This window comes from Mytilus edulis, chromosome 1 (genome assembly GCF_963676685.1).
Source record: "Mytilus edulis chromosome 1, xbMytEdul2.2, whole genome shotgun sequence".
In the NCBI taxonomy this organism is placed as follows: Eukaryota; Metazoa; Mollusca; class Bivalvia; order Mytilida; family Mytilidae; genus Mytilus; species Mytilus edulis.
The window spans coordinates 113909178-113970125 of NC_092344.1; the positions used below are offsets into that span (position 1 = coordinate 113909178).

Genomic DNA, 60948 nt, shown 5'->3' on the forward strand with positions numbered 1-60948 from the left:
AGCAAATCTGACATGGGGGTAAAATTGTTTATCAGGTCAAGATCTATCTGCCCTGAAATTTTCAGATGAATCAGACAACCTGTTGTTGGGTTGCTGCCCCTGAATTGGTAATTTTAAGGAAATTTTGCTGTTTTTGGTTATTATCATGAATATTATTATAGATAGAGATAAACTGTAAACGGCAATAATGTTCAACAAAGTAAGATCTACAAATAAGTCAACATGACTGAAATGGTCAGTTGACCCCTTTAGGAGTTATTGCCCTTTATAGTCAATTTTTAACCATTTTTTCGTAAATCTTAGTAATCTTTTACAAAAATCTTCTCCTCTGAAACTACTGGGCCAAATTAATCCAAACTTGGCCACAATCATCATTGGGGTATCTAGTTCAAAAAATGTGTGGCGTGACCCTGCCAACCAACCAAGATGGCCGCCATGGCTAAAAATAAAACATAGGGGTAAAATGTAGATTTTGGCTTGTAACTCAAAAACCAAAGCATTTAGAACAAATCTGATGAGCAGTAAATTTGCTTATCAGGTCAAGATCTATCTGCCCTCAAATTTTCAGATGAACCCGACAACCCGTTGTTGGGTTGCTGCCCCTGAATTGGTAATTTTAGGGAATTTTTGCTGTTTTTGGTTATAATCTTGAATATTATTATAGATAAAGATAAACTGTAAACAGCAATAATGTTCAGCAAAGTTATATTTACAAATAAATCAAAATGATTGAAATGGTCAGTTGACCCCTTTAGGAGTTATTGCCATTTATAGTAAATTTTTAACCATTTTTCGTAAATCTTAGTAATATTTTACAAAAATCTTTTCCTCTGAAACTACAGGGCCAAATTAATCCAAACTAAGCCACAATCATCTATGGGGTATCAAGTTTAAAAAATGTGTCCGGTGACCAGGACATTCATCCAAGATGACCGCCACAGCTAAAAATATAACATAGGGGTAAAATGCAGTTTTTGGCTTTTAACTCAAAAACCAAAGCATTTAGAGCAAATCTGACATGAGGCAAAATTGTTTATCTGGTCAAGATCTATCTGCCCTGAAATTTTCAGATGGATCAGACTGCCCGTTGTTAGGTTACTGCCCCTGAATTGGTAATTTTAATGAAATTTTGAAGTTTTTTGTTATTATCTTGAATATTATTTTAGATAGAGATAAACTGTAAACATCAATAATGTACAGCAAAGTAAGACCTAAAAATAAATCAACATGACCAAAATGGTCCTTTAACTACTGGGCCAAGTTCATTATAGATAGAGATAATTGTAATCAGCAAGAATGTTCATTAAAGTAAGATGTACAAACACATCACCATCACCAAACATAATTTTGTCATGAATCCATCTGCGTCCTTTGTTTAATATCGCAGGTGAGCCTCTAGTATTTAAAGAAAGAGAACATATGAATTAAATAATCTATTACAATAGATCTGCAGGATATAAGTAATAGCTTTCAAAAATGTGTTTCAACTGTAAAAGTTGCACAATATTTTTTAACTGCTAAAAGTCCAAGGAGACTATATTAATTGATAGATAAATCAATAAAATGTTTGCATATATTTGTCTTTTGTTTCTTTTGTAGATGTATACATTGCTGTCAGGTTATTGGAAATATTTTTTCCAGAAAGAGGAGTATAATGTCTTGATTCTTGGTTTAGATAATGCAGGAAAATCAGTGAGTATATTAAATAAGATAGAAATATATGAGATGAAGAGCACAGTTGATTTATCAACATGCCTGCTGTCCCTGAAAAACAATAATAACTTCAAATGACTGCCATAAACACTGATGATGGAAAACTGAATAAAAACAATAATAACTTCAAATGACTGCCACAATCACTGTTGATGAAAAACTGAATAAAAAACTATAATCGACTTAAGAATATATGTTGATTAACCAATGAAAAATGACTTCAGCTTGAGAGCTTTTAGGATTATTGCAACAGGCTCAACAGTTCCCAAGCTATTAGGGGTAAAAGGGGATATATATAATCTGGCATATAAAAGGTATGTGCAAATTAATGAGTACAGCCTGTTAATATTATATGTGAAGAACATGGTCATAAAAAGCATAATAGTTTTCATGTTCACTTTTGATGAACATTTATTTGTACAGCATTTCCTGGTAAAGATGTTGTGATGACATTGAGCTGTGTCAGTGTAACCTTCTTGTTTTAGTTGTATTTAAGTCTTTCTTTGTTATATTTTTCAGACATACTTAGAACAGTCAAAGACAAAGTTCAACTCCAAGTACCAAGGAATGAATCTGTCAAAAATAACAGCAACAGTTGGACTAAATAGTATAGAAATTAATTTATGTTTATACATCAGGGTTTCCGCTGGCGGTCGCCATTTTCGCAATTTGCGATAAAATAATAATTATGGCGATAAAAATTCTTTATTTGCGAAAGAATTTGGCGAAAGAAATATAAAAACGATTTATTTTCCTCCATCTTGTTTATTTACTTTTATTCAAGTTTCTCGGACTTTATCCGATTAGACAATAATCGGAATTCATCTTGACCTCATTAAGATTTGAACAGAAAATCAATAATCAGCTGATTGCATTTTAAGCTATCGACAACAAAGGACTAATTAATAAAGGTGTTGATTGAATTGTTTGACAAAATAATATAGTTAAATGGCTTCCGCTAAAAGTAACATAAAGAATTTATTTACCACTTTGCGACGCACGTGTTTGAAGAAAACTTTTGACGTCTCCTCAGTCTCCTTTTAAAAATAGTTTAGAAAAGAAAGCTGTTGTTGTGACGAAAAATGTTCAAAAGCAAGAAAAATCTCCGATTTAAAACTTTAATTATTCTTTCACTTTGATATACCCGGTGGGTAATTGATTAGGGAGAAACATGTGTTTCAAGAATAGGTTTACGTCTCAACTTTTTCATTTACGATGGTCAAGAAAAGAAAACTGTCGTTATGAAAAAAATCTATCAAAAAGGTTGTGAACAACCCCTCGAATGAGATTAATCCTTCAATGTAATGACTACAAATGAAATCAGGGATCAATTTCATGTGATAAAAGCTTTTGTTTTGTTGTAAAAACCACTTCTTAGTACAAAAGAGCACATCAGTATTTATCTTTAAAAGAAACTTTCCCAACGAATTATACTGGTATTATATGATAAAACATGTCCATGAATTTAGTTATATTCCAGGACATATATATTCTTTATTATTTAAAAGTATGGTGGCCCCGTCATTTAGAAAAGTTGTTTAAAATACAATGAATATTTCCTTTTAAGTTAAACAAAATTCTGTTGCTTTTAAAGTAAATTTTTAGTGTTTATTCATTATGTTCATTAAAATGTTAACTCTAAAATAAGTTTTAGCGAATAATCATAGACACAATGGGGCAAAAAATTCCTATTCAAGGGAAAAGGGGGGGGGGGTAGAAAAAAATGGAAATTTTAAACAAAAAAATATATTAATGTTATTTGGCGAAAAAAATAATAGAGTGGCGAAAAATATATTGTTTTGGCGAAAGAGGTGGCGAAAAAAATAATTGACCCAGGGGAAACCCTGATACATGTTTAACTTTATATAAAAAGATACAAAAATTTGAATCAAAAGCTTTCACATTTGTGCAGAGTCACATTTTCCCTAAAAATCAATAAAATACAGATGTTATGTATGGACTTTTTTTCTCCTTTTTGTATCAATTGCAAAATTATTTTTACAAAAAGACATTACAGAGTTTTTGTTACAACCAAAATTGAATAAATGATCTTGCTCTTTCTGACAAAGTCAGCCTTATATCACACAAATAATTATGCATTACTCAGATTACCAGTAAAACAGTGAATGATAAACATATATTGCCTATTCATTATTTATTGAAATAATCATATCATAATGTTGAGTAGAATTAGGAGCCATAATTTTAAGTATACAAGGTACTTTAATTATTGTGCATCTATATCAATGCAGTGCAACTTTTAATATTTATTAGTGAGATGAAAAAAAATCTTTAAAATCATTGCCCACATATAAATCAAGCATTTTAAATGACATAAAAAGAATCATACTAAACATTCTTTGTAAGTAAAACATTTAAGTTTTATCATTTAGTTCATGATACACACAAAGCAACAGAATTATTTGTAAAGTGATTTTATATTGTCAGTATCCTTGTTTTCAGTTGGAAAGATAGACATAGGAAGAGTACGACTTAATTTCTGGGATCTTGGTGGACAAGAAGAGTTACAGTCATTATGGGATAAAGTAATTTTATATTTTAAATAGTATTTTTTTTCTTTAAAAAATTGAAATTACTACATCATCAGTTTAAAATTAGTGTGCTTGTCTGTAGTGTAGGAGGTTATACTGAGTCATAAAAAAGACTGAAGGTTAAGAGTCAGTTATGGTGTCATGTCTACCTGCTGTCTCACCTGACTGTTACTTTGTAAGCTACTATGGTAGATATTGGCCCTATTTATCAATCTAGAACAAATCACGGTTTATGTAATGTGTATCTCATTATGTACTTGTTCTGAATACATTCATCAATCAATATTTAAGTATTTGTACATATGTAATGAATAGAAACCTTTTTAGAGGTAGTTCAATAACAGTAAGAGTATTTGATAATTTTGAATAATGGTATATTGCATTTTATAAAGTAAGCTGTTTTAAAGTTAAAATTTTATACAGTATTCAATTAAACAAATCTTACTTTATAATGAAATTTACTACTCAAAACTTTTAATATCTTTCTGTTATATATTTTCCTTAGAAATTATCCACAAGTTTTGAGTTTCAACCCATTATACAATGAATTTATGTGAATGATAAAATGAAAGAAATAAGCTAGATTTGATTTGGACTTATGAAAATTTCCAATTTTTAATCTATTATGCATTGTAGGTAGTTAATTTTTTTTGTTATACAGAGTTGCCAAAGAATTATAAACGATATAACTATTGCTATTTCAGCTGCCATTTGTGAAAGTTTAGCAATATATGAATAAGAAAAGGAATCAAAGGTCTAATTAAAAACATTATAATTTATTTTTACCCTATTTTATTTCAGTATTATGCAGAATCTCATGCAGTAATATACATCATAGATTCTTCAGACACAGAAAGAATAGATGAATCAAAAGATGCTTTTGGTATATTTTACATAACTCTATAACTCTACTCATTCATTTCATGTTTGGTAGGTTTTTATGTTACTGTTAATTTCTCATGAACTTTTGATATTTCAAATTTTCTGAAACTGTGCAACACTTTTCAAGAACAAGTTGGTGATTGTGGGTTAGTGTTCTTCTTTTATAAAGTTTGTTTGTCTAGCCTGCAAAGAAATTTGTTTTGAATAATTGTTACATATCTTGTGAAAGATAGCCAAAAGATACCAAATAGTAATCCAAATTCATAAGGCGATAAAAAAATGACAACACCATGACAAAAAATAACAAAAAAACGTACAACAGTTTACAAAACACATATAGAAAACAAAAGACTAAGCAACTCTCAACCCACCATATACGGGATGTGATCTTCCGTTCTCCAGGAGGGTGAGTAGATTCTCCTCCACTTGTAACACTTGTTGGGTTGCTTTTTGAATATGTAGAAAATTTGTATTTCACACTTTGTTTTAAATTGAGTTTTTTCAGTATAAATATAAAAAAGAAGATGTGGTATGATTGCCATTAAGACAACTGTCCAGAAGAGACCAAAATTATACAGAAATTAACAACTATAGGTCAATGTACAGCTTTCAACAATGAGCAAAGCCCATACTGTATAGTCAGCTATAAAAGACCCCATAATGACAATGTAAAACAATTCAAACGAGAAAACAAACAGCCTTATTTATATATATAAAAAAAAAATGAATGAAAAACAAATATATAACACATAAACAAACGACAACCACTGAATTACAAGCTCCTGACTCACATACATACATAATGTGGCACGGTTCAACATGTAAGCGGGATCCCAACCCTCCCTTAACCTGTGACAGTGGAATAACAGTACAACATAAGAACGAACTATAAAAATCAGTTGAAGTCCATTCTCAAAAAAGTGTGCAAAATTCACATGTAGAATTACTTTTAAAGAAATTATTGACTTAAAGAAATCATAGTTTTGGAAAAGTCTCCATATACATTATATATATGTAAGCCTATAGAAAACATAAACGTTATTGAACTTAAATTCATCGATCGCCTCCTCCCACAGAATTCACAAAATTTGTTATCCCACTTGAAAGATATAATAGAAATTTGAGCTTCCATTGATATATATATCAATAAATCTGACAACAAAGCATGAAAAGTATATTTAGCCTAGTACAGATTGAAAACCTCTTGACAATAAATGCAATCTACCTTGTAGCATTATTTCTTCAGTTTTAAACTGCAAATAGAAATGCTCATAGAATGGAATTCAAAAATATAACCAGATACAACTGTGTTGTTTTTTTTTAAATTCATTAAATTTTTATATATTACAGATAAAATGATAGTGAATGACATGTTAAAAGGTGTACCACTACTTATTCTTGCCAATAAACAAGATCTAGAGGTTGGTGTTGAAATATAAAATTTTCAGTTATTGTTAGAATGATGAAACACTATATATTGTATATTTGAGATGTCGAAGATCTAACCATACAACACAGGAATATTATTCTTTGTTTGCATTTGCATAATATCTTTTTCCGTGTGATATTTAATGGTTACAATGCCTTATGATTTCTATATTTCCCAAACAATAATTTTATGTATTCCATTATATAAAGTATGAAATGTTGGTAAGTTGTTATTTTTCTAGTTTGCTGATAATTTTTATACGACTGCAAAAATTGAAAATTTGTTGGTCGTATATTGGTATCACTTTGGCGTCATCGTCGTCGTCCAAAGACATTTGGTTTTCGCACTCTAACTTTAGTAAAAGTTAATAGAAATCTATGAAATTTAAACACAAGGTTTATGACAATGAAAGAAAGGTTGGGATTGATTTTTGGTGTTTTGGTCCTAAAAGTTTTATAGAAATTAGGGGCCAAAAAGGGCCCAAATAAGCATTTTTTTTGGTTTTCGCACAATAACCTTAGTATCAGAGTTTAGTTAACAGAAATCTATGAAATTTTAACATAAGGTCTATGACCTCAAAAGGAAGGTTGGGATTGATTTTGGGAGTTTTAGTCCCAACAGTTTAGGAATTATGGGCTAAAAACAGGTCCCTAATAAGCATTTTTCTTGGTTTTAATAAATTTAGTATAAGTTAATAGAAACTATGAAATTTTAAAACAAGGTTTATGACCACAAAAAGAAGGTTTGGATTGATTTTGGAAGTTTTGGTCCCAACGAATTAGGGGCCAAAAGGGTTCAAAATTAAACTTTGTTTTATTTCATCAAAAATTGAATTATTGGGGTTGTTTGATATGCCATATCTAACCATGTATTTAGATTCTTAATATTTAGTCCTGTTTTCAAATTGGTCTACATTTAGGTCCAAAGGGTCCAAAATTAAACTCAGTTTGATTTTAACAAAAATTGAATTCTTGGGGTTCTTTGATATGCTGAATCTAAACATGTACTTAGATTTTTGATTATTGGCCCAGTTTTCAAGTTGGTCCAAATCGGGGTCCAAAATTAAACATTGTTTGATTTCAACAAACATTGAATTCTTGGGGTTCTTTGATATGCTGAATCTAAACATTTACTTCGATTTTTTATTATGGCCCAGTTTTCAAGTTTGTCTAAATCGTGATATCAACAAAATTTGGGGTTCTTTGATATGCTGAATCTAACCATGTATTTAGATTTTCGATATTGGACCATAATAGGTAATGTCCAATTTAAAATTTAAAGTTTTTTAAGTTGAAGTTCTTAGACCACATTCATTATGTGTCAGAAACCTGCCCCAATGTTCAGGGTTCGAACTCTGCGGTCGTATAAAGCTGTGCCCTGCGGAGCATCTGGTTAAAGTTTAAGTTCTTAGACCACATTCATTCTGTGTCAGAAACCTATGATTTGTCAACTATTTAATCACAATCCAAATTCAGAGCTGTATTAAGCTTAAATGTTGTGTCCATACTTGCCCCAACTGTTCAGGGTTTGACCTCTGTGGTCGTATAAAGCCTACCCTGCAGAGCATCTGGTTTTATTTCTGTAACCGTAGTCTGTTGAGAATAACTTTTTCATTAATTTAATGTTAACCTCATCATTAAATGAATGTAAATTATCAAACCACTGCCTTATGACCATTTGTTCATCTATTACTATACATTTGCTTGGATCTATTATTGCACATGTACAAGATTTACAAGTTTTGTAAATAAAAATTCTAATAAATTCTTTTTTAGCTCACCTGGCCCGAAGGGCCAAGTGAGCTATTCCAATCACTTTGCGTCCGGCGTCCGTCGTCGTCGTCCGTCGTCCGTCGTCGTCGTCCGTCGTCGTTAACTTTTACAAAAATCTTCTCCTCTGAAACTACTGGGCCAAATCAAACCAAACTTGGCCACAATCATCATTGGGGTATCTAGTTTAAAAAATGTGTGGCGTGACCCGGTCAACCAACCAAGATGGCCGCCACGACTAAAAATAGAACATAGGGGTAAAATGCAGTTTTTGGCTTATAACTCAAAAACCAAAGCATTTAGAGCAAATCTGACATGGGGTAAAAATGTTTATCAGGTCAAGATCTATCTGCCCTGAAATTTTCAGATGAATCGGTCAATCGGTTGTTGGGTTGCTGCCCCTGAATTGGTAATTTTGAGGAAATTTTGCTGTTTTTGGTTATTATCTTGAATATTATTATAGATAGAGATAAACTGTAAACAGCAATAATGTTCAGCAAAGTAAGATCTACAAATAAGTTTTGGTCAGTTGACCCGTTTAGGAGTTATTGCCCTTAATAGTCAATTTTAACCATTTTTCATAAATTAAATTAATCTTTTACAAAAATCTTCTCCTCTGAAACTACTGGGCCAAATTAATCCAAACTTGGCCACAATCATCTTTGGGGTATCTAGTTTAAAAAATGTGTGGCGTGACCTGGTCAACCAACCAAGATGGCCGCCACCGCTAAAAATAAAACATAGGGGTAAAATGCAGTTTTTGGCTTATAACTCAAAAACCAAAGCATTTTAAGGAAATCTGACATGGGATAAAAATGTTTATCAGGTCAAGATCTATCTGCCCTGAAATTTTCAGATGAATCGGTCAATCGGTTGTTGGGTTGCTGCCCCTGAATTGGTAATTTTGAGGAAATTTTGCTGTTTTTGGTTATTATCTTGAATATTAATATAGATAGAGATAAATTGTAAACAGCAATAATGTTCAGCAAAGTAAGATCTACAAATAAGTCAGCATGACCAAAATGGTCAGTTGACCCTTTAGGAGTTATTGCCCTTTATAGTCAATCTTTAACCATTTTTCATAAATCTAAGTAATCTTTTACAAAATCTCCACTGAAACTACTAGGCCACAATCATCTTTGGGGTATCTAGTTTGAAAAATGTGTCCGATGACCTGGCCATTCAACCAAGATGGCAGCCACAGCTAAAAATAGAACATAGGGGTAAAATGCAGTTTTTGGCTTATAACTATGAACTCAAAGCATCTAGAGCAAATCTGACAAGAAGTTAAATTGTTAATCAAGTCAATATCTATCTGCCCTGAATTTTTCAGATGAATTGGACAACTGGTTGTTGGGTTGCTGCCCTCCAATTGGTAATTTTTAAAGAAATTTTGTCGTTTTTGGTTATCTTGAATACTATTATAGATAGCGATAAACTGTAAACAGCAATAATGTTCAGCAAAGTAAGATCTACAAATAAGTCAACATGACCTAAATGGTCAATTGACCCCTTAAGGAGTTATTGCCCTTTATAGTCAATTTTTAACAATTTTCATTAATTTGGTAAATATATGTAAATTTTTACCAAATATAGTTCTCTGTTACTAATGGGCAAAGTTCATTATAGATATAATTGTAAGAAGCAAAATCGTTCAGTAAAGTAAGAACTTCAAACACATCACCATCACCAAAATACAATTTTGTCATGAATCCATTTGTGTCCTTTGTTAAATATGCACATAGACCAAGGTGAGCGACACAGGCTCTTTAGAGCCTCTAGTTTATTTTAAGGGTTGTATGAAAGCTTCAGAAGTCAAAAAGGTGTTCAACAGTAGTGCACAACTGTTTGGAGATAGAGAATGCAAGTTCCTTGGTACATCTGCACTCAAAGGGTAATAAATTAAAATATTAATTCGTTTTATTGTTCATATTAAAATATCTACAAATTCCAGCACAAAATAATTTACACATATCCTTTCTTAAACAGTAAAAAGCCTTATTATATTGATTTAAGAATGCATAATGTAAAATAGTATGAACAAAACAGGACAGTAACCCTACAACACCAATAAAATAAATACAGATCATAAAAAGGATCTCCTGAAATACACAAGCAACAGCACCACAATATGCAGGGCTGTAAGGTGTTTGGAGTCGGACTAAGCGTGAATAAATTCAAAAGAACTGAACTAAACTGAACAGCTTAATGTGAAAAAAAGTATGAGACAATAAAGTATCATGACCTAGGAAAGACATTGACTTAGGTTAGATATATTTAAAACAAAGTTTATAACTTAAGTTAGATACTTTAAGAATATCTCTGATTTTAATAAGGATACTAGTCATTATAATTTTATAATTACTGAGTAAAAGGGAATGTGCTGCTTCATAATAGCATCCAAAATGATGACATTTGATCAGCTGTCATTGTTAAAAATATTGTGCTATTATGTAATATATACCTTTTTATAAGAAACACATTTTATGAATGATAGACCTCTTCAAGTGCTTGTATTATATGATTTATTTTTGCCAGAGATGGTGTCCATGAAGGGATAGAATGGATTAAAGAAGGAATTAAAAGAAACAATATAGACAGACCTCCAATGCAGAAAGAAATAACTTAAAATGCTCATATTATTATGTAAACAAATGAATGTTTATTACAAGATAGTCACATGACATCCCTTCTTCCAATTAACAATAGTATGAAACCACCTTGCTGTAGTGTATATATGCTAGATACATTTTGTAGTTGGTTGGTTCTTATATAACAAAAAGTATACTTCAAATGGAAGTTTAACAGCGAAATCAAAATATATACCGTAGTCAAATGTTTAATTCTTAATGTATCACGTTCAGACACAATTTTACCAAGGGTCTAATATGTTGATGGTTTTTGTAAATTTTTCAGTAAATTCAAAGACCTTTAACTTAAGAAGCAGAAATACAATTGAAATTAAAATATAAATGTGGAAAAGAATTTAAAGCTTGATATAAAAAGACTGAATTCAAACATAATTGGAGTGTTTACATTTTCTGACTAATTGTGTATCTGGAAAGTCCTGTTACTTCACCCTTTCCATTTGGTATACTGTTGACCTTACATTCCATACTTCTTAGCAGATAATAAGACTTCAGCTCTTAGTTGTGATTCAGTAGAGGTTTTACATTGTTTTTTTATGAGAATTCTTATAATTGTTGCTCTTGAAGAATTACTCATTTTTTTAATTTCTTTAATTTTTTGACATTGGCAATCATGCATAATCACTTGCATAGTATACGTAGTAAGAATCAACATGATATCCACTCTCATGTACATTAAGTTATGTAGCAGTTCCTTAAATCTCTTCTTGATTTTTGTATCAAACATTGGAAACTTAACTGTATGTTTACCAAATTATTTCTTTGGATTCCATATAAAAATCCTTGTCTGATTTTGTGAGTCAAATTTGTAGTAACTCACATGGTTTTCAAGCTTTAAGGGACCAAGGACCAACACTTCTGTTTATTAAATTTTTGGGGATTATGTTACATTTGAATAATATTGTTTGTAGTCAGATTTGCTGTGGCTAAAATTGTATGTAATGTATATTGATTTTAGGGTAAACACTGTGTTTAATAGTTGTAATTTTTTTGTAATAATACTGCCTTCATTTATGAAGTAATGATGTTTTTTATGAAACATATTTTGCAATCTTAAACCCATTATATAAATAGATATGTTTATGCTGAATACAAATTGAGATTATGTCCCTGCACAAATCTTCCTATATAAAAGAAAAAAATAAAGATTTCCAAGTTTATTGATTAATCAAAACCAAGTTTTTAAAAATAAGATAAGAGCATGATTATTAGTAAAATAGCAGTATGCTGTATATATGCAACATAATCGTTATTGAATTAAATGAAAGGTCACTGGAACCAACTACCAGATAAAGTTGTGCATGCAGGTTCTGTAGAGGCATTTAAGACCACTCTACAAGAACACCGCCCATAACGGCGCTCTTCTCCACCTTGTATAAAAGCCTAAACAGGATTCTACACGTACCACTACAGAGACGGACAGTAATGGTCCTCAACAAGTACAGAATTTTCTTTAAAGTTAATTAGTGCTTACTTAATCTTAAAACAAAATGAGAATATTTAAGTCAAACCTCAAAAATTGATACATCTTCAGAAAATATGTTGTCTAAACAATATCTAACTATATTATCATCAATGAATGCTTAAAACTGTCCTTCTAAATATAATCCAGATGTATCATATGTTAATGACAAAATTCATTAAGCATAATTAAAAATATACCAGCATTTGTATTACCTGTGTTATTGGTAGATTTTCCTGTATATATCTGTCAACTCCTTGATAATGGTATTCTTAACTTTGTTGTTGATACAAATGATAATTGTGGTACTATAACCATGATTAATCTGTAAAATATTATGTTATTTATCTGAGATATTTGTTTATTTTTAAAATAAATTGATTGTTTATGTATCAGGGTTATGAGGCAGATGTATGTATACTTCATTTTGAACATACTGGTGCAATAAATTATTCTTTTTTTTAATTTTGTTTTGCATTTTGAGCCCACTTCGCACGATGCCTTTCTCATCACATGGCCGATGTTGTCTATTGTCATCATCAGTCGAGGTTATTAAATACGAAATCTGTTCACCTGAAACTAGTTAACAAAATGTGGCCACAATCATCTGAGGGGTATCTAGTTTTAAAATATGTCTGATGATAGTGCCTACCAACATAGATGTCTAATATGTGAACTAGTATAATAGCTATAGAAACTTATATAAGCAAAAATGATCAGGCAGTCAAGATCTACGAGAAAAGTGAATAGTTGAAATTGTCTGATGACCCCTTGTTGGAGTTTTGCTTGCATGTATAAACCGAAAAAAGAAATTTAGATATAAGATTTCAATTTTATTTTCTATAAATGAACTTTATCATATACTTTTAAATAGAAAAATAAAATTAAAAAAATGGATCACCTTTCATTTAAGCTCACAATCTGCCTTCAAAAGAAACCTGCATTTTTGTTCCGGTACTTTTTTTCTGTTGAACTTATAGGAGAAATATAGGTAATATTGAAATAAAAAAAAGAACTAAATTACAGAAATCGCCGAAACTTTACAAATGTTTAGTTAAGGTACAGTTTATTGGAAAATAATATTGTACATTGGTAGAAACTTCAAATAAAAAAAAGTAGCAGCAAGACAACAACTAGAAATAACTCACAAAGGAACCCTTACAATATATGTATGAATTCTGTGTTTCACTTCCATTTCCTAATAACAGGTTGACACCTGTACTGATGTAACTTTATTCCTATTGTTCCTGAGAGTATCTTTCATCTAATATTCAAATCTTTGGACAATGCTTCAATGTACTACATAAGTTTTGATGATTTTTACCAAACCAATATTCCAACTTTCTCAGAAAAATATTTTTGGAACTCTTTTCACTTGCTGTACAGTGACCTATAGTTGATAATTTCTAAGACATTTTGTCTCTTATGGAGAGTTTCTCATTGTCAATCATATCATGTCTTCTTATCTCTGGGAGAAGACTTATATAAGTTTTATTAACTTGTGTCTCATCCCTTTTGCACATTTAAGCAAATAAAATATGTTTAAATTATGTCTTCTTATTTCCATGTTGACATCACTCCTGTTTCAATTGTTGGTTTTCCAGACTTCTAACTGAGCATTTCATATAAAATTTAATACAGTTAACACCAAAAACGCAGCTTATTCTCACTTGATGATGTGTTTGTTTATTGTCATACTTTCCCCTTTTTAGCTCACCTGGCCCGAAGGGCCAAGTGAAGCTTTTCTCATCACTTGGCGTCTGGCGTCAACTTTTACAAAAATCTTCTCTGAAATTGTTGGGCCAAATTTAACCAAACGTGGCCAAAATCATTATTAGGGTATCTAGTTTAAAAATTGTGTCCTGTGACCCAACCAACCAACCAAGATGGCCGCCAGGATCTATCTGCCTTAAAATTTTGAGTTGATAGGTTGCTGCCCCTGAATTGGTAATTTTAAGGAAATTTTGCTGTTTTTTGGTTATTATCTTGAATATTATCATAGATAGAGATAAACTGTAAACAGCAAAAATGTTCAGTAAAGTAAGATCTACAAATAAGTCAACAGGACCAAAATGGTCTGTTGACCCCTTTAGGAGTTATTGCCCTTTATAGTCAATTTTAAACCATTTTTCGTAAATCTTAGTCACCTTTTACAAAAATCTTCTCCTCTGAAACTACTGGGCCAAATTAAACCAAACTAGGCCACAATCATCATTGGGGTATCTAGTTTAAAAGTTGTGTCTGGTGACCCGGCCAACCAACCAAGATGGCCACCATGGCTAAAAATAGAACATAGGGGTAAAATGCAGTTTTTGGCTTATCACTCAAAAACCAAAGCATTTAGAGCAAATCTGACATGGGGTAAAATTGTTAATTAGGTCAAGATCTATCTGCCCTGAAATTTTTAGATGAATCTGACAACCCATTGTTGGGTTGCTGCCCCTGAATTGGTAATTTTTAGGAAATTTTGCTGTTTTTGGTTATTATCTTGAATATTATTAAAGATAGAGATAAACTGTACAAATAAGTCAACATGACGGAAATGGTCAATTGACTACTAAGGAGTTATTGTCCTTTATAGTCAATTTTTAACAATTTTCATAAAATTTGTAAATTTTAACTAACATTTTCCACTGAAACTACTGAGCCAAGTTCACTATAGATAGAGATAATTGTAAGCAGCAAGAATGTTCAGTAAAGTAAGATGTACAAACACATCACCATCACCAAAACACGATTTTGTCATGAATCCATCTGCTTCCTTTGTTTAATATTCACATAGACCAAGGTGAGCAACACAGGATTGTAATAACTTCATCAGCTATTGTTTTAATTTGGTAACATATTCTCACTTATAGTTGTTCTCAATAGTATTTTTATTTTGTAACTAGATTGATTATATTATGCTAATGTTCAGTATGTAGCAAATATAAGTAACAAGAAGTAGATGTGATCATGTAGATGCTATGAAACATGTGTCTCACTATTGCAGAAATTCTAATGAGACCAAATCATTTGGACCAGCTATACGTCTATACGTCCTTAAATCCATTGATGAAATTTTTATATACATTGAAGATGATCAGTGGGAATCAACAATGGTGACAACAGAGCTATACAACAGTTAGATCAAAGAAAAATTCAAGTACAAAAATTAAATTTTATTGGTAATATAATTAGGTGACAATTACAAATAAAAATTGACTTAATTAAATTACAAAGTGGAATGCAAACACTATAAAGCACACTGGGATTTTATTTACCCTAAGAACTATTATGTCTTATAAACCTTAAACTCTAACACAAGAAACATCAGTATTACTCAAGTATTGTAGTTTTTGTTACTGTCACCAAAGCACAAACTTTAATAGTTCTAAAATTATTACAGTTAAAGAAAACCTTTGGGCTACGACCTGGTTTAAACAGGTCTTTTTTAAAGGTTACTTTCTGGCTACACTCTAGCCACACAGTTGTTAACAAATAGAATCTTGCAGACCTAAATTTGATGAAAAAAGTCAGCCCACCTATCTTACTGAAGGTCAATATTTTTATTAGGGTAATAACAGTTATATTAAATCAATTCTTTATAATAAAAACTTGTAACCACACAACACATTTAACAAAGATAAAAAGATAATGTATCTTATTAAATAACCTTTCACTGGATACAAAAACAAGTGATATATTCCTACTTATTGTGTCACTTTTCTTGAATTTCATAGCACACTGAAACTACGAAGGAGTAGGTCTGGTAAGGACTGATTTTGGCCTCAAATTTCAGGTTCATCTGACGAAAGATTTTGACCACTTTTCAAACACTTAAGTGTCTATTTCATTTGAATCAATTAGGTTATGTGAAAGATTTTCACTGATTTAGTCATTAAAAACGATCCGATTCAAGCTCAAATATGAAAAATCTACCAAATATGCCGAAAAATGTCACTTTTTAGATGGTTTTTGTCAAAAATGAAAGTGGCCGAATCCATGTTCATCCTCAACCTTTATATATGTTATGTATTATCATAAAATACAACTGACATGTCAATATTAAGGATGAACACGATTGCGGCCACTTTCGTTTTACACGAAAACCGTCTAAAATTTAACTTAAATGCTAGAATTGTGAAGATTTCAGTAATTTAGCATGACTTAATGGTGCTAGTACCCGATATATATGCATTGTATCGTCAAAAAGAGCCCATAATTATGTAGCAGAAGCATTCTACTGTCCAATAAATAATTAAAAGTTTACATTTTAACAATTTTGTAAAACTGCTATATTTTGGGGCCAAAAGGGGTCTTACTGGACCTACTCCTTTTAAAATACCTAATGATAGGGAAATTTCTCATATAACAGATTTTCTACTTTTTATGTGTTTCACCTTCTATTTTAAGAAACAAACAGATGCATCATTTGGGTATAGTATGAAATTTGATCAAGTAACAAACACATATTGATTGGCATTATAACTTTAAGATTTGTATATGTCAATTTTAAGATGAAAAAGAATCTAACTACTGTGTATCATTTCATAAACAAGAATGTGTCCCAAATACATGGATGCCCCATCAGCACTATCATTTTTCTATGTTCAGTGGACCGTGAAAATGGTATAAAATCTCTAATTTGGCATTAAAATTAGAAAGATCATATCATAGGGAACATGTTTACTAAGTTTCAAGTTTTCATCAAAAACTACCTCGCCCAAAAACTTCAACCTGAAGGGGGATGAACGGACAGGCGGACGCACAGACCAAAAAACATAATGCCTATAAATGGGGCATAAAAAGTTGTAAAACTTATGGTTCAAAGACTGGTTATTACTTGCTAAAAGTCTAGCGCCAACAGTTTCATGGATGTTCAGGACTAAGGTAATACTTCTGTGTGTGGAATGAACAGGTGTTATTAACAATCATGCGATTCTTTCTTGCGCTTAGTCTAAGCATACCTTGTCTCATTGCTTTGTCTTTAAAAACGGATGAAAACGTGGCAGTAGGTTTTTTATCTACACATATAAAGATAAAGGTGGCATCAAATACATTTACAGTTCCAATTTGATATTAATGACACTTTGACGGTGCAGAATAAATAACAACACTAGTAGTAGATTACCTTAGCTTCAGTGAAGACAATATATAAAAAGCTTTATAAAGTCATATTAACATTTTCCCCCCAATAATTTACAATCCCTAGCACTTTTTTACGAACTTAATAACTTTAAATAGCACTGTCAACCTAACAACAAATAATGTAATAATTTTGGCACATGTTAAAATATACAACAAAAATAATCAAAATAATGACAACAAAGTAATCCAAGTAATTACAACAAAATCAAAGTTATTACAACAAAATCAAAGTTATTACAACATAATCAAAGTTATTACAACAAAGTAATCAAAGTAATTACAACAAAGTCAATAAAGTAATTACAACAAAGTCATCAAAGTAATTACAACAACTAATCTAATCAATTAGGACAAGGAAGTCACTTGCATTGTGGAAACCCTTTACTCTTTTATAATAATAGTACAATAACATCATATATGTTATTCTTTTCCCTGAAAATAGAAAATATACAGAGAAAAAAATGTCTATAAATAAGGTCAAAATAAATGTACATCTACAGTAAACAGTTAATGTCAGTTTTAAAACCAGCACAGCTAAACCTAAGAAGTTTCCTGGTTCAATGTTAGTTAAATGTTGCAGGAAAAGGTATTTCACACAAACCTGCCTACAAGTACAATGTAATACTGTTCTTTCACAGAAAAAAAAGTATGTCATTTTATAGCAGCAACTATTCTAAAATTCAGAATAGTTTTTACAAGTTTAAAACAAATTCTGCAAAAAGTACCAAAAAGGGACCTTTTATTTGATTTTTTTTTTTTGTTTCTTGTGTTACAGCTAAGATAATAATATATCTACAAAAAAATGCAATTGCTAATAAGATATATTATTTGTACTGATTTTTTTACTTAAATGTAGTACAAGGTTTATTCTAACCTCTGAATATAATGTTAAATGTTTAAAATCGATAAGATTTGCAATAGAGAATTTCTAACAGAAAACATTTAAGTTTGTATCTATATTTTGGAGGTTATTCATTTTTCGATCATTATGATCATGCAGATGTTTGTTTCCTTAAAGGTTAGTAAATGTATGACTAGACAGAATAATGCATTGAACATTTTGTATTTTTAAATGCAATTTACAATATCTAAACAATACAACCAGGATAATAGGGGCTGGCTTTAGTCAGTCTGTAACAAACCCTACCTCATATTTAATTTTGGAAAACCATTCCTTAAATTCTTATTATTCCAGCAGAAGTTTTCTCTCTTTGAAAGACAATTTGTTGTTTTACAGAGAATGCTTACAATGCAATTGTCCATAAAAAAAAAACATTTCAAAGGGTCTCAATTTTGGACAAATAAAGTTTTCATGGAAAGTTTTAAGGGCACTACTGTAAGTTAATGCAAAATCTGTATTTCATCATTTTTCAACACATAAATATAAGACGATATCTGCTTGTATAATGAACAAAATTACCACAATACTGGGTTGATTTAGAAGGATGGTATGATAGATATATGCATAGGTAGCAAACATGCACTTTCATTTAAAAGGTTTCGCATGAAATCTAAAAATGAGCCAACAAGACACATTAGTTCCTTATTTAAAAGTTATTCTTTATAGGGCAAATTTATTTATTTTTTGGCTATTTTCATAATTTCTTTTTCAGGAATCTGAGTATCCAGGTATACAATTAATTGAATAATGTACATTGAGCCATCTTGTCTAATTCATGAGGCCAACAATGAACATGGCCTTCATTGAAAATATCAACCAGATCATTCACAAAGCTTGCTCAAATATGATCAAATAGTTTTTTTTGAGTAAGATTGAATCTGTACACAATTCATATATGTAAAAACACATTTACAGATGTTTTACAAAATAATAAAAAACTGATTACAACCTTTCTGCATACTATATTTTTCACAGTTAAAAGTATAGCAGCCTTCTACAAGTACAATTAATGCTAAAAAAATATGAAAATTCCCTTTATTCCTATAATACAATATTTAATTAAATAATAAATTGCAACCTAAAATACAACATAATTCAAGTTGTCCTAAATTTGGCGGTCATTTAAAAAGTGCTTTGATCTTTTGATTGGCTTCCTATCATCCTTTAAAACCTAAGAAGATTTCATCTGTTCATTAATTGGCACATCTTTACATGAATACTTCAAATTATGATCTGATATGGTAATAAGCTAGACCTTCATTCCACATCATGTGATTCTTTCTGGTTTTTCCAGAAGTTCTAAATAAGTCACTTGTATCGGTTTATGTGTCAGTCTTTTCTTTGCTTCTTCGAATGAAAACCATTGTCTTGATCTCCCTGAAAAGACAAATAATAAATGAATATCATTATGTCTTCTAGTTTGTTTGCTTGACTGAAACAGTCATTTTCGGCTCTATATAAATAAAACACATATATATTCTTCTTGAATATATCAAAACGATGTATCAAGAGAAGTTAATTTATTTGCAAACTTCACATTCAAAAATTCACTTTCAAATTGACACACCCCTTTTTTCAAGCTGGAAGAAATTCAAACTCATGTGATATCTAAATATAAACCACAACACATTCTCTCTCTCTCTATATATATAAATATATTATAAATTGTGTAAAGAGACTCAAACCACAGGAACAACAACAAAATTTGAATTATATATAACTTTCATTAGTTAGGTAACTACAACTCCTCCTCCACTGTCATTAAGGCCTTATAGAAAACAATAGTCAAAACAACAACACCATATATGAAACATTATAGCTTACATCTTCAGTCTTAAATTCCTCATCAGCTTAAACTAGGGTTGAAGCCATTAACACAGTACAAAATGTATAGAAACTTAAACATTTCTGTGCAATTTTTTATTTTTTATTTCAGTATATGGATAAACTTTATCATAGCCAGTCAACATTTTTTCTTTTTCTTTTTTCACATTATCTCTTTACTAGAAACAACTCAAAAAGTGAAAATTTGTCTTATTTTGTTTACACAAATAACCAAGACTGTAATAGTTTTTGCTTTTACAATATAGTGTGTCAGTTATAATTTTAAAAGGTTTATGTGATGAAAACTATATATATATACAGGATTGAATCATTTATCTACATCAATGAAGACATGTCTTTGTTTTTAATTGTTCCTATATCTGTGTTGGTGAATGACTTTGGAATGCTAAAACATGTGTTAGACAATGTTTCTACATCACAGAATACATGTTCTTCTGGTGATACCATCAAATCTATTACAGAAATGATAAAGTAATTGTAACAAAGATTAATATAAATGTGTACATCATTTATCATAAATACAATAACAACTTTAATAGACACAAGAGGCAGTGTCAAAATGACAGCAAGCTAGCGTTTTATTACATACTATAAGTGTCACTGTTAATGCAATTAGGGGCCATGCATATCTCCTGCATTGCAAAAGTGAAATTTGTCAATATCACACTTGACATCAATTTTGAAATCAGTAACAAAATATTCAAATTTTAAAAACCTTTTTTGAAAGGTACTCAACTTAATATGGCACATAAATAATTTAAAATGTTAGTTTCAAATCAATCTAGGAATACAACTTCTGAATTTATACAAAAGTGAAACTCGTCAATATCAAAATTAAACTCAATTAAATTAAATTTGTCATCTTGTACAGAAAGGAAAAAGTGCCATTTTCAGATCATGTTGCATAACTCCAACAAGAGTGCACATGCTGAAATGTCTTATATAGATATAAGAAGATGTGGTATGAGTGCCAAGAGACAACTCTCCATCCAAGTAACAATTTATAAAAGAAACCATTATAGGTCAAGGTAGTCTTCAACACAGAGCCTTGGCTCACACCGAACAACAAGTTATTATCGCCTGCTTTACTAACTATTGATATTATGTTGAAAGTCTTGAAGATACAGATTTAAATGAAAACATCACAGAAACTTAGGTCAGATATATATACACCTAACACCTATTGCTTATAATTGAATAACCAACCAAAACCCAAAAATATGTAACATTGTTAATGAACCATGAAAATGAGGTCAAGGTCAGATGAAACCTGCCAGACAGACAGATATTAGAAAGTAGATGAAAATCAAAGATATTTTTACACTATTTACATAAATCTTTCTTCCTGGATGTCATGATGTAAAATCAAGATTTAAAAAAGAAGGTTTCTCATTGTTGAAGGCTGTACAGAGAACTATTATTGCAAACATCCTTAATGATACAAGACTACAAAGGTAATATAAAACAGTTAACTTATCAATAAAACACATTAGCTATTACATTAATGCATCAAATGAGGTTTTATATGAAATTTTGTACTTGGAATCAGATTACTATAAATGTGTTTAGAAAATCAATACAGGGCAACAACATATTAGCTATAAATTTGGTATATACATATCAAACACTAGCATCTGTAATTTGTTGTTTATCTAATACAACATATTATTGTAGTAATTAATACAGACAAGTCTTGAAAATATAACACATATTTATCAATTCTGTATATATGTCTGTAACTTTGTAGGGAAGAGTTGAGCAATGTTACTTTAATATGGCATAGTCAGTGGTAGGGATATTGATTTCACTATGAATCAAAAGCTAATGCTTCATGGAAATTGATTAGGATATGGGGAATTAAGTTACATTATGTTGCTCCATCCATAACTATATTGTCTTGCCATTCACAATTTGAGTGGTAATGTTTCACATTAAATAGTTCCCCTGTTTTTAGTCAAGACATATAAATACCTTAACATAACAATTAGGTTTAGAATGCACCTGATATGTACTAGAGTAAATGTTATCTTCCTGTTTCATTCTGGATAATTGTTATTTTGGGGTTATATTGTTAACTATATTAAACTAAAAGTGGATATTGGCCTTCCTTTTCCATGTTTTTTTCTGTGAAATACAGGATATGGGGAAATATAGGACATACTATACAATTGAACTATCACCAATAAACTATGTACTGGTGCATTCAATAAAAAGTAATGTTAGATGTAGCTTCATGAGACGGCAACCTAAAAACCAAAAATAACATTTACAGATCAACAAAAGTCCCTATACTATATATGTGATTGTCAAGATATAAAAGCATTCTAAAGCTAGACAAACAAGATAAATCTGTTATAAAAATAAAGAGATGTGGTATGGAATCAATTTGCCAATGACACAAGCATGACAAGTATCTACCGGAGTTCAAATGGCATGGATATTTGAATTTTAAACTACCATGGATCTGACATCATTTTCAAGTCCTGCATGGAGGCAAAAAACTCCAGAACAAGCTTTGCATATATCTATTCAGTAAACATGAAGAAGAAAATACAAAATCATCTTCTATTTGATGATCTGAATATTAAAAAGTTATTATACCATATCTTGAGCTATGGATTTCAAACTCACACAATTGCAGTCATTTACCCACAGATTAATATAATGATCAACTTCAAAACCTTTTTCATGTCAAGAGACTATGAGTAGAATTTTAAATCTAAAACCCAATTGAAGGGTAGTATAACTTTTTGAAACCATTGAAGAGAATTGTTTACCTTTCACTTACAATTATTTAAATGCATTGATATAAAATTTCAAATTCATTTAACATACAAAAAAAAATTCTTTGGATTATAAAATCAGTATTTAAGGTGTTTCAAATGTAGATCTGGTAATAGTTTTAGAATATACAAATAATATTCACTATAACAGTCATCAGAAACCAGTGGCGGATCCAGAACTTTCGTAAGTGGGGGCCCTCTGACTGACCTAAGGGGGGGGGGGGGGGGGGCACGCTCTAGTTATGCTTCAAGGATTTCTTATTTTATCAACGAAATTGAATATATAATGGTATATATAACATTTGGTTAAACATAAATATTCTCTAATACTCTTGAACAATGTAGTCAATATTCATATCATTTTGTCCTAACTTTTAGGATATAAATTTACCATGTTTTTGTCTGTTCTATGGTTGCATTGTTGTCTCTTTGACACATTCCCTATTTCCATTCTCAATTTTAATTAAAACAATAATGATTTTTGCCAATATTTTACTTTTTTATGTCACATGTTCATTTCTAACACAGAATGAATGTGGTCTAATCAAGGATTTGTATAGTAACAAATACAAATCCTTGGTCTAATGAACTAAAAAATTATTTTTTTGCTATTGAGCAATATTTGTAGAAAAATTATTTTTAATTTCTGAAATCTGAAATGAGAAAAATTTTACACTCCTAAAAAAAAAATTTCACCTCCCCCGTTTCCTTAGTAAAAAAATAATCTCAATTCAAATTACTAATGGAGTTGGCAACAATAACTACTCATTTAAATACATCATAAAATATTAAAATATAAAATGACATACAGTCATGGTTAAAATTAATATTAATAAACAGTAACTTCTAAAAATAAATTTACAGCTACACATCTCAAGACAATCATCATTTCTTGATACATAATTTTCAAGCAGTGTAAGGAAGGTAATCAAGTAATAAAACATATAAATAACAGTGTTCTTTAAATTTTAATTGGATTACCTCCCCTTCACTGCTTTTAAATTTTCGAAATTGTCCTGTAATAAAACTAGAGGCTCTCAAGAGCCTGTATCGCTCACCTGTTACTGTAGTTACTGATGTCGGCCATCTTGGTTGGTAGGTGGGGTCATTAGACACTTTTTTTTAAATAGATACCCTAGTAATGTTTGTGGCCAAGTTTGGTTTAATTTGGCCCAGTTTTAGAAAAGAAGATTTTTGTACAAGTTACAAAAATGACGAAAAGTTGTTAAAAATTGACTATAAAGGGCAATAACTCCTTTAGGGGTCCTCTGACAATTTTGGTCATGTTGACTTATTTGTAGATCTTACTTTGCTGAACATTATTGCTGTTTACAGTTTATCTCTATCTATAATGGTATTCACGATAATAACCAAAAACTGCAAAATTTCCTTTAAATTACCAATTTTAGGGCAGCAACCCAACAACGGGTTGTGGGATTCATCTGAAAATTTGTGAGGGGATATATCTTATTCTGATGGACATTTAAATCTTGAAAGATTTGCTCTAAATGTCTTATTTTAAAGATATATAGCAAAAACAGCATTTTACCATTATGTTCTAATTTTAGCCATGTCGGCCATTTTGTTTAGTAGGTGGGGTCATCGGACACATTTTTAAAACTATATACCACAATGATGATTGTGGCCAAGTCTAGTTAAATTTGGCTTAGTAGTTTCAGAGAAGAAGATTTTTGTACAAGTTACAAAAAATGACAAAAAGTTGTTAAAAATTGACTATAAAGGGCAATAACTCCTTAAGGGGTTGACTGACAATTTTGGTCATGCTGACTTATTTGTAGGTCTTACTTGGCTGAACATTATTGCTGTTTACAGTTTATCTCTATCTATAATAGTATTCAAAATAATAACCAAAAGCTGCAAAATTTACTTAAAATTACCAATTCAGGGGCAGCAACCCAACAACAGGTTGTCCGAATCGTCTGAAAATTTCAGGGCAGATAGATCTTGACCTGATCAACAATTTTACCCCATGTCAGATTTGCTCTAAATGCTTTGGTTTCAAAGATATTAGCCAAAATATACATTTTACCCCCTGTGTTCTATTTTTAGCCATGGCGGCCATCTTGGTTTGATGGCCAGGTCACCGGACACATTTTTTAAACTAGATACCCCAAGGATGATTGTGGCCAAGTTTGGTTAAGTTTGGCCCAGTAGTTTCAGAGGAGAAGATTTTTGTAAAAGTTTACAGACGACGGACGACGGACGCCAAGTGATGAGAAAAGCTCACTTGACCTTTCAGGTTAGGTGAGCTAAAAAAAACCTTGTTATCCCCCTTTTTTGTCCCTAGTTGCTTGTAGTTGATGATTTGAACCATAACCCCCACCCCCACCACGACCACCATCCCCATCCCTTTGTAGTATGGAAGCTTGTGGTATAATTTCAGTGAGATTTATACACTTAAACTTAATCAAAGAGCTGAAAGCTCTGAAGAAAAATGACGCCACTGTCTCTAATATTGGGATAGTTTTTATGCAAGTCTTGATTTTCACATACCGTAATTAGTTTAACAATGCAACATGTATCGTGAGCATATAATTGATATTTGTATATGTGTGTGTGTGTGAAGTGAAGGTGACAACTGGCTGTTTTTTTAAGACAAATGAATAGGTCAACCCTAGCTGAATTGTACAAATAAATACCGTAGAAAGGCTTGTATATTTCTCACTGGTACATAGTCTGAATCTGGGTCCGTTCGATTCCATTCACGTTTGTGCCCACTCATTTTCACCCCTTTCACTTTCACACCCTACATGTTCGCACCCAATCTTAATTGGTTTTGTGTTTAATAACTCTGTAAGCAAGTGTTTTCTTATAAGTATAATTGTTGTCATTGTCTCAAAATAAAGTTAGACAGCAATTTTTTTTTTGTGTTGAATAAATCTTAATCATGTTTTGGATAAGGTATTGCTAAAAATAATAATAATCCTTTCTAAATAAAGTGGTATTTTGTCAACGTTTTATTTTGTGTTGAATAACTCTTAATCATGTTTTGGTTAGTGTATTGCTATAACTTGTTTCATTGACTTGTTTCAAAATGAAGTGAGATTCTGACTATGTTTGTTTCTGCGTGTTGAATAAATTTTATCATGTTTTGGTTATATTAGTGGATTGCTATATTTTGGTTTCTATGTTTTATTGTTTCGTTGTTTCAGATCAATGGGACCAAGCTGTTAAAAACAATTATCTTTTGTGTTTTTTCCTTTAAAATCTTCAATGTTTTACTCATACCAAGCTATAAATACATTCAGTATTTACACCAAAGCAATTTAAAGCAACAACCATGATTTTCCAATTATTCAACTTGAATTTGAATTAAAATTGGGCGCGAATGAGTGGAGTGTGAATGTGCGAACGTGTAGGGTGCGAAAATGTATTGGGCACAAACAGACCTGATACCACAGTCAGGGGACTTACTCAAATAAGTGATTTTTAAAGCACTTATTTGAGTAGCAAATTTAAGGTTTTGTTACAAATTGGGATTTTGTAGTTTTTTCAAAATTTTAAACACATAGGTTTAAATAATATCTTTTAATTAGTAAAATAAAAAAAAAATGAACTTTTTGCTTGTTTTAAGTAGCAAGGTTTATGCCTTTGATGCTATCATTTAGCTGAAAATTCTATTTTAGTTGAAAAAATGCTATAAAAATGGCTTAACATAATGAACTGATACTTTCTTACAAGATTTTTCCCAGCAGTGGGAGTATTTTTCCTGTGAAGTTCAAGGTTTCATCTTTCAGATTATGTAATAAAATTCTACTGTTCGCTATAAAAATTTCACTGTTCGGGGGTGTTGAAATTAGTGGGGTTATTAAAAGAATGATACTTAAAGAAGTGATTTTTGGGAAGGAAATTGAGGTCTGATACTTAAACAAGTGATTTTTATGTCATTATCCTAGATTCAGTACAAGGTCATCACCTGAAATGACCTGGTCGTCCTAGACAACACAGATGTTGGTTCTGATAAGTTTAGAAACATAATTAGTCCCTGGATCATTAGTATTCTATATTTAAAGCTACAATAAAATTAAATCACTTCTTCTAGTGATTAATTTGTACTACTTAAATAGGTGATTATTAAAGAAAGACAACTCTTACTTTCAACCTTTATGGAAATAATGTTACTTGAATCAGTGATTTAGAAAATCACTTATTTAAGTAACCCAAGAGAAAACGAAAACGGGATCCATCGGGATCCCAATGCAATCCCGGTGAAATTGTCGGGATAAGCCGGGATAAGCATCTGGAGGCGGGATCCCATTCGGGATAAATATCTGAAACTGGGATCCCATTCGGGATAACTGTCTGAAGCCGGGATTCCAGTCAAGATGAAACGGGATAAATATCGGACACTGGGATCCCAATCGGGGTAACTGTCTGAAGCTGGGATCCCAATCGGAACTGTTTAAAGACGGGATCCCAATCGGGATGACTGTCTGAAGCTGGGATCCCAGTCTAGTTAAAACGGGAAATTGTATGAACCAATATGTTGTTGAAAATATGTAAGTGTTTCTGTGGTCGGGTTGTTGTCTCTTTGACACATTCCCCACTTCCATTTTCAATTTTATTTTTATTGGTGTTAATTAACAATGCGTGTCACTTAATATTCAGTTTGACAGATATTAATAAGTCAGAAAAATGCCGAGATTTTCGCGATAAAAATGGCAGGGCGTCCGAGAAATGTCAACGAGTGTTTTGCCAGAAAAGCTTGGGCGTTTCTGTTGTTCCCCAAGTTCCCATAAGTGCGTTTCTATTAGTTGTCGTCCGGCATCAATGATAAGATAATGATCGACATCGTAAAACTTTGATTTCTCAACTTATGTAAACTGTAAAAAATCATAACCACGTGCTTTGTTTTCAACTGTACTGCAGCGGGACAGTTCGACCCTAGAAAATACTGACTACTGTCCTAAATAATGCGGCCACTATCTTATCCGCATGCACCATGTGCCGATTAATAAAGTATAATTTTCTTATATTTAGTAAAAACTGGCCAGTAATTAATACTTTTATGCGATACCCTTAATTTATTTATAATACCGTTACGGAGACAGATCAACTTGGCCGATATAATTTGGGGCGAGATTGTCACGTCGACGTTTGTGTACTGGTAAAAACGTCATCAAAATTTGTTTACGCTGAATTATCGACAGGACGAAGATGAAGATGTTTTCAGATAAGTGCATTAATAATTTAATTTAACATGTGTACATGTGCATATAATGATTATAAAAATAATTTATTGAGGAACTATGATTTGTATGGTTTTTATCTGAGCAAATCAACATCAGAAAGTCTGAAAGCATAAACTGAAAATATATTTATTTTTAACATTTACAATGAATAAACTTGTTAACTTGTCACATAACAGGCATAAATAGTAGGTATGTCAAAATTTAATTCAGTTGTGTGTATGTTTATTTGGTGAAAATAATAAGTCGCTATAGTTATTTATCGTCAGGGGATAAAAAAGGGGGAAGGTAATTAATTTGCCAAAAAATTAAAATAACCTTCCAAGACTTCATAATTGTGTATTCTATAAACATTAAACATGCAATAACATTTCTATTGAATTTGTTGCTTCAAAACGTATTGAACAAATGATTCTTTGTGGATTTTTTTGATACTTTTAGGGGATACACTGATCTTTTTAAATGGAGCTTCCAACGAAACAGATTGCATGCAGATATTCCAGTTACCATAATTTACTCAGCAATTCTAGTTGGAAGTACAGAGACAGCAAATTGATTAACAGAAAGGAAAACATGACATGTATCCTTTTGCATAAATAACCCAGGATTACCAGTGGCAGTGCAATTTAAATTGGTGCATGTATATCCTGCTGGTATTTATTTTTGGGATCCCGCTTTTTTTTCCGGGAATCCCAGTATATTTCCACTGGGATTTACATCGGGATCCCGCTTCTTTTACGGGAATCCCGAAATTTATCCCAATACATTTACATCGGGATCCCGCTTATTTAGCGGGAATCCCAAAATTTTATCCCAGTGGGATCCCAATCAAAATCCCACAATATCCCAGTGGGATCCCACCTAATTCCACCGGGATAAAATTTCGGGAATCCCGGACTTTTAGCGGGAATCCCGAAATTTTATCCCAGTGGGATCCCAATCAAAATCCCACAATATCCCAGTGGGATCCCACCTAATTCCACCGGGATAAAATTTCGGGAATCCCGGACTTTTGGCGGGATTCCCGAAATTTTATCCCGGTGGAATTAGGTGGGATCCCACTTGGAATCCCATCAAAATTCCAGCCGGGATTCCAGTGGAATTCCAGATTTATTTTCTCTTGGGAAGTCCCCTGACTGTACCACACAGTCTGAACCCCCTTCTCCCACAAAATATTAAGTAAATAATCTTTTTGTTACTGCTATCAAAGGTCTAATGAAACTCAGATAGTTTCAAACATTTGTCAAAGAATTCTAGTCAAACTGGCACCTAGTTAAATTGGCACCTGGACAAATCAGCACCTGGTTAAAATCGACACCTGATATAGTCAATTCGTCACCCATGTTAAATATATATTTTTAACAGTATTTTAAGCAATAGGGTAAAAATAAGAAAGGGGTTGCCAGAATTTTTTTCAGTATTTAAGCAAAAAGAGTTAAATACTAACTTTCACATTTTTGGGTGTTCATGTACATTTTGTATATATTTATTTTTCTCAACTAATGACTTTTTTGGTGTATTTTTAATGATATATATATATATGAGTAGTCCAAATAATTATTACGTCTGGCAAGGCTTTTTTAATTTTATTCTGGAACACCTTCCTATGACCGCAAGGCTATGTTAATTTTTTTTCTGGGACGCCTTCCTACGTAGGTCGTAGGAAGGCGTCCCAGAAAAATAATAAAATAGCCTTGCCAGACGTCATAATTATTTGGACTAATACATGAGATATTGTGTATTTTTCTGCATTATTTTAACCAGTTGAGCATTTTACAGGATTGTTGGTTTAATGCTGTTTAAACTTTACTGAAAAACAAACACCTTAAATTTGCTAATTATTTGGCATGAAAGTTTGATTTATTGAAAGGGACTCATAGTTTTCCATTTTATTTTAATAATTGACTTGTTTTTACAATTACACAAATTGTCTAATTGTTAAAACAACCGCTTTCGCATGTTTGGTAAGGGCTTCGTTGTTTACCTTTATACACTACATATTCACTTTCGTTTCGTGGTTTACCTAAATACACAACAACATATTCACTATGTACTTGGTAACAGTAATTAATTAATTGAATAGAAAATATTATAACAAATATTATTGGATGCCGAATTGACGTCGAATAGGTGCCGATTTGACTAGATGCCAATTTAACCAGGTGCCGACTTGACTTGTACGTTTCAATTCCTCTGCGATCGTTTGCGGTATTTTCTTGAGAAAACCTATTTTCCATCATCAAAGAGAAGAAGAAACTGCTTTAAAATGATTCTGGAACGCTTCATCATTGTTAAAATAAGTTTAATTCACTCAAAAACAATTTTAAAACTTGCGATTAAACAGGAAGTTTCCAAAGCACGTGTAAAAGAAGAAATTACCCGGTGAGAGTGGAAATCCGTATATGACAGATATCCCTATAGTACGACTTTGAAAGTAAAACAGTTCAATCCTTTTGTAAAACAATCTTTAATATACCTATCACATTAATGTTTGAAGGGTCTTAAGCTTATTCAAACCATATAAGTCGGTATGAAACACCAAAACGGAATGAACAATAACCGATTACGTTTTGTAGTTTACAAATTCTAAAACTGGTTCCCGTCAAACTACAACACTTTGTTCGAGTGTAGTGGAATACAAGCAAAAACCAGTGTAAACTGGGTCCTGGCTGATTTAATACTACACAATGATGCATAATGATAACACAAGCAGGTTCCAGTTTGTATGGAAAATAGGAAATACGAAACCAAGCGTGGTAGGCAGAGAAATGTAATGAAGTTCAGGTCGGCAGTTATGGAACAATGACTGCGTCATTTTCCAAAAAAATGCTTATTTTGGCCCCTTTTTTGGCCCCAAATTCCTACACACTTGGGACCATAACCCCTACAATCAATTCAAACCTTCTACCTGTAGTATTAAACATTGATTGTACAATTTCAGAGCAATTGAAATGCTTATACACAAGTTGATATTCTGAAAGTAGAAAAATGCTTATTTTGGGACCCTTTTTCTAATAGTAGGGACCATCATCCCCAAAATCAATCCCAACCTTCCTTTTGAGGTAGTGAACCTTTTTATAAAATTTCATAGAGATTCATTCACTTAAACTAAAGTTATTGTCTGGACACCAAATGTTTCTTCAGACGACAACGCAGACGCAGACGACAACATCATACCATTATACGAATGCAAAATTTTTTGTGGTGGTATATAAATAGAAGACAAAAAATACCCAGTGTATCATTTTAATGACCACAAATCACAAGCACGTAAAAAAAAAAAAAAATCTGACAGTTTTGTTACGTAAATCAATAGTCAGCTGTAAAAGTTTGGTAATTTCAAACTGGTATTTATAAAATTAATTGCATATATCTATTTACATGCATCACTTAAATGATATAAAACAAATGATGTTATTTTGTAAGTTTTGTAAATCAATGAATTGCTTACATAAATATGACCGCTTGTTTATAACATATGTTTATATACACCTAGTGCACCTGTTTGAAATGAAAACTTACATTACCTGTGAGTGCCATTTTATAAAACCATTTTGGCAACATGTTATGTTTGTATACTGTTCTATCTTGTTTTACTGAGTCAGCACTATCAATAATGATCTGGAGGTTATCATTAGGTAAATTATCAATTAAATTAATTCAGATGGATCTTTTGGTCCTCGATGCTGTTCGACTTTGTACTCGTTTCGGCTTTCAAACTTTTGTATCTGTGCGTCACACATAGGTCTTGTGTGGACAAAATACACTTCTGGCGTATTAAAATTTTGAAATTGTTGCCTTTTGTTGGCTGTTGTTCGTGTGATTCTTTGTCTATTGTGTTCTCCAATTTATTTATATTGTAGTCCTGTGTTGTCATTTTGATGTTATATTTCACATGGCCATAAAAGTGCGAGGTTTGGCATGCCACAAAACCAGGTTCAACCCACCATTTTTTCCTTTAAAAATGCCCTGTACCAAGTCAGGAATATGGTCATTGTTATATTATAGTTCGTTTCTGTGTGTATTACATTATAACGTTGTGTCGTTTGTTTTCTCTTATTTTTGAGTGTAAATTCACATTGCGATAAGACGTGTCACGGTACTTGTCTATCCCAAATTCATGTATTTGGTTTTGATGTTATATATATATGTTATATTTGTTTTTCTCGTGGGATTTTGTCTATATGTGTTACATTTTAGTGTTATGTCGTTGTTCTCCTCTTATATTTAATGCGTTTCCCTCGGTTTTAGTTTGTTATCCCGATTTTGTTTTTTGTCCATGGATTTATGAGTTTTGAACAGCGGTATACTACTGTTGCCTTTATTAGATACTCTAAATTTTCTAATCTTTTTGTTTTCCTATTCATTATTGCATAATTTACATTGCATGGTAAATCTTGGAAAGCAGTATTCCAGGTATTTTACATCATTTCTTTGGATATTTAAATAGAGATAATGATCACTGCTGAGCTTTTAGGTAAATTATCACTGGAATTGACTTTTCCATACTACAATTTTATCATTTTTCCTAGCTGTGCTGTAATGATAGCAAATTTTAAACCTGATTGTGTAACATGCCTAACATGCACAAAGATAATTAGATTTCTGGAATTCAAATCTGTCTTTGTTCCCTTTATATTCCTCTGAAAATAACTTGAAAACAAAATTATACTGAAGATCCTATGTTTGTTCATGAAACCAATCTTACACGTTTGAAGAAAACTATGCTTTTTTCAGGGTATCTAATTTAATAGACCACTTTTGAGTTCATCCGTCACTGGAAAAAACTTGTCAATTATACGCGCCTTTATGACGTCATTTACCAGAAAGAGGGGGTCGCCTGTATCCCTGCACTATTTACGTTCATCAAGCGTCTTAGTGATCGTCATTGTGCAGGATTAACTAGAAATAATGGTTGTTCTGTAGGTACTTAATGACAATTCCCTAATGACAGCAATGCTGATTTGTCAATTTTGAGAATTCAATTTGCCGAATCATTCGTAAAATATAGAATTATAGTTTTCCAACCACTCGCTCAACATTGGAAAGGAAGTGACGACGCCCCTAAACACACAAATGACGTTCACTAAAACCAGAGTTTTTGACGGAAATGCATCGAACTCGAAAGTTGTCTATTGTTTCGTTATTTTTAAATTGCTTGTTTCAAACTCAAATCAAGCTATCTAAAATTTACATTTTGTCTAAAGCCAATATAAATAATAGTATCAGTATTTTTTATCCAATCATTGAAAAAAACTTTTGCACATTCTTCTAAACAAATTATTAAAAAAACTGATGAAAAAAAAGATAAGATTATTTTGATATGCTGATAAAGGTTATACATGAGGCAAAAATGAAAAAATTAAGGAAAGTAACTTAGGGCTTCTCCAGAAATAAATGCATTGGGGCATGGGAATGAACTTATTTTTTTTTTAAATCATCACAAAGCTGTCTCACTGTAAGAAACATGTGGTTGGGATTTAAAGAAACATCCCAATTCAAACATCGAAGTCCTGAAAATCACAATCCATAAATATATTTCATACTAAAATCATAACTCATTCATCTATTTATAATTAAGTAAACCCATATACAATTTTGTTCAAAGGGATAAAACAGCAAGTATACAAATATCTAATCAAAGATGAAAATAACTGACCCATTGACAACCTATTGATATATGGACCATAATTTGGTATTCGGCCTTTGGTTTCTTTTTGTATCCTTTTTTATATATAAGTTCTAAAATTTTAACTTTTATTTTGTGGGTTGTGTTGGTGTTAGAATAGTATGAATGGAACAATTGAGTTTTTCGAGAAAAAATTAATACATTTTGATTCACCGTTTACGTGACAGGAAACCAAACAGGAAACCAATCTTTATTTTCTTTATTTTGCACAATATAATTCAAAAGGCATAAATAAACACCATTACTAGTGTTACTTGCTTCATGTTAATATTTAAAATCTATTTTCAATGTTATATTAAAGTTTTTTTTAAACGTGACAGGAAACCATAAGAAACCGAAAGCATTTTTTTAGTTTTATTTTATTGCAAAATCTGCTTAAAATAATCTGAACAGTATACTTTTTCTTAAAATCCATCTTAAATGTAACAGTATTATAAAACTCCTAAATATCTGCTTGTTTTGAAAACAATTAGTACAATTTATTCAGAATTTTCCATATTTTCTTCATTGATACAGGATACCATAATCGTTGTATCTTGATGTTTTGGCCAAAAAAATATATTTATATTTGGTTTTGAAATTCCAGTTACATAAAATTTATTCCAAATCATTGGCAATGTAAAATTCTTTAAATCCAGTAAAGAAAAAAACTTTTAACTTGGAATTAAAATCTTTAAAATAGGCACCATGTGATATTTGTGACCTGTACACCATCTACATGGTTTCCACATTTTAACCTACTTTAGTGGGCTAAAATCAATAAAGTACTTCCTTTCAAGTCATGCCTGGTAAAAGTTTACTTTTCCTTTGACAAGTTTATTGCGTTTCTGAAAAGTGTTTGCAGAACATGAATAAAAAAAAATAATTAAAAATTGTGACAAAGTTACCAACTTTGTACATTCCTAGTGTAATGGTATATTAACATGCATTTTTCATTTAATTATCTTTATTCACCTAAAATATCCAGTAATATTTACTGCTGAAGCAAAATCAATCCAACGAACATCGGCACCATGATAAGAGACGTAATTTCGATTGAATTTTCCAAGGACCCTTTACATCGTTATTGGGAAACGTAGTGTGTTTAAACGTCGGTCAAATTTGAAATCGATTTTGTCAAGTCATTGTGCATTTATTTTCACACAAGATCGTATGTAACATTATGCACATAGGAATAATAATAGACCCCCGGCGCAATCTCTTTGAAAATTGTATTTTCCTTTTTTAAACAAGTCGAAACAAGTCTACAGATTATGTTTGCTAACATCCCGTTGGAAACAAAAACAATGTTTAGAACTAGTATATCGTATGTCCGGCTGTAAGGGCGTGATCACATGTTAGTCACATGTTTCACGTATGACCGGAAATGATTAGAACTTAAGGACAAAAACAATTTTAATAAATAACTGGACTTCTGTTTCGTGTGAAATGTAACGCATAACGATAACGTCATTTTCTTACTTAATTATTACGAAGATCAAAACAAGAATGTAAATCATCTCTGATTTACCTGTTTGAACATCTCGCGAGAGTTCATATTTGCATATTGTTTTTAAGAATTCTATTACAACAAAGCAGATTACATCATCTAAAATTTCCGTTACGAAATCGGACACAAAAATCACGCCACTGTTCTTACATCTGCTACATAAATACTTATAGTTCTCGGCATTTTCTTCTCACTATTCTTATTGGTCGATGTTCTTTGTTATTTGAAAGCAAAAGTTACGAATTTGCCGGTGACGATTATCTATAAATCAGTCAGCGTTATGCTCTTCGGAAGCAAAAAGTAACGCGAGAAACGACACAAAAATACGGTTGTAGAATCTTTGAAATTCGTATATTTCAATTTTTTTTCTAGGGAAGAGTAGCATACACTTGCATGTTAATACTAGAGGCTCTCAAGAGCCTGTATCGCTCACCTGATTCTACTTGGTTTTTTTTAATCATATAAAAAAATATAAAATTTGGCAAAAAGTGACAACACAACCTCATTTATAAGGAAAGGAACATGTTTAATTTCATTCAAAAGTCCCCCACTGGCGGCCATCTTGGATGACGGATCGGCTACAAAGTAACAACACTTGGTCAGCACCTCATAAGGAACATTCATGCCATGTTTGGTTTCATTCCATTCAGTGGTTCTCTAAAAGAAGTCATTTGTATGCATTTCCCATAGGGTCCTATGTTAACCTAAGTCCCCTATGTGCGGCCATCTTGGATGATGGATCGGCTACAAAGTAACAACACTTGGTCAGCACCTCATAAGGAACATTGATGCAATGTTTGGTTTTATTCCATTCAGTGGTTCTCTAAAAGAAGTCATTTGTATGCATTTCCCATAGGGTCCTATGTTAAACTAAGTCCCCCGCTGGCTGCCATCTTGGATAATGGATCAGCTACAAAGTAACAACACTTGGTCAGCACCACATTAGGAACATTCATGCCATGTTTGATTTCATTCCATTCAGTGGTTCTCTAAAAGAAGTCATTTGTATGCATTTCCCATAGGGTCCTATGTTAAACTAAGTCCCACGCTGGCGGCCATCTTGGATGATGGATCAGCTACAAAGTAACAACACTTGGTCAGCACCACATAAGGAACATTCATGCCATGTTTGGTTTCATTCCATTCAGTGGTTCACTAGAAGAAGTCATTTGTATGCATTTCCAATAGGGTCCTATGTTAAACTAAATCCCCCGCTGGCGGCCTTCTTGGATAATGGATCAGCTACAAAGTAACAACACTTGGTCAGCACTCCATAAGGAACATTCATGCTATGTTTGGTTTCATTCCATTTAGTGGTTCTCTAGAAGAAGTCATTTGTATGCATTTCCCATAGGGTCCTATGTTAAACTAAGTCCCCCGCTGGCGGCCATCTTGGATGATGGATCGCCTACAAAGTAACAACACTTGGTCAGCATCCCATAAGGAACATTCATGCTATGTTTGGTTTTATTCCATTCAGTGGTTCTCTAAAAGAAGTCATTTGTATGCATTTCCCATAGGGTCCTATGTTAAACTAAGTCCCCGGCTGGCGGCCATCTTGGATGATGGATCAGCAACAAAGTAACAACACTTGGTCAGCACCTCATGAGGAACATTCATGCCATGTTTGGTTTCATTCCATTCAGTGGTTCTCTAAAAGAAGTCATTTGTATGCATTTCCCATAGGGTCCTATGTTAATCTAAGTCCCCCGCTGGCAGCCATCTTGGATGATGGATCGGCTACAAAGTAACAACACTTGGTCAGCAACCCATAAGGAACATTCATGCTATGTTTGGTTTTATTCCATTCAGTGGTTCTCTAAAAGAAGTCATTTGTATGCATTTCCCATAGGGTCCTATGTTAAACTAAGTCCCCTGCTGGCGGCCATCTTTGATGATGGATCGGCTACAAAGTAACAACACTTGGTCAGCACCACATAAGGAACATTCATGCCATGTTTGGTTTCATTCCATTCAGTGGTTCACTAGAAGAAGTCATTTGTATGCATTTCCAATAGGGTCCTATGTTAAACTAAGTCCCCGCTGGTGGCCATCTTGGATAATGGATCGGCTACAAAGTAACAACACTTGGTCAGCACTCCATAAGGAACATTCATGCTATGTTTGGTTTCATTCCATTCAGTGGTTCTCTAGAAGAAGTCATTTGTATGCATTTCCCATAGGGTCCTATGTTAAACTATGTCCCCCGCTGGCGGCCATCTTGGATGATGGATCGGCAACAAAGTAACAACACTTGGTCAGCACCTCATAAGGAACATTCATGCCATGTTTGGTTTCATTCTATTCAATGGTTCTCTAAAAGAAGTCATTTGTATGCATTTCCCATAGGGTCCTATGTTAAACTAAGTCCCCCGCTGGCGGCCATCTTGGATGATGGATCGGCTACAAAGTAACAACACTTGGTCAGCACTTCATAAGGAACATTCATGCCATGTTTGGTTCCATTCCATTCAGTGGTTCTCTAGAAGAAGTTCAAAATGTCAATTGTTAACGACGACGACGACGGACGACGACGGACGACGCCGGACGACGACGGACGACGCCGGACGACGACGGACGACGGACGCCAAGTGGTGAGAAAAGCTCACTTGGCCCTTCGGGCCAGGTGAGCTAAAAAATAATGGCATCTTTAGATGTAGTTACAACTTTTCTTACAGTAATTCAAATTTTATCACTTTTCTATAGTTATAGGAAACGGAGCCCAATAGCAAATTATGGTCCATATTTGACATTCTACTATTTATACCTCCATGTAAAAATACAGAAAGTTATCATCCTTTAACATTTTATCATTAAATTGTTTTACCTCACTAAATATATAGTCTAGAGCCCTGGATATAGGGCACTGGCAGTGTTATTTTGAAATCCCTAAAGCAAGAGTTTGAATCCTGGCGAGACAAGCATTATTAGACCCACCCTTTCCTCAAAGCTTGGATCTGCCCCTGTACATTGTGATATATTATAAATCATTGGGCTGGGAGCAAAAACATGCATCTTAATCATAAAAATACATGATGATGATGTATATTTTTCAAAAAATACTATCCTTTTTTTCCCCTTTGGATAATCTCTATTTATAATAATATTAATTATCTATTAGCATGATTAAGTCAAATGTTACAAACATATATATGATCTACACTGTAGACAAAAATATTTGTACACACCGAAGGCAACATAATTATCTTCACTTCAAGTGCACATGCAATGTTATGAACAAACAATCTTGAGAAATCAGTAAAGGTTATAAATCATATCAATATTATTACACCACCACTTCAACTCAAATCATATCAATAACCAAATATCCAAGTGTGTGCTGTGGTGTGTTTACTTGCAATTTCAATCTTAAACTTGCTTAAATAAATCAAATTGACTGTCAATCTGCGTTTTAGACCTAATATCTTATTTTACAGTCTCAACCAAACTTAATACCTTTTACAAACCTTAACTTTCATGTAATAATCCCAAACATCTATAGGCATATCCAGGAGGGCCCTTGGGAGGGGGCCAGTCCCATCCTTTCTTGAGAAAAACTTGGTAATATACACAACACAATTTTACTGAGATTTGTCTTTAATTCTTATCATTACAGGATAAGATAAGAATAATGATGTCAATTTTTGAAGCTCATCCTGAAGATGACAAAAATAGATGGGTTTGACAATGATAAGGGGGACAAAATAATAAAGGGGCAGTGGGAGATTTGGTTGAGGGTAGTAAGAATCAGGGATACCCCTGTTCATTCCCTCACAACATGAAAGACTGTTACTGAAAATATAAAAGAAAACAGAAATAGAATTTTTTGTCGATTATATAAACAAGTGTCTTACCCATAGATCTTTTGTCGTCCCAGTCATCTAAATACTCTGTTACTATAAATGCAAATACCTTTGTCCTATGTTTCTTCTCTTTATTCTACAATAGTGCAATCAAAAGAATTATATAACATGTTACTTTTACATTGTGTCATCAAGACTTGCGTGTGTGTAATTGTAGTGCATAAGAAATTATCAGAAATGAATTCACAATAATAATAACAAATTATTTTTCAAGTATGACAACAGATGTGTCACCAAACATTCTCTTAGAAATATTTTATACACATTTTTACTTTAAAAAGGGAACATTAATGGTTCAAATCAGGTTGGAAGTATTCATTAAAAAAAATCAGTCTATGTACGAGTCTGATCAATAATACATGTAAAGCAATAACATATTTCTTTGGTTAAATAAACAGGCATATTAGTAAGCTTTGGATTCAGTTAGGTGAGAGGCTAAGTTTTGATAAGCCTATCTGAGATCACATTAATTTTGTTTTTAAGCAAATTCCATATGGAATTGATAATTACAGGATTTCTCTTGGAAACTTGCAAGCATTCCTACAAATAAAATTTAATACCAATAAAGTTAATAGACGTAATAAATGTAGAATAAAATATTGTGTGTACAGATATGGTATACTAAGTATATATATTCATTGACCTATATACTATAATTGTTGATTTCCAATTTTTCAATTTCTAAAGGGGCATAACTCTAGAATATTATAAGTGGTGCCACCAAAATTCAACCTTGATCTGTGTTTTTTTATAGTAAGCATTGCAATTGCCTGAAAAAATTTACTTAAATATTCCATGATTAAAACATCATGGTCTGTTCTATCTAAGAACTTAATCTTACATATTTGAAATTTGTAGGCCTATGTAAATGATCTAAATACACTTTGACTTTACCTCAAATGTTCCAATGAACCGACCAAGATCTCCCCTTACTCCAGCCTCTTCTAAAGCCTCTCTTTCAGCTGTAGCCTTTGCTTCTTCTTGAGGTTCAATGCCACCACCAGGAACAACATACTTCTCTCTGTCTTTACTACTTGTTACTAACAAGATCTAAAAGTAATTAAATGAACATCAACAGGAGATTTAATTAGCCCCTGCTTGGAACAGCACCAAATGAACATCAGCAGGAAAAAATTGTCCCTGCTTGGAACAGCACCAAATGAACATCGGCAGGAGATATAAGCCCCTGCTTGGAACAGCACCAACTGAACATCAGCAGGAGATATTAGCCCCTGCTTGGAACAGCACCAAATGAACATCAGCAGGAGATATTAGCCCCTGCTTGGAACAGCACCAAACGAACATCAGCAGGAGATATTAGCCCCTGCTTGGAACAGCACCAAATGAACATCAGCAGGAGATACATGTATTAGCCCCTGCTTGGAACAGCACCAACTGAACATCAGCAGGAGATATTAGCCCCTGCTTGGAACAGCACCAAATGAACATCAGCAGGAGATATTAGCCCCTGCTTGGAACAGCACCAAATGAACATCAGCAGGAGATATTAGCCCCTGCTTGGAACAGCACCAAATGCACATCAGCAGGAGATATTAGCCCCTGTTTGTAACAGCACCAAATGAACATCAGTAGGAGATATTAGCCCCTGCTTGGATCAGCATCATATGAACATCAGCAGGAGATGTTAGCCCCTGCTTGGAACAGCACTAAATGAACATCAGCAGGAGATATTAGCCCCTGCTTGGAACAGCACCAAATGAACATCAGCAGGAGATATTAGCCCCTGCTTGGATCAGCATCATATGAACATCAGCAGGAGATGTTAGCCCCTGCTTGGATCAGCATCATATGCACATCAGCAGGAGATATTAGCCCCTGCTTGGAACAGCACCAAATGAACATCAGCAGGAGATACATGTATTAGCCCCTGCTTGGATCAGCACCAAATGCACATCAGCAGGAGATATTAGCCCCTGTTTGTAACAGCACCAAATGAACATCAGCAGGAGATTTTAGCCCCTGCTTGGAACAGTAAATATATGTACTGTTTGTATTCTTCAGACACATTACAAAATATTATCTTTAAGAAGCAAGGACATTATGTCCAACACCATGAAAAACATTGGTTTTCTGTCTGAACTTTATTTTGTATAACAGTCAGATTGTAAATGAATAGATATTCCACTAAGACCAATGAGTCCTACTCATAGAAAAAAAAATGTTCTCAGATTACAAATACAAATATATACATATTAATATGGTCAAATAAATTCAGGAGCTTTATTGGCATGTGTTATGAATAAAAATATAAACTTTTCAAACAGATAAACATGTCAGAAGTTCATGTGACTGTACATTATACATGTTTTTTTATAACTTCCCATTTGAAACTGACCTAAACTGAAGTAACCCTACCATAAGAAAATACTGCTGAAACAATGAGGCCAGAATATCTACTTTACATACGTGTAAGACAAATGAAGTGTCTGACTTTTCTATATCCAATTATATTACAATAAATTATAAACTGTCAAATTTTCTTTTGAGGTAATTATTTCAAGTATTTGTTTAAAGGACAATGAAGGAGGAACCTTGATACCTTGACATATTAACTGCTATATATGTGTTTATTAATATATGTACTTTTATATATATACATATAATGTAGTGTTCTACATGTACATGACAAAATTTACAAGACAACTTTTCTATGTGAAGTTGTACACTGAGCCTTGTATGCTTGAATAAATATATTAAACTTTTAAATAAATAAAGTGCAATAGCCTCTTATATAAGTCAGATATGTCTAATGGTAGTGAGCTGTATTATCTCGATTAATTCTGCCATGTTGTTGATTCTATAACCAAATAGTCCATAAAGTGGAGGTTCAATAACCTAGGAGTGATATACCTATTACAGGAAATTATCTATTTTGTTTTCATCATGAGTACATGTATATATATCGGTCTTATTGATTAACCATAGACCCTGAGAACTGACCATATATTAGCTTTAAATTTACTCTAATAATATACTGACAAGAAACATTTCTGCACTAAATAATGTATGAGGTAACATGTTCGTCAGAATTACAAAAACTGTAAGGATGACACCTGTATAATTAACTTTTAGGCCAAATACAAGATACTGTATTCTCGCTAGGTGGTCAACTGTCATGTTAAGTGACAAATATGACACAATTGTCACAAATTCTATACACAAAAGTTACCAGTACATTACATGTATGTAAAACATTAAACAGCAAGAGGTAAAGCAGACTATTTTTGAATTGTTTTACATTTGTGATTCCAGGGTCTTTAAAAGCTGACTATGTAGTATGGGCTTTGCTTATTGTTGAAGGCCTTACAGTGATCTATATAATATAATTGTTAATTTATAAACTGAAACGATGACCTTCAGACAGCATTCAGGATAAGTATTATAAGCCAAGATAAACTTTGTTGCAACTCTGCTATCAATATATAACAACAATCAAGGACATGTTATTTAATTGATTATAACTGATTGACATGCTGACAGTCTTCCAGAAAAAAGGTATTCCTACATGTTGTACAAGAGAAAAACACATTTAAAAAGGATGAAAATGAAGTCATTGTAAACAGAACTTTGTCAAGTAGATATAATACTTGAAATAGTTCTTCAGAAAAAAAAGTAGTAGTCCTAAATGTAAATAGCTTGTATTCATAGTATATTGTAACTTACATGTAAGACTAACTGAATTATGAAAGCCTTATGATGATCAATGAATAATAAAAGAGGTTAAGATAACGTAAACCCCCAAAACTAAACAAAAAGCCAAAAAAAAGTTATCTACTTCATTATACTTGTTAGACTACTAAAATGAGATTTTTCAATTTGGCAATCATGATTTTTAGGGACCTGTCAGAGAGACTATAAAACAGTCTAATTTCTGTTATGATTTTTCTAAGAAAAGTCTAGTATAAAAAACGCTTGAAGAAGATGCTTAATACATGCATAAAATATATTCAAACAATGCAGTTGAGTATTTAAGAAACAATGTATATATTGTTTTGTCTTGCAATTTATCTTTCTATTTTCAAAATCATTTGTTGTCTTTGATTTTTTTTAAAGAAATCAACATGGTTTAAAGGCAGAATACAGAGAATACTTACATGAGCTGTCACATAAACAGTAGCTTTTCAACCAAAACTGAGACAACATGTTAACTTTTTTTTAAATTGCTAATCTGACTTAGAATTTACTGATTGAAGGAAAGTTGTTTTAGTCTCTCTTCTGTTTAAAACTCACTTTAATTTTCAATAGAAATCTGAATAAAGCTGTGGGTATAAACATGATAAAGCTGTAAAATACTTGGAACAATTAATGTGAAATCAAGAGTGTATATCAGACAGGGATATGTGTTTTAAAAAGCTCTTTCAATCTCAAGGGTTTATTGACTGTTTTTTAATCTTTTTTTTGGGGGGGGGATATATTTCAAACATACATGTACAATGCTTGTACTCTTACAATGGCATTTTTAATATCTGTGCAAGAGCTTTTTACTTGTACTGTTGTAATTATAATAAAATATAATTTTTGATCACACAGAAGGTGGCATACTGATATTTGTTTTAATTAAATTTGAGTCTCCTTCAACACATTGAAGCATTTTATTTGAGGGAAACGCACTTTAAACATGCAGAATATTGTAGAAATATATTGTACATGCTTTTTGGATATTATGGATATTCAGTTTTTACAGTCTGAATCTTAAATAAGTCATTTTGTAAGTTAAACAATACAATAACTGTTTGTGATATTTATCTATATATTCATTAATATATATATAGTATTTTACATTATTCTGCTATCCATGATTTGTCAATTTTTTTTCTACACACAATCTGACCCAACTCCAAAGAGATCCCTTTCAAATTTCTCACACCTGTTTCTACATGTATGTTAACACCTGCAAACCATACATTTACTGATAACATATTATAGCTCTTAACCACACATGTTTAAAGACAAAACAATTGTGTTGACAATAAAACAGTAACACTACCATGTGTTTTTCTATTTTTAGATACCAACAATAAATAATGTAATTTCATTGGATAAAAAATAGGACAACTAATGATAATGTCAACATTAACATAGCTGTCATAAGTGAAGAACATGTTTTGTGAAATATAATTAAAAGGATACGGTTAAGCGCAGTATCAATGTCCTAATCAAACAAACAAACATGCGGTTTTAAAACCGAAGATATAAACTACAGACTACAGTTATAAGAATTTAAAGAAAAAATAAGATTAATTATTTATAATGAATGACCCCCAAATGTTGATGCAAATATTATATGTTAAACATGTCAAAGTCTGCCACTTAATAAATTAGGAAATTTTTATACTGACAAATTAAATACAAATGTTTACTCTACCTCTTGCTCTGTTTTGTCTCTGAAGCATAAACATGATGCACGACGACGGAAGCCTTCGGCATCGTATGTCCTTATTGAATTAGGCTTTTCTTTCATGGCAATCTAAATTTGATAGCTTAATGAAACGCTTATAAATATTTCAATTATTAGATAAGTTTTCAAAATGTTATTTCAATGTCATGTTTTGACATTCATCTTCTAAAGAAAACTGAACATGGATACATGCTTCACAACTTAAATTTCCCACAATGCACCTTCCCTTTATTTACATTTTTTTAAACTTTAAGATCCTCCCAAAAAGATAGGAGAACCTTCATATGTCAGGAAGGAACTGCTACGTGAGGACATTTTGTTGCGTCACAGGACATTGTGACGTAAATTAATTTCCTATTTTGACGTCAATTATGTCCGTGGAAAAGCACCAATACAAATATCAGAAGACTGTATTTGATTTACTTCTGCCAGTAAAGGCACACCTCCACTGATAAACGGTTTGGGAGCAAAGGAGGTGTGCGTGTATGGTGTACCATTTGGTTCAAAAGGTATTTTTATCGATTAACCGGTACTATTATCGGTTAATCGCTATTTTTATCGGTTAACCGCTACTTTTATGTCGGTTAACCGCTACTTTTATGTCGGTTAACCGCTACTTTTATCGGTTAACCGCTACTTTTATGTCGATTAACCGCTAATTTTATCGGTTAACCGCTATTTTATCGGTTAATCGCTATTTTTATCGGTTAACCACTATTTTTATAACATAATCAATTCTAATTTATAGTTTATACACATAATAACTCATTATTTTAAATGAGTAAGTGATTGATGGACAAATTGTATCGCTCAACCTGTTAAAACAGTAGTGTGGGTTGTTTACGCCTCCCATATATCTATTTTTGGCCAATCACTCACACCCAAGTTATAGAATTGTTAATCGGCAAACGAACACACAAAATTTTAGTGTTGAACACGTATCAATTCTATGTAGCACATTACACTTTATTGTATGCAACAATTTTTGTTTTATTTATTTTATTTTACACTTTTAATACGACAAAATGAAAATGTATTGGATTTCATGGACCAATATTAATTAATTATGACGATGTTTTAAATTTAAATAGAGGTACTTGTATATACTCCACTCCTGCAATATAAATGTACAAATCTGTATAAATGATAATTCGATTGATGATACCATTTGTAATGAAGACGAGAAACGTAATTTTCTAACATGCACATTTATTAATTTTGTCTTATTTTTAAAAAAGAAAATTAAAAAGTGCCCTCTACCATATTTCGCCCACAGACATGAAACAGTATCTGTCATACGTTTTCTATATTATTGAATTACGTTGTTGATGATATCCAAAACTCTATCAATGCTTTAATTCAATAGTTGTTTAATAAATCACTTGAAAAATGTATCTTTCTCTATAATTGTTTTATTGCAATTGTTATTGATTTATGTTCGATATATGTAACAAGTCGTGATGGTATAGAGCAATGGAGATAGTGTTTTAATAAGAAAGTTTAACTGTACAGTACTTAAAGGGAAATTCCGCGATTTTTTACTTATCATCTAATTATGTTCATCTTAACATAAAAAACACATTTGCAAAGTTTTAAATTTATATTCCTTCTAATAACGGAGAAAATCAAGTATTTGTAACTTTTTTGGTTGAATTCTCGAGTGGGTCGTGACGTATTAGCCCGATTTATTGAATTCTGGGAAAAAATAAAATCTGTTTAACTCTTATAGCTTATCGACAATATACGTAATTAAAAGCGCACAGCTGACGAATGGTCGAAGTTATAAACCACAATATAAGAATGAACGAAAGTGAATATGCACATATATACCGTTTTGTATTGATTGAATTAAACTCCTATAAAATTATCTCTAGTAAATGTTTTTGAATAAATTTAATTAATTATTGTTGAGATTTTTTTCATAAAATATTTATTGAACATTTTTACTGATATTGAACTGAAAATATTTCAGTTCTATTTACCGTTATTGTTTTGATAATCATTTCAATGCAACTAATGTGTGAGCAGAGTGTGTATATTATTTTGTAAAGGTCACTGTATATTTCTCGGCTTGAGGTCAATTCGTTTACCTTGTAGCTATTTAGCCGCAGGTGTGAGTTCAAGCGTACACAGGTATAAATGTTGTTATTTGGAAAGGATAAATAGAAAGGATTAGAGTATATGCTGTCATGATGTTAATACACTAAGATTAAATACACGATGAGAATAAAGATACAATAATTAAATTGTGTAAATTAATTGAAAATAAAATTCAGATTCGTAATTCCGAAAGTGTATAAAAATAGAAGGAAACAATTTTTGATTACTTTCTTAGCGGCAATTGGCGTAAAGATTCAAATATGAAGCAAAAAATAGTAGTTTTAATCTTTAATAAAAACTAAATGCAATATTACCCAATTTGATATACCATTGTACATCTGTTTGATATCATTGACTTTACCGGAATTTCTTAACTTGTATTCAAATCTGGCTGTGTTTAAATGCTAATAAAACTATTGCAATTTTAAAGTTTTTAATTGACAAAAAAATACAACATACAACATGCATAATTTTTTTTTAGTTTCTTTTTAACATTTTATTCTTACATAATTAAATTCATTTGACAATCATTTACACGAACTTTTTGTGAAAAGAATACTTATTATCTAAGCTAAGGCATTATATCTTTTGAGGATTTTTGAGGATTTTTTTTAAAATTCTATGATAATAGTTGTGCAATGTTGAACATGATAGCCGTCATTAATCCAAATAAGTAATACAGTAGTTGTAATAAAAGTTATACTTTAGTCATGCATTACAGATATTGACGAATTTATAATAGTTCGTTCATACATCGTTGTTCATGAAACAATCATTATTAGTATACATGTAAGTTTCCTGACGTATAAGAGCCATTGAGGATGAGCTCCAGAGAAATCAGACTAGTTGCGTTTCGTTCGTTTGTTTGTTGGGAAAGGAGAGGAAATGCAACCGCTTGTACAGATAAACGACAGAATTACCATACAAGCATTTATAGTCAACACAATCAGAAAGAGTTCCCATCGTTAGACGGGGAATATGAAGGCTTCCAAGAATGAACAAGTGACATGTCTAACTCTGAACAGTTAGAGAACAGACTATCGACATCGAACGCTTGTTCTTGATATTTGAAACTGTATGCATATATATACGTATACGTTTATGATATAGTGATGAGTTCTGACAAAAACTAAATTCCTTCATGGTTATATCTTGCCATACGTTTATATTGGTTTGTAAGGTGATTACTCAAAATCGTTATTTGAAAATCCTGTTTGTGAGATGTAGATTCATTTCAATACAGAAATTTCGTCTATATATTTCACAAGTGTATAACACGGAGAAGCTCTGAAGGTTCATTACTCCCATTTTGTTTGGGTGTGAACCATCGATGTTTACAGCAATATCAAGGAATAAGGTGATGATGGTAGAAAGAACTATGGGCGTCATGTGGCAAATATTACATGCATATCGGACAATGAGTTGTCAATCTGTATGAAAAGTTTTCCAATACAACCATATTATTGAGAAGGAATGTTTACATGCTATACTCTCGTACTAGTATTACAGGGTTCTTGTGGCGTTCACCTTAGACACACATCGTTTTAACGATGTTTAACAAAAGACAGAACCAATTTAATGTCATATTTCCCTATTTTTTTAAATATAACTAAAATTCTTTTATCTGACAAGAATATCCCTATTTAGCGAACAAGTAATTTATTCTTTTTTCGGTTATGCCCGCGTCACACTGTCCCGATTTTTACACCGATGGCAACACGATAATGGAAAGTTTCAAAATCGGGGCTGATCGTATCCAGATCGGGCTATTCGTAGTGCCATCTTTAACCATCGTAGAACCATCGGCCACTTTTTCTAGCCTTCGGGGACAACTTCGGAAAGGGTTCTAAATTTTTTAACATGTTAAAAAATCCCCGAAAGTGCGTCCGATGTTGAGGGTTCGTATTGAGTTCGTATCACCATCCTCACCATCGTAATGTCACCGGGAATGCATCTTTGCACATCGTATTGCATTCATGTTTCCATCGTTTCCATCGGGCAGTTTTGACATTACGATGCCTACACGAATGAATCACGAAGATACCCGAAGGTCTTACGATGGCAACACGACTTCGTGAAGACCTCGTAATCCCGTCGTGTTGCCATCGAATAAAAGTACGAAGGCGACAAGATGGAACTACGACGGCAATAAATCCAGCTTAATGTAAGTTAATTTTCGCGCTAAAATACATTTAAAGTGCCATGCGCGATATGCACTGGTCAGTCTAATACGACAGATAAGAAAGACGTTCACAAAACATGGAGCTCATATCATATGATTCTATGAGAACAAGAAAAGCGACAGCGTTGTTTCTATTAATTTAAATGGAACAAGAAGAGCAGCTATTACAGGCTCAGGTTATTTTTTGTCAACTTTTCATATCAAGAAACATAATGAAAATCATAAACGCGCCTCGTACACCAACACTGCAGGTACACGTATATAGGGAAACCAACTTTTTCTTCATTATTCTGATTTTTTATGTATCGTATGAGTTGTTGTCACACGAATGTTTACTCCATAACCATTTTGTTTTCTATATGTCGTATTTTGCCGCATTTGTTGCTTTCCCCACATTCTTCCTTTTGTCCATATTATTATGATATTCTCCTGGAAAGAGCTCTTTTTGAATAAAAGGGATCAACGAACCCATTACCTTGCCTTTAAGATAGATCAGTAAACATGGGCATAATTATGGGTGATTATTCAGACTAGTGCACACATTTTACAGTTCAAACAAGGCAATGCCGAGCGTGGCATCCCCTCGTATGTAACATATTGGGGACAAATATGGACACTATATTTGTATATGACACATGCAGAAAATGGTAAACAGGGCCGTAACTAGCCTCTTTTAATAGTGAGGCAAAATATATTTGCCGAGCGTAGCGAGGCGAAAAAAAATTGGCGAGGGGTTTGAAGCTCTGAGAAAAATAACGCAAAATCGTGCATTCTGAGCGTTTCCCGGACTTTTTTTTTACACTGAAACGCAATTAATTTTTACAATATTCTGGTCTCAAAGCTAAAACATAGATTAATATTGTAATTAAAGACTTCTAGGTTTCATAGGGACAACATTAAAAGTAGACTGATATGTAGGATAAAGCAAAAATCGTAAATCTCATAATTTCATAATCATTAAAACCGGATCTGTTTGTCGATCTGTTGTTGTCTTGTATAGTGCTTAGACATTTTTTTATTATTTTCTTTACTAGATTTAAATATAGTGACAGTGCAGCATATAATTATACTAGTACTGAAAAGTCGTCACTAAGGACCATCTTGACCTTGTTTTACGGTATTAATGATTCTTTTATTGTTGAAGACCCTCCAGTAACTATCAAGATGAAGAACAAGAATAAAAAAACTTTGACCATTGATCATTGTATTTGTTTCTAAGCATTGACTTTGTGTGAAATTAGATTTCCGTGCACGTTTTTATTTACTCCATGTTCCTTTATTTTCTGTGAAAGGGTCTGAACTTAATGCAAGTTTAACTCTTCAATGTAAAAGGTCATATTGCAATGCATTGATGTTTTTATAATTTATATAGATGACCATGTCAGCTATCTATTTTTTTCTACAAAAAAAGTGCCAGTTTTCTTTGTTATCAAGTTCAATTCTCCATACAGAAACAACATTTTTTTTTGCTGTGTCCAGTATAGCATCGTTTATTCTTAAAATATTTTCTCACACAATTTCTGGACATCGGTGGACATGCAACATTGCAAAACCAAACGCTTACAAATGAAAATCAACACTCAGACTACAGTCATAAAGTAGGACAATCAATAAAAAAAAAGACAAACCCGAGACACGGAAGTACAAACAAAAGAAAAACCCGGGACACAGAAGTACAAACAAAAGACCATCTACTATGAAAATTAAAAGTAAAATAGAAACATGGGTCACGAAAACATGCAGGGGCAACAACAGATAGTAAAGTCACTAAATTGAATATGCATATTTGATACATAAACTATTTTTTTAGAAATCAACCAAAACATTCAGTAACTGGAAAAATCTTTGATATTGTCTTTAGAACCAGCAGGTAAAAAAATGAGCAACCAATTTCCTGTGTATTATGCTATTTCAAGGAGAAAAAACAAGTCCATCTGCATGACCTTGACCTTTGGCCTTGAACGTAAAAATGTCAGATCATTACAAGGAGGAACAATATACCAAATGTGGTTAAAATCGTTTGAAGCATATTGGTTTTAGAGTGTCCACAAGGGTGATATTGCCTTGTATTACAACTGCCACTGTGACCTTGACCTTTGAACTTTAAAGTCAATAGCGCTTAAGGTATTCTTAACGAGTAACACCATACCAAGTTTTGAGCATTTTGGTTCTAGAGTGCCCATAACAATTTTATCTACACGCAACTAACATGTAGTAGGCGAGGGGATAATAAACTTACTTTTATAAGAATTAGACAAAAAGATCGATTTCCCGCCATGCATGGCAGACTTGTACAGAAACGATATGTTGTCGAAATTCTGTTCGTATCTTTTAGACATCGTATGGCCATCGAGCCATCATCGTAATCCATCGTGTAGCCTTAGTAATCCATCGTGTAGCCTTCGTGATCCATCGTGTAGGCTTCGGCTGAGATATGAAGCTTGAATACCCGTCTTCGGTTAACTTTCGTATGTCCATCTTTTGCTATCGTATATAATTTCGGCACCATCGTATAGACTTCGTTATTCATCGTACTTGCTTCGGTCACTTTTTGGTATTTTAACGAGATCGGGACCAACTTCGTACGAACTTACAATTTTCGCATTCGGGTGTCCATCGTATATAAAAATCGGGACAGTGTGACGCGGGCATTATTGAATACCAAGAAAGAAAATAAATCCCGAAATTAATTTGAAACTTTGATACTCAAAAGTTTCCCAGCAAAATATTCACATCCCCTGGGGATAATTAGTGTTCGTCCAGTGGCATTTATAACAATTGTGATGACGAATTCCTTCCTTTGTTTGAGAACAATCTTATTGAAATATAAATCTGTGATTTTCCTAGGTCCACAGCTTCAATGAACCAAAGCAAAAGTTATACATCGACCTGTATTTAAATCAAATTGGTTCTCTTCTTCTTTTGGTATACAACTGTAGTCTATCGACATTCGATGATTACATACTGTTGGCATACGTTGGCTAGTCTATTTACAACACTTTTACCCCTATTTATTCAAAATATATGTTTTTTTCTTATGTTCAATGTATACACGTATATATTTTAAATTGCGCTATAGTTCCGTAACTTTATATCCAGTCGTATAAACGAATCGTCGGCAAGTGCGTACATTTTTTTAAATCAATATTTCTGGTCTGTTCCAATCTGTCCTTCACTATTGACAATGACTATATATTACATTTTCCCAAATTCACCCTTGGAAAAAATATTTAAATAGATTTTAATTTCATCAAATCTTATTTTTTGGGTATTATTTATATATTATGAATTATATTCTTTACACCAGAAATGTTATTTATAAACAAGCGTTTGAGTTTAGTAATGACAAGTAAGACAGAGTTGTATATTATACATCTGATAGTTCAAAATGGAAAGTTATAAGTTATAAGTTATCAGCCGTGTACACTGATCAATACCTGCAGAAGTGAAACGATGCATGAACTTGCAAGCCCGACAGGAAATCGCTTGAATACCTGGACGTGTCACCTCACACCCCTCACAATACCTTTGGAAGTAATACCTTTAGCCATGCTGGTGATCAGATAAGGGAAGATCAAAATATATTTGAAAAAAGTTTATTACTTTAAAGAATTATGAACAAATTAGATTTTCGAAAACAATTTTCACGGAACACTTATTTATGATTTCAACTTTGACTTTTCACCTAATTCCAATATCAACAGTTTAAAAACAACAGACCATGGTAATTTAAAAAAAGTAAGAATATTTTCCGTATCAAGTTAGTTAGTCGTATTAAACAACCGTACGATTGACAAGATATCGACACGCAATTACGACTACATCGGTTACTGTAGTTTTGTTTCTTTGTGGTTTATAGACATATCGTTTTTATTCATCGGGAAAGAAGACAAGATGGCGGCTCTCGGAGAATTGATACTCTAAATTTAAAATCGATGGTGATCGCTTATCTAGCGGAATAAAACTTTAATATCTATGAATTTGAACATTTTTATACAGAATGAACATAATATCAATTTTTGATTTTTTTGCGAAGTTTCCCTTTAATAACGAGAAACAAACGTGTTATGAATATTGTCAAAATTCCGCCTAAAATGGCAAACTGTTCATAAACTCATAGAAATGTATATACCTGGTGTTTTTTAAGCAGTTTAATTATAATTACTCAGTCTAAAAAAATTTAGCTACTTCTATTTTTTGTTTTTTGTCTGCAGACTTTTCTAAGTTATTTGATAACGTTGGATAATAAACCATCTGTATTTGGTAATTTTCTTGTTGAAGTCCTTCAAGAATCAGTAAAAACTAAGACTAGAATATTTCATATAAACTAATTATATATTTGATTAACTCGTTTTATTAGTAGATATTTTTTCTGATGATGTTTAGACCAGCATCTCGGTCTTAATACACTGCCAATCGAACCAGGTATTGACCACGAAATAATAAGCTGGACGAATGGTTAAGGAAATGGCAATTTATTTTACAATTTAGATAATACGGGAAACAAAGTATAGTTACTAATTTTACTTTCCAGATCTAAACTTTATTTTATAAAGCCAGGACATTCCATATAAACATTCGGTTGTAACAGATTCTGATTCAATAGTTTATTAAAGTCTCACCACATACATACAAGTATAAACACAATATATTATCAAGTACACAATATAAAATTTAGAATGCATGTGCCATTCTTAAAAGAACTATGAGAGACTGTTATATGCAATTATAAAACAACAGAATTAAAACATAAGTTTTGTTATTTATACAAAACATGAAAGTGCAATATCATCATGCACATCCAAGGATAAAACCTGATACATGTACATAATAAAAATAACTGATTTTTTAACAGTATAAGATACTATTTCGTCGTAATAAAATATTATTGCAGGTTTTGGCAACTGAACTACACACATTTTCATTTTTGAACAAAAATATACATTTTTCATCATCTGACAAAGTTAAAAACATATCATTTTCTTGAATTATATCACTAAATAAAGACTGCCTTAAATCTTCATATAATGGACATGTTAACAATACATGTTTTTCATCTTGTATATTATCACAATTGAAACATAATCTTTTATCTAAATTTAATCTTTCGTAACGACCAGTTTCAATTTTTAAAGGTGCTACCCCACATCTAAATTTCGCATATGCACTGCTATATCGAATAGGTATATTTTGCAACAAATATTGTTCAGTAGAGTATGAAAATTTAAACAATTTATAAGTTCTTAACTTATATCCTTGACCATAAGAATCAAGCCTTGTACTTCATTCAGTTTTATATTTATCAAAAATATTAACTTCTAACTGATGAATTATATTTTTATCCAGCATATAATCATCTACATTACAAAATCTGTCCATATTGCACTTTATTTTTTAATTTTATAACTACTTTTTCTAATTGACCATATAAATACTTTTGACACTGAAATGTGACACTCGTATATATTGAATTCTTAATTGACCCAACATCTTCTTTCTCTTCCCCTCTTCACCAAACCCTCATTCGTACTATTATATATATTATATGCACTGCAAATATTCCTGGTTATATCTTTATTTTTTAAGGATATACTGCATAATACTGCATCAGTACTTATAACCGGGGAAATCAGTAATGGTAATAGGATGTTCGGGGACTATTTGTACATTAAGGATTAAGTTAAATTGTAAGATATTTTTTTATAATTTATAATTTTATTTTGTGCAATGTCTACATGAATTTGTCAGTTTTTATATTCGAAAAAAATCATGAAATAAAAACAATATCTAATATACTCAGGGTTTTCTTATTGAAACTGAAAATTTAGACTTAAATCATCTGCATTAGAATCAAAATACAGAAAGGGAAGGTCATTGTGTAACTTCAAGGCAATCCTATCTTGGAATATTACTTACTAATGACACAATCAATTATCTTTGTCAAATTGATCATTTCCAGCTATTTAAATAATAATACTTTATTCCGAAAGCAATACAGCTTATAGGATACATATACACAATTTTACACCAATATAAGAATTTTACAAGAGATATATTATAATATATATAAATATAAGGTGTGCATGAAAGAACATATAATACATAATACATAATACATAATACATAATACAAAATACGAAATACGAGCGGAGAATGATATAATGATATAACACTTAAATAAAGTGAGAACAAAAATATTATTTACTGCAATTAAATTCTAAGTTTTTCTGCAGATTTTAAAAATATACCTAAGTTATTCAATTCTTTAATATTTCTGACAGATAACAACTGGATAAGTTTGTATGTAGAAGGATTTCTCCAATAATACTTTTTTATATACTTTTCTCGAATTTGACTATATTTTTTACATTCAAGTATAAAATGGTATTCGTCTTCAATAGAGCTAGTATTACAATTTGTACATAGTCTATTATTTTTATCAACATTATAATATCTACCTGTTTCTATACTTAATATATGAGCTGATATACGATATTTACAAATGTATGGTTTGTATATATAATTTACAGGTCTATCTAAATAAAATTGCAATGTGTGTGTACTATACATGTATCTATACAAATGACATTTATTTGAATTCTCAAAAAACATAGTTACTTCACTAATGAATACACCAAGCATTCTTTCTTTTAATTGCGATAGAAAAATGTCTTTACAAACTACACTTTGGTTTAACCAAACATAATTAAATCCATATCTAAACAAAATATCTCTAATTTTACAACACCAGTTTTGTTTATCGTTCTTTTTAATAAAACTTCTGTCATACATCTCATCATAGCAATTCTTTAATATACAATTTTCTGTACTCAAAATTTTTAACCAGTATTTGACCATTCTATACTGCCTTTCAATGTACATTGGCAATCTACCTAATTCACAATAAATCATATTAGTTACAGCACTCATTTTGACTTTAAGAACACGTTTTAAAAAATACAAATGAACTTTTTCGATATTAGGTGCCATATGAAATCCCCATATTTCCGAGCAATAATTCAGTATACTTGCTACATAAGTTTCAAATAATGACAACAAAGTTTCAGGGTTATAATAATCATCATGTATTTTATTGAATATACTAAACACAGCCTTTTTACCCTGTTCTGATAGTTTCTTTTGAGTATTTGCAAAGTTACCAGTATAATAAAATAAAATTCCCAAATACATAAACTCGTTACATATATCAATAGCCTTTCCATTTATATACCATTGCTCTTCTGGTCTGATTTTCCCTCTGTTTCTAAAAACTACAATTTTGGTTTTTGACAAATTTATGTACAAATCATACTTATTTGAATAAACATTTACAGCATCAATCATCTTTTGTAGATCAGTAATACTTTCACTAAATAAAACCATATCGTCAGCGTACATTAACAAGTACAGATTTAACATTTTAAGTTCATATGATTTACAATTTTGTGTAATAAGTTCTATCTCCATATCATTGACATATAATGAGTACAACAGAGGAGATAAGGATTCCCCTTGCATTAGACCAACAGTACATTCAAAAAATTCAGAAAATTTTCCATTAAGTTTTACACAAGTTTTTAATTTGCTATACATAGATTTAATGACATTTAAAAGTCTACCAGTTACTCCACATCTGACTAATCTTTGCCATAATTTGTAATGTGTGACACTATCAAAAGCTCTAGTGTAATCTACAAAGCAACAGTATAAACGTTTACCTTTACTCAAAGAATTAGTGATAAGGGAATAAAGGGCAAAGACGGCATCGACGGTTCCAAATCCAGGACGGAAACCAAATTGTGCATCTGTCAACACATTATTCTTTTCACTCCATTGTAGCAACCTTGTATTCAGCAGCGAGGTGAAGATAAAAATAAAGGTAGAGTTTATATTTCTCCAAAAAAGCTCCCGTCTCGAAACGCAGAAGTTAAAACAAATACAACAGTGACCACAGGCTGGATCAAATGAACTTGAATGTTATTTCACCTGGTAGACCAATCATATCACAGTGTGGTTCGGTAATTAATCGGTCATGTTATAAAGTTTTATTTTGATGTTATGTTAGATTCACGATTGCAGATTTATTTTTCTGTAACTCATACAAAAGCTTTTTTCTGAAACTGTGATAAGAATGTTAATTGCCAATCTCAGAAAAGATCCGTCTGGAGTAAATTTAATTGATTTTAAAAAACACTTACCGTTATCTTCATGATATTTTTGCTTTAACTAATAAAAAAAAAATCGCATTTTCTGCGGAAATTAACGCATAGGAAATTGCTGAAAATAAATCTTTAATATACAGAAATGATTGTATTTTGCTAGATTGTAATTATTATATTTCAGTTTCACACGTGAAACTCTTACTATACAAAAAAGAGACGATTTTTTGTTCTTTGTTGCTAATTTTCCTTTTCTTTTACGGCAAAGTTGCTTTGGACCCAGATTATTGTGTGTATTTTCTCTCTATATGCCGGCGTCTACAATAGGATATTAGATTTCAAGTAACGTAATTTATGTATAATTGATAAAAAAAAAACCTGAAAAAAATGTTGATTCAAATCAGCTCCATTACAATCTAAACAAAGAAACACTAGATGTTTTTAATAACGCTCTCGAAAAATTACGTATGTAATGTTAAATGCTGAATTTGAAGTAAAATAGTACTCAAAATGCGGGTCGTCAAGTTGGTTACTATTCCTTATTCCTTATTTGTAACTTATTCTTTATTCGCTACATAATCGTCACTTATTCTTTATTCCTTATTTGTTACCTATTCGTTACTTATTCCTTATTCGTTAACTATTCATTATTCCTTATGTGTAACTCCTTATATGTCTACCATTTACGTGCTTTACTTTCTTAATATCACTGGTAAAATTTCTTGGTTTGTATATGATAGGTGAAATTACTTTAAGCGCGAAGGTACCCGTTTCAGCGCTTGACTGATTCCCTGTTACTTATTCGCTTGTAACATGTGTTAAACGTTGCACCTTTTAAAAAACGATTACTTTTTTTCTTGTCACTTGTGTTACATGTAGCAATAGGTTCTTGGAGGTGAAATAACCCTATTAGCGCATATGTCTGGTCTTTAAAAAAGTATTTAATATGTCAGTTCGGCGAAACAGTCTGAGAGATTCCGGTCAGACATGCAAACACCTGCCACAAAAAAAAGATGCCCGTTTTTTATTCATCATATAAAAAAGAAGATGTGGTATAATTGCCAATGAGACAACTCTCCACAAGAGCCCAAATGACACAGAAATTAACAACTATAGGTCACTGTACGGTCTTGAACAATGAGCAAAGTCATCCCGCATAGTCAGCTATAAAAGCCCCCGAAATGACATATGTAAAAAAAATTAAACGAGAAAAACTAACTGCCTAATTTATGTACAAAAATGAAAGAAAAGCAAATATGTAACACATCAAAAAACGACAACTACTGAATTACAGGTTCCTGGCTTGGGACAGGCACATACATACAGAATGTGGCGGGGTTAAACATGTAAGCGGGATCCCGTAATCGTTTCAGCGCTCGACTGATACCCTGTTACTTATCATTTCCTTTTTTGCTTAAAATACGTGTGTTATGCGTTGCACCTTTATAAAGAATCATTCTGATTTCTCTGGTCTCTGGTGCTAGCTAAATGCGTCCTTATAGGTGAAATAACCCTATAAGCGCGTATGTACCCGCTTCAGCGCTCGACTATACTCTGTTTCTTATTCATTCCTTATTCGCTTTTTATATACGTTGCACCTTTTAAATAAATTCTTGGTTTGACAACTCCGTATGTTTGCGCCTGTCTCAAAGTCATGAGCTTGCTTTTGTCAGTCTGTGTATTTTAAGCTCACCGGGGCCTTTACTTTGCGTCCGTCGTCGTCCGTCGTCTGTCGTTGTTTTAACTATTAAAAAAATCTTCTCCTCTGAAACTAAAGGGCCAAATACCTTCAAACTTTAACTAAATGGTCCTTAGGGTATCTAGTTTTATTTTAGTACTTGTATATGTTTACTTTTAGAGTTAAGTGTGACCGTCCATTTTCACTGAACTAGTACACAATTTTATTTAGGGGCCAGCTGATGACCACCTCCGGGTGCGGAATTTTCTCGCTGCGTTGAAAACCCATTGGTGGCCTTCGGATGTATTTTTGCCCTTTGGTCTGCTTGTTGTCTTTTTGCCTGACATATTCCCCGTTCCCATGCATTCTCAATTTTATCTTTTCATTTTTGTTCATGTATCTGGTGTTAGCTATGAGTTTTAAAAGGTGAAATAACCCTATCAGCGTGTATATATACACGTTTCAGCACTCGACTGATACCCGGTTACTTTTTCGTCGTCTACTATTCACTTGTAATACGTGTTATACTTTGTACCTTTTAAATAAATTGTTGTAAACAAATTTCTTGTCTTTAGTGTAACTTATGGGTACTTAGAAGTAAAATAACATTATTAGCGCGTATCCACCCGTGTCAGCGCTCAACTGCTACCCTGCTACCTATTAGTTTCTTATTCGCTTGTAATACGTGTGTATAATACGTTGTACCTTTTAAACAAATCTTTACAATTGTTTTCTTGTCTCTGGTGTTACATGTAGCTATGAATTCTTAGGGGTGAAATCACCCCATTAAGTCGTATGAACCAGTTTCAGCGCTCGACTGATACTCAGTTACTTATTCGTTTGTAATACGTGTGTTTTACGTTCCATTTAATTCCGATTTTATTCTTGTCTCTTGCGTAATGTAACGAATAAGGAATGAGGATTACTAGTAAGTAACCAACTTGAAAATGGGTGTTTTTTTTTTAAAGCAAAAAAGGAATATGGGACGGAAATTAGAAACAGAGGAATACATGTAAGCATGTATTCATCTCAGGTTTAGGAATTTGTGTGAACTTTTGGGACTCCTGGTGGTTTTTTTTTTTACAATACAGGGTAACATGTTTCCCCCATACATGTATTACCCTCTTTTCATTGCATATAAGACTTCAATTTATCATATCCACAAGGGTAACTGGGGAATAGAATTATAAGGTCACCATTGGTCTTTCTCCGACCGATATTAAAACCCTCGTCAAATAGGGTCATCCGTTTGGCTGTGCGGGATGTACAAATGTGCAGCAACATCCGGTCAGAATGGAGACATCCAATCCGATGTCATGTGAATAGAGAGTGCCACGCTCTTTGAAAGTTAAGATTCCTTGCAACAACTCCGTGCAGAGTCCGCATGGCTGAATTTCTGTCCCTATCCAATATACCCTCATTTCCTTGGTTGTCTTAATTTATCTGACCTTAATCCCGGATGCCTCTATTACAGAACCTACCTATGCATTTATATTGTTAATTTTTTCTCGTCCTGAATATGCATGAAATATTTGCCATTGAACGCTCAGCAACCAACAATCAATCAATCAATATCTCATAAAAGGTCATTAACCAAATTCAAGCTGATTCTAGATTTCTTCTCTCACGATTAAGAGCCAAATATTGCCTATGCTAAATAAGGTAAAAGTACAAGTCAGCCTATTCCCGCGAAAAAAAATATCTCAAAAAGGAGATCCATTATCTATCAATTATTTTAGCTTATACTTAAACTAATATACGGAAGCGTGTTAGCGCCACACATTTTTTTTTATTTTTCTTCATATCTTTGTGTTTAACGCAAATCTTTGCGAAATATTGCAAACATTTGTTTTATCTTATTTCTTATTAAAGATTTAAAAGAAACAGCAGTTATATTAATGCAGAAGCCTGTATATATATTATAAAATTTATCACCCTTGTAGTCATTGCCAAGTAAAATACTTGAATAATTAGAACATATCATTGAATAATTAGAACATATCATTGAATAATAACGAACAGAAAATATAAGAAGATGTGGTATG

General features: G+C 32.1%; 2 protein-coding genes across 3 annotated transcripts in view; one reads left to right on the forward strand and one right to left on the reverse strand.

Annotated features, from left to right (window-relative positions):
* Positions 1 to 12920, forward strand: part of LOC139500384 (ADP-ribosylation factor-related protein 1-like) — a 16443-nt gene extending 3523 nt beyond the window's left edge. The window contains exons 3-9 of the mRNA XM_071289128.1: positions 1600 to 1692; positions 2233 to 2320; positions 4177 to 4259; positions 5067 to 5148; positions 6498 to 6568; positions 10139 to 10239; positions 10884 to 12920. Of these exons, the coding sequence (XP_071145229.1) occupies positions 1600 to 1692; positions 2233 to 2320; positions 4177 to 4259; positions 5067 to 5148; positions 6498 to 6568; positions 10139 to 10239; positions 10884 to 10974 (609 nt within the window). The 3' untranslated portion in view covers positions 10975 to 12920. The remainder of the gene's footprint in view (positions 1 to 1599; positions 1693 to 2232; positions 2321 to 4176; positions 4260 to 5066; positions 5149 to 6497; positions 6569 to 10138; positions 10240 to 10883) is intronic.
* A 2681-nt stretch (positions 12921 to 15601) lies between these two features.
* Positions 15602 to 45024, reverse strand: LOC139500393 (diphosphoinositol polyphosphate phosphohydrolase 1-like). Of its 2 annotated transcripts, XR_011658303.1 has the most exons (5): positions 44752 to 45024; positions 40260 to 40415; positions 39357 to 39441; positions 16765 to 19863; positions 15602 to 16187 (listed from the first exon to the last, which is right to left on the reverse strand). XR_011658303.1 is itself a non-coding variant. In XM_071289137.1 (4 exons), the coding sequence occupies exons 1-4, from the start codon at positions 44845 to 44847 to the stop codon at positions 19754 to 19756; spliced, it is 447 nt and encodes a 148-aa protein (XP_071145238.1). In that variant the 5' UTR covers positions 44848 to 45024; the 3' UTR covers positions 15602 to 19753. The 2 variants fall into 2 exon arrangements, 1 of the variants encoding a protein (XP_071145238.1); XM_071289137.1 differs by having other exon boundaries at positions 15602 to 19863.
* Positions 45025 to 60948: the final 15924 nt, after the last annotated feature.

Coding starts and splice junctions, on each gene's coding strand:
- LOC139500393 (XM_071289137.1), bottom strand. CDS start 44,847: ATGAAAGAAAAGCCTAATTCAATAAGGACATACGATGCCGAAGGCTTC. Junction 39,442..40,259: donor GGTTCATTGGAACATTTGAG/GTAAAGTCAAAG, acceptor GCACTATTGTAG/AATAAAGAGAAGAAACATAG. Junction 19,864..39,356: donor GGACGACAAAAGATCTATGG/GTAAGACACTTG, acceptor TTGTCTTTTCAG/GGAGATCAAGACAATGGTTT.